This window comes from Salmo trutta, chromosome 36, assembly GCF_901001165.1.
Source record: "Salmo trutta chromosome 36, fSalTru1.1, whole genome shotgun sequence".
Classification (NCBI taxonomy): Eukaryota; Metazoa; Chordata; class Actinopteri; order Salmoniformes; family Salmonidae; genus Salmo; species Salmo trutta.
Genome location: NC_042992.1, coordinates 14,184,103 through 14,245,140, shown reverse-complemented (window position 1 = coordinate 14,245,140; position 61,038 = coordinate 14,184,103). Strand labels below are relative to the sequence as shown.

The following is a 61,038-nucleotide window of genomic DNA, read 5'->3' as shown; positions in this document are numbered from 1 at the left end:
CCAGCATACATCTGAGAGAAAAGTAGAAGTGCTTTTTGTGGATTCTAGTGGTACATGTAAAGTGCTTTTAGCCTAATGGCCATGATGAAGGAAGGCTCTTATATAAACAACGTCCCACTCATTAGTTCAGATCTCCTGCTGCTCTTATGGATGTGCTTGAAGGATCTAAGAAGCACTGCCCATTCTCTTCAACTCAGTGGTTTGTTTCCAGTGGTTTGAGATGAGATTAGCGAGATGGATTGTGTGTGTGTATGTAACATTTTAGATATGCTTCAATTTACCACTTCAATCATTTCAGAGGTCATGACCTTTATGTTACCTTTGAACCTACTGCATTGCTCGTGGAGTGGTGTCATCAGTCTCTCAGAAATAAACCCGATTCCTGCTATATTCGAAACTTTCACCGAAGTCCGCCACTAATGCTAATATCTACTCACAGTTGCTCCAGTACTAATAACTAAATTGGCCTGGCAAGAAAATTACCCCTTGCTCGATCACAGCAGCATCCTCATCCTCCCTCTCAGCATGGCTGCCATATTGCTTACATTCATTCTCTGGAGCCGTGATTGAGAACATCTGTGTGTGGGATACTCAGGGTAATATTTAATATTCCAGCGCTTGTCAGACAACAGACCCCCTTTTAGCCCTCTGGCCAAGCCAGGGTGCTCTGCTCTTCGCCTCATTCTGTCTCTCACTTCCTCTCCCTTTCTTTCTCTCCTTCTCCCTCTCCTCCTCCGTCTCAATCTCTCTCTTGCTGTCTCACTCACACGCATGCACACAATAAAAATAATAATTGATTCAACTTTTAAAGAGCTATTCAACACATAAAGAATCTCAAAGCGCTTTAAAGCAACAAAAAAATACAATAACTTTAGAGAAAAACTACTTAATTCATGAGATGGAAGGTCATGAGAGGGTCGGGAAAGGTCATGGCTTGAATGTTCATTGGAGGAAGGTGGTCAAAGGGGGCAAGCAAACAAAGATGGTCTCTGAAGCAAGTCTGGGGGGCCGGCGGGCAGCACGGCGTCATCAAGGTGTCTCACCATCCCTGCTGTCTGTGTGGCTTCTCCATGGTAGGATTTGGATTGAGTTTAAGCTCAGCTACTCCAGTTCATGGACTCTGTATAAGTGTAGCTAGTTAGCTACTCCTTCAATACTAACAAAATGAATCACCCACTTGAGTGAAGCTATGGCAGTCAAGTGGTGCCAGAAAGCACACCACATTTCAATAATAACTCAAAAGTAGCCTTCCAACTTAGTCTTCCCTTAGATCCTCATCACTGCACAACTCTGCTGTGCTGTCTTGCTTTCAGCTTCTCTCCATCCTCAACCTCCGGACACTGGCTGGCATTCGAATCAAAACAATTGCCAGCTAGCCAGCTAACATTAGCTAGCTAGCCAAACAAACAAATGGCCTAAGTCTGTAACTGAGGTGGCCTGTAATAATAAAAAGAACGGGCACAAGTTTATGTTTGCAAAGTTCTGGTGCTTTCTTTATTCTGAAGAATGTTTTTTTTCTCTTGTTCAATTGTCTATTTTCTTGTTTGTACTTTTAAAACATCAAACAAGTGCACACTTTAAATTACACAACATAAATGCACTTTACCTAAAGCAGAATTCTAAAATATTCCACAAATAACCGTCTAACTGTATGATTTCAAATGAAAACCAAAATGTATATCACATTCATACAACAGAAACACTTATATATGAAGACAAAAATAACTGAATGTATTACTACATACTGCTACCGATATAGAAAACTGACAACAATACATTCAGCTGTAAGATAGTGGCGCCTCCGTAAAATCATCTCTCTCTCATGCACCTGCACTATCTGCACTAAAAGTCCATGCTCCAAACTGAGCGTGCACGGCCAGTTTACCAGCTCATGAGCACAATTTTATATTAAACCAATAACATGTAAAACAAACTCAGAAATTCCTAACAAATGTAATCTTTATAAAATCTCCTAGACAAAATTCAGTACAAGCTAATCAGTAAACATAGTCTCTGTGACAGTTTTTTTTTTTTTATTGTTTTTTACCTCAGCTAGCATCAAGCTAACATATACTCTCACTCATTGTAAATCATGTTCTTCTCTCACTCAGTTTGACAAAAACCAACACAAAACCTTTCCTAATGTGATAATACCTTGACAAAGTTGTTTTATAGGATGTTATTACATATTCATTCTATATTACAACGTTTGGAAGTTCTCCGCTTTCTTTATTCTGAAGAATGGTGCGTGCGCTTGGCCAGAACTTGCTGTTTCTCCTACTACCACAGTGCAACAGCGCCATCTATTGGCCTGATGGAATACTAATGCTAAAGCATGTAGAATATACAATTTAGATTTATTTAAGAGAAATATATAAACAAATTGGTTAAAAAAATAATAAAGGGGTGTCTGTTTTTAGTGAATTTGTTTTCAACCCAGTACACTCGCCCCTCCTCTTTTTGATGACTCCTGACATCTATTTGTTTGCTGTCTATAGTCAAGTCAATTTCTAGTCAGTGTCTAGCATGTCCAGACAAGTGGTGTTCCTTCATGCCAGTAACCTCCTTGTGACACTGGATAAGTCATTATGTTTCCAGGCACCATGTAAAAATTGAGCACAACTGCATTTGCTCCTTGTCTCCATAACTGGTAGGACAGTTGTGCTACGTGGAGTTGAACAAGGGAACCCAAGAGCAGACTCAGACGGCAAAACTGGGATGAAGTAACCAAGGTATTTATTGATACACAGGGGGAAGATGGAGTGCAGGCCAGGGGAAGCTCGGGCGGGTTGCAGGAAACCAGGTGCGGAGGCTGAGGCTGGAGCGAGAGGGGTTGGAACAGGGTAAGCAGGTCCGGAGGGGGAATTCAAGGGAGCAGTAGAGTGGGGTAACCAGGACAGAGTAGCAGGATGACGTGATGTAGAACTGGAGACAGGAAGCAGAGTCAGAGCGGGCAGAATGAGCAGAGATTACGATCTGCGCTTGGACCTTCTCACAGGTAAGTCTTCCTTTCCATTGACCTCTTGCCGCTGTACTAGCACAACACTCTTGGAGTTCCTCCTGCACTTCATCCTCCACACCGTGCTGTTCAGACTGCTGCTGGATCTGTTCTATTTTCTGTGCCACTGTAGGTCTGAACTCCTGAGCAGTAGCTTGGAGTCTGGTATGTCACTCTGGTTGACTTGGTTGTTGTCTGACATCGATCTGATGGACCCGAGGACTGTGCTGGTTAGTATAGTAGCTTTCCTCTTCATCTGAACTGTCAGATTCTTGGTCAATCAGGTTACTGATGGCTGTCTGTTTTTGTCTTGGTGTTTTCACAGGTTTGGTTGGAGTGTCTTGATGCACTGGCAAGTCATTTACAGGTAACTGGAGGTTCCGGGACAGCACACAAAGAGTGTTGTCTCCAGACTCTGACTGGATGTTATACACTGGACCCTCTCTAATTCTCTCCACAACTCTATGTACTGTCTTCTCTCAGTAAGCACAGAGTTTCCCGGGCCCACCTCTTTCCGATAGGTTCCTCACAAGGACTCGATCACGTTCACTGTTATCAGAAGCGATTTTGTATGAGTCTTGCATCTTTGTTGCCCACTTCTCTACAAATGTTTGTTGGGTTCTTGTCACTATTTCTGGTTCAAGGTTGAACAGTAGGTCGATAGGAAGGCGTGGGGCTCTGCCATACAGGAGGAAAAATGGTGAGTATCCTGTTGCCTCGTGCCTTGTACAGTTATAGGCATGGACAATGCTTGGTAGATGGTCTTTCCACTCTGTCTTCTTCTCTTCTTGCAGAGTACGGAATTTGTCACAGATCGCCCATTTAGGTGCTAAAAACTCAAGTTTGCCAGAGTGGAGGTGGTAGTTTTTCTCTGCTGGAGTTAGCGTTCTGGACCCATACCGATTACACAGTCTCCCGTTCTGATGTTGGTAAAGGACAGCCCCTAGAATCTCATTGGAAGCGTAAGTGTGGAGCAAAAATGCTAAATCACAGTCTGGGTATTGTCGTGTCTTTGGCTATGCCGGATTAAGTCACATGACATGCTATTCTATAAAATCATTTCTCTGTAATTAATATTCCCTGATTCAGCTAATCAGGTAAATGTAATTAACTAGAAAGTCGGGGCACCATGAAATAATATTTATAGAGCTGTTATCTTCCGAATAAACTCTTAAAGACCTAGTAATCTTTTACATCAGTAGCAGTCAAAACCTTATTTAGTCTCATCTGAAAGTTGTAAATTCTTGGTTATCTTCATGAACCCTGGCTAACAAGTTAAATCAGCAATACAAAATTTGGTTTCATTATTTATTTACTAAATACCTAAATAATCACACAGAATTACATCTATAGAGAATGGATCATACATTGATTACAAATTATGTCATAAAGGAAAACGTCCCTAGCGGACGGAACAGATATGATGGCTGGTTACACAAAGAAAGGGGGTTGGGTTTTGAATGAAAGAGTGGGAAGAATGAGTAACAAAGGGAGAAGCTATGCTATCGTAAATACAGAATCTTATGCATTCTAAATTACCGCCCATTTGAAAAAGGAAAATGCAATAAATATTTACTCTGAGATGCGCTTCGGTAGATTGGTCGTAGATAGTAGGCCGGGTTATCCTTTGAAGAATGTCTGGTGGTAAAACGAATACTTGGTAATACTGTCGTCGTGTGGTAGGCCAGATACTCTGGCGATGGCTAGAAGGCCGGTGACGTTGACCGCCGAACGTCGCCCGAACAAGGAGAGGCACCGACTTCGGCGGAAGTCGTGACAACAACCCATGTCTGTTCACTTGGGCGGGGCCTCTGAGTGAGCAGAGTGGTGTTCTTATGACAAACTGTTCTCTCATTAAGAATTCCATTTCATCTTTTCACAAATAGTTTCATATTTAAACATTTAAATTGCACAACAATTCCATGTGAATCTGATAACTAGAATGTGTCGAATTTCCAAGATACAGTTTATGTCCTTCTATCATCAGTAATCTTGTCTCAGACGCCAACTGAACTGACATCATATTCATTAAGTCCCAACGCATATTTTCAACTGGTTGGATTACCGAAATATGGTTCCATTTTCCATCTTTTAATGTCACCAGACTCTTTCTCAATGTTAACAAAGGCTTTACTAGAGTCAACTCTATAAAGTAGAGAGAGAAAAAAGGGGAAAGGTATTTATGCGGGTCATAATCCTCCCCCAACAGGCCAACGTCATGATAGTATGCTAGTATGGGTGGATTGGTTAGCATGTCAACCAACTTGGCTATGATGGCTCTGTGTACAGCCGTCCACTGAACTGGTGTCTTGGGATGCCGTTGTCCATTGCTAACCTTTTTGGCCTGGGTTTTTCCTCTGGTTGATTTGGGCTTTTCTTATGATGGACTTTGTAGCAACTCAAATATGGGTTTGGCCGTCCTGGAGAAATCTTGGATGAACGACTTGTAGTAGCCAAAGAATCCCAGCAGTGTTCTGACCTCTCCAACTGTCTGTGCATCCCTCTCCTTTAGCCGCAACACAGCCTCCAAGTCTTTTGGGTCGATTTGTACTTCCTCGCAGGATACGATCCGACTTATGTACCTCACTTGGCGCCTGACGACTTCACACTTTTCGGGCACAGTTTAATACCGTGCCTCCTCATTTGACTAAGCACTCTTCTCAGGTCTTCCACATGTTCACTGAACATCTTGGAATAGCAGAGAACGTCGTCCATGCTTTCTAGAACTCCTTCCATACACCTCTGTAAAGCGGGTGGGGCGTTGGTCAAACCAAAGGGGATGCGGACCAACTCATATAGCCCCCACGGGGTGCTGAATGCGGTGGCTAGTCTTGAGCATTCATCGACTTGGTGGTAAGCATTGCCTTGGTCAAGTATCAAGAACCATTGTGTATCCCCCTAGGTTATCCAGCAGGTCTTGTAAACCTTGGCAATTGATGACGGTCAGGGATGGTCTTGCGATTCATCTCCCTGAAGTTGACACTTAACCGCAGGCTGCTGTCCTTCTTGCGCACGCAGACCACCTGGGATGAATATGGAGATGTGTATTTCTTGATCCAGCCTCTCTCCAGTAGGTTTTGGACATATTCTTTCATTTCTTTGTATAGAGGTTTCGGAATGGAGTTGTAACTTTTCTGGACAGGCGTGTGATCCTTCAAGCTGAGTTTTAAGGTTTGGAATGCAGCCCATATCTCCATCTTCCTGTGCGAACACATCAGATTCTTCATACAGCATTCTTCTAACTATTTTTTTGTTCCTCTTCCTGTAGATTTTCTAAGTCAACAGGCGGGTGCCATTTTTCTCTGGACCCAACTGGTGTGTGACACTCTCTTCTCATGTTGAAGCTGAGTGGAGCATTGAAAAGCATCACTAGACTGACTCAAATGTTTCTTCTGACAGTCAGGTGCTGTGATGACAGGTCTGATGTTGTCCATCAACTCTACCCAACCCAGCACTGTTCTCTGAGAGAGATAAATGTCATGATGTCTGGTATTCTGAATTTGAATCTTTACCACCATCGAGGCTCCACAGGGCACATCCACGAGGCATAGAAACAGCTGAAAACCTTCTGGGCAATGGCTGTCCATGGCTGGCTCGAACACAATTGTTCCTCCCTCCGGCCAGGCCCTGATTCTAAATTTGACCTCCGCTATTACCAGACAGCTCTGAGAAATTTCTTCATTGGCCATCACTTTAATTGCAGAGACCATGGTTTCAACAGCTTTTTCTTTTACATTCATCAACTCACTCAGCAGTGCACTGAGATTGACACCATCAGTCTGTTCACTGTTTTCTCCGATGAGTTCCTCTATGACATTAAAGTCTAGTACTGGACTGTCTACACAGCTCTGACTAACTAGCATAGGCACATGTATGGCCATTTTCCCATGTTTACTACTAAGAAGCTCCTGGGACACTTCAATCCATCCATCAATGGGGATAGTAGTTCAGCTTGCTGCAGTCATGTGGAGCTGGCCTTCAGTTAACAAAGTCTCAAGGGGTTGGATCTCAACACTTGGCAAAGAGTTCTCTACTGGGAAACAGTGCTGCTACATCAGTAACCCTCATCAACCCAGATACCTGCTCGGCAACCAGGGGTGCTGCATGTGCTGACCCATTCATTGCTCACTGTGTCTTTGGATCAGTAACCCTCATCAACCCAGATACCTGCTCGGCAACCAGGGGTGCTGCATGTGCTGACCCATTGCTCACTGTGTCTTTGGTTGTTGGTGTGTTGTTGGTCTCGGTCAGTGACTGATAATAGTTCATCAAGTTGATCATGCAGGTGAAGTAGATAGGACAATCCCTCGTCCTCCAGCTTCAGTATCTCCTCACCCATGATGTAGTCGAAAAGTTCTGGTTCGTTAGACTCCGATGCCTCTGGAATGTCTCTTTCTCGCTCGTTGTCTAGTGCCATTGATAGTGTGTGCAGCTGGCTTCCATTCATTGATGGGCGGCAGGTAGCCTAGTGGTTAGACCGTTGGACTAGTAACTGGAAGGTTGCAAGATCAAATCCCTGAGCTGACAAGGTAAAAATATGTCGTTCTGCCCCTGAAGAAGGCAGTTAACCCACTGTTCCTAGGCTGTCATTGAAAATAAGAATTTGTTCTTAACTGACTTGCCTAGTTAAATAAAGGTAAAATAAATAAAAAATAACTGTTTCTGAAGATTCTAAATAATCTTGTGATGCTTTGCCATCATTACTGGATGTCTTAATCTGCTCTCTGGTGACTCTCAAAGTCATCCCTGTAGCCTCAGCTCTCTGGATAACTCTTGCAGCCTTCATGGCAGCTCTGATGTCTGTATCACCCAGTTTTAGGATCAGCAATTCACCAGATGGTAGCGCTATCCTGGACGAGCCCCAATCTTGCTACTCCGTGCTGGATTCTGATGATTTTAATTAGCTATATTACTTGTTAATTCTTAAAACAAAAAGTTTGTATGCAAGAAATACCATAATTGATTCATTATAAAAATATTTACAAAATGTACAGCAGCTCTCTGCCAGGGCAACCACAAAGTCACAACACAAGGTTGTAAACAAGGTTTTTTTTGCACTGAGATGATGTCATAATGATGTTACAAGGTTGTTGCAGAGCCATTTAGAGAGTTAATGAGAATAATAATTTATTTAACTTACCGGGAGAAGACAAACTGCAACAGACAAAAACAAAACACAGGTATAAATACACAGGAGATAATGGGGACAAATGGGAGAAACTTCAACATTTTATGGTCGCCATGTTAGCGCCCCATTAACATTACATGGGAATATCTTATAATGCTATCTAACTTAATGTCTAGAATTAGAACAGTATAAACTATTCTAATATATTTGTGTGTTGGCCAAACACAAATATATGACTCTGAGTTGTTGTAGTGGTACTTAGATGATGTCACAATGGCATTAGAATGTTGGTGGACCCATGGCCATAGAATTGGGAATTAGAATACTAGAATGGACATGAACCTTCTGATGATGGTCCAAATGTCAGCCATGTTGGTCAGGGAGTTGGTCATTTTTTTATTGTTTATTTTATTTAACCTTTTATTTAACTAGGCAGTTAAGAACAAATTCTTATTTACAATGATGGCCTACCCCGGTCAAACCCTCCCCTAACCCGGACGACGCTGGGCCAATTGTGCGCCACCCTATTAGTCAACCATGGTCTGCCAGTGTTGTGATAAGAAATTGTGTAAAACAATGAATGTGAACAATTGATCTGCACTGTATGTGTGTTAGCTAGCTAGCCAGTCAGTTTTAGAGGTTTGATTCCATACATTTGTCAAATGAACTGCTAATATCCAAACATTCCATTCAAGCAATGCAGTCAATCCACAGCCAATCCACTGGCTCAAATCAGTTGATGATAGGACTTAGACAAGTTATAAATGCAACATGTACTGACATTGTATCATATAATAGCACTCACAGCTTTCAAAGCCCCATTCTGTAACTTTGTAGGTTCATGACATCCTCTCTCTAGTAATTTAATAGGATCTCTATAGCAATGGCATACATGATGTCACAATTATGATGTTGTTATCCCAAGATGATGCTAGAAAAATGGTCTAGCCATGTACAATGTTACAATTTCAAAATGTTTATACTGTAACTCTGAGATTGTTACAAAGCCTCTTTTTCTAACGTTAGATTGTTAGTGTTTCTCTATTATAAAGTAGGTAAAGCAATGCTATTTTGATGCAGCAATGTCAGATTGAACACTGTTCTTCTATATAAGGGAGCAACACACAAATCGTCTCAACAGTGTTCGAGAAAGGCATCTGTCTAAAATTGACTATAAAACAATAATCCCAGATTTTCTGGGTTGTTTCTCTTTAAGTGTTTGCTTTGGGTCTGATTGGCTCTCTCTGCGCTAGGATTTCACTATCATAAATTGTGTGCTTGGCTCTCCACATTTTCCACATTTAATTTTGGGTTGTGTTTTTTGGCCTGGGGAGGGGGAGCAGAGAGTACAGCTAATGCATTACATCTGCTGGGAGGGAGAGCTCCAAACTGACCTGATCACTGGCTAGAGCAACGCTGGGCTCTTATTTGCTGAGATGGACCCGTCTGGTGGTCTAACATGTCTTCATTGGTGTTGTCTTCAGCTAAACAGTGATGGATAGATGGATGGACCAATGGGTGGGTGGGTTGATTGGTTAACAGCTTTTTTGTGAATGTACGATAAAGGCAGGTAACACATCCAGTGTCCATGTCAGAACCTTCTCTTTCATCAGCCAGCCAGTCAGTCATACAGTCAGCCAGTCAGTCAGCGAGTCAGTGGATGTGTTTGAGTGCTAAGCCGAAAGTAGCCGAATGTAGACGGAAGTCGATGTGTAAAGGTACATGCATTCGGAAAGTATTCAGCCCCCTTGACTTTTTCCACATTTTGTTACGTTACAGCCTTATTCTAAAATTGATTAAATTGGGTTTTTCCCTCATCAATCTACACACAATTCCCCATAATGACTAAGCATAAACAGGTTTTTAGACCAAAAATATATTAAATATTACATTTACATAAGTATTCAGACCCTTTGCTTTGTTGAAGCACCTTTGGCAGTGATTACAGCCTTATTGGGTATGATGCTACAAGCTTGTCACACCTGTATTTGGGGAGTTTCTCCCATTCTTCTCTACAGATCCTCTCATGCTCTGTCAGGTTGGATGGGGAGCGTTGCTGCACAGCTATTTTCAGATCTCTCCAGAGATTTTAGATCGGGTTCAAGTCTGGGCTCTGGATGGGGAAATTCAGAGACTTGTCCAAAAGCCACTCCTGTGTTGTCTTAGCTGTGTGCTTCGGGTCAATGTCCTGTTGGAAGGTGAACCTTCGCCCCAGTCTGAGGTCCTGAGCGCTCCGAATCAGGTTTTCATCAAGGATCTCTCTGCACTTTGCTCTTTTCATCTTTCCCTCGATCCTGACTAGTCTCCCAGTCCCTGCTGCTGAAAAACATCCCCACAGCATGATGCTGCAACCACCATGCTTCAGCGTAGGGATGGTGCCAGGTTTCTTCCAGACGTGACGGTTGGCATTCAGGCCAAATAGTTCAATGTTGGTTTCATCAGACCAGAGAATCTTGTTTCTCATGGTTTGAGAGTCCTTTAGGTGCATTTTGGCAAACTCCAAGCAGGCTGTTATGTGCCTTTTTACTGAGGAGTGGCATCCATCTGTCCACTCTACCATAAAGGCCTGATTGGTGGAGTGCTGCAAAGATGGTTGTCCTTCTGGAAGGTTCTCCCATCTCCACAGAGGAACTCTGGAGCTCTGTCAGTGTGACCATCGGTGTAAAGGGTGCGTGCTGGTTGCAGGGAAGTCAGGCACAGGAGAACGAACTTGGTATAAACGGAGTTGTTTAACAAACGCTCACAAAACTCAGAAAACAAAAATATACAAAATAATTAAAGTGGGTACAAAACCCGTCGCGCACCAGAACATTACTTGCACATCACATACAAATAAACAATCACCGACAATGACATGAGGGGAAACAGAAGGTTAAATTAACAACATGTAACTGATGAGATTGGAACGAGGTGTGATGTAAGACAAGACAAAACCAATGGAAAATGAAAAATGGATCAGCGATGGCTAGAAGGTTGGTGACGTCGACCGCCGAACACCGCCTGAACAAGGAGAGGGACCGACTTCGGCGGAAGTCGTGACAGTACCCCCCCGGAGCCGCGCGTCGACACCGACCTCGGGGACGACCCGGAGGGCGAGGCGCAGGGCGATCCGGATGGAGACGGTGGAACTCTTGCAGCATTGAAGGATCCAACACGTCCTCCACCGGAGCCCAGCATCTCTCCTCCGGACCATACCCCTCCCAGTCCACAAGGTACTGAAGGCCCCTCGCCCGACGTCTCGAATCCAGTATGGAATGAACGGAGAACGCTGAGGCCCCCTCGTTGTCCAGAGGGGGCGGAGGAACCTCCCGCACCTCAGACTCCTGGAGCGGGCCAGCCACCACCGGCCTGAGGAGAGACACATGGAATGAGGGGTTAATACGGTAATCGGGGGGAAGCTGTAACCTATAACAAACCTCATTCACTCTCCTCGGTACTTTAAATGGCCCTACAACCCGTGGACACAGCTTCTGACAGGGCAGGCGAAGGGGCAGGTTTCGGGTTGAGAGCCAGACACGGTCCCGGTCCACCGGCCCAACTTTTTGGCGAAGCACGGCACGCTGAAGGTGGACATGGAGAGGTTAGTGGAGGAGTGGAGGAGTGGCGGAGCGAGTTCTGGGCCATCTCTGCCCAGGGCACGAACGCTGCCCACTCCCCCGACCGGTCCTGGCAATAAGACCTCAGAAACCTACCCACATCCTGGTTAACTCTCTCCCCCTGCCCATTACTCTCGGGGTGAAAACCTGAGGTAAGGTTGACTGAGACCCCCAGACATTCCATGAATGCCCTCCAGACCCTCGACGTGAACAGGGGATCTCGATCATATCCTCAGGCACCCCGTAGTGCCGGAAGACGTGTGTAAACAGGGCCTCCGCAGTCTGTAGGGCCGTAGGGAGACCGGGCAAAGGGACAACCACCAGGATCGTAGTGTTACCCTGTGAAGGAGGAAGATCGGTCAGGAAATCTACCGACAGGTGCTACCACAGCCGTTGTGGAACGGGTAAGGGTTGTAACTTACCTCTGGGCAGGTGCCTGGGAGCCTTACACTGGGTGCACACCGAGCAGGAGGAAACATAAACCCTCACATCCTTGGCCAAAGTGGGCCACCAGTACTTCCCACTACGACAGCGCATCGTCCGACCGATCCCAGGATGACCTGAGGAGGGTGACGTGTGGGCCCAATAGATCAGCCGGTCGCGGACAGCAGACGGAACGTACAGATGCCCAGCTGGACACTGGAGGGGAACGGGCTCTGCACGTAACACCTACTCAATGTCCGCGTCCAGCTCCCACACTACCGGCGCCACCAGGCAAGAGGCGGGGAGGATGGGAGTGGGATCCATGGGCCGCTCCTCCGGGACAATGCGTCTGCCTTAACGTTCTGGGAGCCTGGTCTGTAGGAAAGGGTAAACACAAAATTGGTGAAAAACATGGCCCACCTTGCCTGGCGAGGGTTCAGTCTCCTCGCCGCCTGGATGTACTCCAGATTGCGGTGGTCAGTCCAGATGAGAAAAGGGTGTCTAGCCCCCTCAAGCCAATGTCTCCACGCCTTCAAGGCCTTTACGACAGCCAACAGCTCCCGGTCCACCACATCATAGTTTCGCTCCGCTGGGCTGAGCTTCTTCGAGAAGAAGGCACAGGGGCGAAGCTTTGGTGGCGTACCCGAGCGCTGAGGGAGCACGGCTCCTATCCCAGCCTCGGACGCGTCCACCTCCCCTATGAACGCCAAAGAGGGATCCGGATGGGCCAACACAGGAGCCGAGGTAAACAGAGCCCTCAGGTGACTAAAAGCCCTGTCCGCCTCAGCTGACCACTGCAAGCAGTGTGGTAGTGGGAGCCGCTACCTGACCAAAACCTCCGATAAACCTCCGGTAGTAGTTGGCAAACCCTAAGAACCGCTGCACCTCCTTTACCGTGGTGGGCGTCGGCCAATTACGCATGGCTGCAATGCGGTCACTCTCCATCTCCACCCCTGAAGTGGAAATACGATACCCTAGGAAGGAGACAGACTGTTGGAAGAACAGGCATTTCTCAGCCTTGACGTACAGGTAATGCTCCAACAGGCGACCTAGCACTCTGCGCACCAGGGACACATGCTCGGCACGTGTAGCGGAGTATATCAGAATGTCATCAATATACACCACTACACCCTGCCTGTGCAGGTCCCTGAAAATCTCATCTTCAAAGGCTTGGAAGAGTGATGGCGCATTCATCAACCCATACGGCATGACGAGGTACTCATAGTGCCCAGAGGTGGTACTGAAAGCCGTCTTCCACTCATCTCCCTCTTGGATACGCACCAGGTTGTAAGCGCTCCTGAGATCTAGTTTGGTTAAGATACGCGCCCCGTGCATTGACTCTATCGCTGTGCCTGTGAGCGGTAGCGGGTAACTGTACCGCACAGTGATCTGATTCAGACCCCGAAAGTCAATACACGGGTGCAGACCTCCCTCCTTCTTCTTCACAAAAAAGAAACTCGAGGAGGCGGGTGAAATGGAGGACCGAATGTACCTCTGACGCAGGGATTCGGAGACATATGTTTCCATAGCCTCCGTCTCCACTTGTGAGAGGGGATACACGTGACTCCTGGGAAGTACAGCGTCTACCAGGAGATCTATCGCACAATCGCCCCGTCGATGAGGTGGTAATTGAGTCGCCTTCTTTTTGGAGAAGGCGAGAGCCAAATCGGCAGGGGGAATGTGCACGGTGGAGACCTGGTCTGGACTCTCCACCATGTAGCACCAACGGAAACCCCTAAACACCTACCTGAGCACTCTCGCGACCACCCCGTGAGAGCCCTCTGTGGCCAACAAACAATGGGGTTATGACAAGCTAATCAGGGTAGGCCTAGCACCACGGGAAACGCAGGAGAGTCAATAAGGAAGAGACTAATTCTCTCCGTATGACCCCCCTGCGTCACCATGCCCATAGTTCGGGTGACCTCCCTAATTAACCCTGACCCTAATGGTCGACTATCTAAGGCGTCAACGGGGAAGGGCACATCCACGGGAATGATGGGGATCCCTAAACTATGGGCTAAAGCACCATCAATAAAATTTCCAGCCGCGCCTGAATCGACTAGCGCCGTATGCTGGGAATGCGGGAAAAACTCAGGGAATGTGACAAACACAACCATCTGTGCAACAGAGGACTCTGGGTGAGAATGGTGCTGGCTCACCTGGGGTGACGCCAGAACGCCCTGCCTGCTGCCTCGACTCCCAGAGGAACCAACCGACCGGCAGTGTGACCTCTGCGGCCACAGATGGTGCACGAGTGGGAAGCCCCTCTGGTCTCCCTGTGCACCGCCCCTCCCAGCTCCATAGGTATCGGAGAGGGGGTGCGGGAGGATGGAACCACCAGACCCCGATCTGAACGTCCGCGAGTAGCCAGCAGGTTGTCCAGCCGGATGGACCGATCCACCAGCTGGTCCAACGTGAGAGTGGTGTCTCTGCAGGCCAGCTCCCGATGGACGTCCTCGCACAGACTGCAGCAGTAATGGTCGATCAGAGCCCTGTTGTTCCATCCCGCGCCGGCAGCCAGGGTTCTAAACTCCAGGGCGAACTCCTGGGCACTCCTCGTCTCCTGCCTCAGATGGTAGAGGTGCTCTACCCTCGGCGAGTGGTCGAAGACGGGCGGGTGAACTCCTCAAACTGGTCCAACGCCGCATCTCCCTCTCTCCACACGGCGTTGGCCCACTCCAGGGCTCTCCCGGTGAGGCACGAGACGAGGGCGGACACCCTCTCACGGCCCAATGGAGCCGGGTTAACGGTGGCCAGATAGAGGTCTAATTGTAATAAGAACCCCTGGCAGTTCGCAGCCCCCCCATCATACTCCTGGGGCAAGACGAGACAGTTCCCACTGGGTTCAGGCGGGAAAGGGGTGCTCAAGAGAGACCCCGGTTGTGCTGGTGGAGGCGCTGGAAGAACTCCCTGTCTCTCCCAGCGGTCCATTGTCCGGACAATGCGATCCATGGCGGTACCAAGTTGGTGAAGTAGTACTGTGTCGTGTCTTTGGCTATGCCGGATTAAGTGATATGACATGCTAACTTATAAAATTATTTCTCTGTAATTAATATTACCTGATTAAGCTAATCATGTAAATGTAATTAACTAGAAAGTCGGGGCACCACAGAAGAACGTTTATAGAGCTGTTATCTTCCGAATAAACTCTTAAAATACTTAGTAATATTCTACATCGATAGCAGTCAATATTAACCCTTATCTTATTTTTCAGTCTCATCATGAAAGTTGTAAATTCTTGGTTATCTTCACGAACCCTGGCTAACAAGTTGAATCAGCAATACAAAATTGGGTTTAATTATTTATTTACTAAATACCTAACTAATCACACAGAATTACAAATACACAGAATACAATGATGTCATACAGAAAACGTCCTGGTGAACGGAGCCTGTATCATGGCTGGTTACACAAAGGAAAAGGGGGTTGGGCTTGAATGAAAGAGCGGGAAGATTTAGGAACAAAGAAACAGCAGCTATGCTATCGTAAATACATTATCTTATGCATTCTAAATTACCGCCCATTTGGAAAAGGAAAATGCAATAAATATTTACTCTGAGCTGCGCTTCGGTAGATTGGTCGTAGATGCTGGCCGGGTTGGCCACAGATCTTCCTGTAGTGGAAGAATGTCAATGGTGGTAAATTGGATACGTAGTGGTATCTTCGTCTGGTTGTTAGACTGGATCCGTCGTCCGTCCTTTCCTAGCCCACGTTAGCAGCGGCTAACTCAACGGCTAGGAAGTATCACTTCTGTAGTGAATAAGCTCAAAGTTCATACCATTCGCCATCAAAGCTCACGCCGAGGTTGGCTTAGTTCTGTCCTTGATATGGTTTAGTTAACATGTGTGTCCTTCTGACGCAGGCTGCAGACCTCCCGTACTGGAACACGTGAATGTCTTTTCGTCAAATACTTATATAGTGGAGAGGAGGGAAGGAGGTGTTTCATCGTTTATAACCCCATGTCTCTTCACAGGGTTGGCCACTGATCGGGCAGGGCCCTTTCCTTATGAAAACCCAATTCTCTCATTTGGAAGCTAAAATTACATTTAATCTCCTAACAAACAATTTCAATATCAAACATTTCAATTGCATAACAATTCCATGTGACTCTGATATCTAGAGGGTGTATACTTTCTCAGGTACAGTTTATGTCGTCCTGTCATCAATCATAATGTCTCAGATAACAATGAACTGACATACATCCTCATTACGTTATCAAGCATATTTCCAACTGGTTTTATTATCAAAAGATGGTTCCTTTTCCCCATTTGTTTGATGTTCCCAGACTCTCTATATTTAACACAGGCTATTCAAGTCCTTCAGTAGGGTCAGAGAGAGAGGGGAAGGGAGAAGGGTATTTATGGGGGGGTCATAAACCTTACCCACAGGCCAACGTCATGACAACTGCATGCTCCTGGACGTGCTCCTCCACCTCAATGGCCGGGGTACCTTCTCCTGCTGACTCCATAGTTCGGGTCGGTGATTCTGTAAAGGGTGTGTGCTGGTGGCAGGGAAGTCAGGCGCAGGAGAACGAACTTGGTATAAACGGAGTCGTTTAATAAATGCTCCCAAAACTACGAAAACCAAAATATACAAAATAATAAAAGTGGGTACAAAACCCGTCGTGCACCAGAACATAACTTGCACATCACATACAAACAAACAATCACCGACAAGGGCATGAGGGGAAACAGAGGGTTAAATACACAACATGTAATTGATGAGATTGGAACCAGGTGTGATGTAAGACAAGACAAAACCAATGGAAAATGAAAAATGGATCAGCGATGGCTAGAAGGTCAGTGACGTCAACCGCCGAACACCGCCCGAACAAGGAGAGGGACCGACTTCGGGGGAAGTCGTGACAATCGGGTTATTAGTCACCTCCCTTTCCAAGACCCTTCTCCCCCAATTGCTTAGTTTGGCCGGGTGGTTCCAAACTTCTTCCATTTAAGAATAATGGAGGCCACTTTGTTCTTGTGGGCCTTCAATGCTGCAGAATTTCTTTTGGTACCCTTCCCCAGATCTGTGCCTCAACACATTTTGTATCTGGACTCTACGGACAATTCCTACGACCTCATGGCTTGGTTTTTGCTCTGACATGCATTGTCAACTGTGGGACCTTATATAGATAGGTGTGTACCTTTCCAAATCATGTCCAATCAATTGAATTTACCACAGGTGGACTAAGTTGTAGAAACATCTCAAGGATGATCAATGTAAACAGGATGCACCTGAGCTCAATTTCGAGCCTCATAGCAAAGGGTCTGAATACTTATGTAGAAAATGTATTTCTGTATTTTGTTTTGAGTACATTTGCTTAAAATTCTAAAAACCAGTTTTTGCTTTATCATTATGGGGTATTGTGTATAGATTGATGAGTTTTTTCTTAATTTAATCAATTTTAGAATAAGAATAACATAACAAAATGTGGAAAAAGGGAAGGGGTCTGAATACTTTCCACATGCACTCTAAGTTACCGGGTAAACAATATGAAAATAATTAGACTATATATATAAGTTACCGGGTAGACAATATACCAAACAATATGCCAAGCAGTCATATGCACCTGGTATTGACCCCGCGACTGGTTTCTGGGGTACTTGCTCATTAAATGAGCAGGTTTCCTGGACACAGATTAAAAGCCTCTAGTGTAGAAATCCCTTACAATAACCCATGTGTAGCCTACAATATGTATTACATTTTATCCACACTTAGTAGACAATCAACAAATTTGATATGTATATTGTCGCAAGTAGGATATTTAATTTCTGTTTGTTAGAAATGTTGATGTAATTACATTGTAAGGATAAAGATGTATTTAAGCTCTAAATATACATTTACCCAAAACAATAAACATGCATTGATAATAACCAATGATAACCAATGATCGGTGGAGACATCAACAATTTGCTTACAAAATAACGAAGGTTTTCTCCCAGAAGTTGCAGCTGCAGAAATTTCCCATTGACTGCAGTCGAAATTTCATGACCTTTAAACACATGGTCGTTGTAAAGGTAATGCAGTTGACAAGTAGTCGCAAGTCTTACAATTGTTATACCCATAATGCAACACACTTTGAAAAGCGGTGACCAACATCGGCCTCCATTCTTATGATCCAGATTTTTTTAGCGCTTTGGTACTATTTTTACAAGTATGTGGTGAATTAGAACAAAACGTCAAATGATAACACTTGTTAAGCAGCCAGTGTTACAGTCAAAACCTTTCATTGTGCATTCATTCATCTTTCACCACACAACCATTCATCCAAAACATAAGTTTACTGAGAGATATGAGCACATTGATTTAATCACCAAAACATAGCATCATGATATCTTCTCAATTTAGTTATTTCAACAAACAGTTTATCCAATAGAACAAAAAATGTAGATATTTGTTTCAAAATTGCCCTTTGAATTGTATTATGTTACAGTACATTACACTGTTTTCACATTAGGCAATACACTACCCCCCAAAAATGTACTGAACATCACATTTCCATAACTTCGATCCCATGTGTGATCATAGGTGTGATCAATGAAGACATCTGCCAATATTGGAGGAATCTGGTCCAACTCAAGGTGTCATAATTATCTTTTTTTTTTTTTACATGATCCTCCCCTTGTACTGTAAAATAAACTGCATACCCTGTCTGTGTGTAAATATGTAGTGCACCTAAAAGTAACTTTTGCGGTTAAATTCCCCTGTACCAAATAAGAAATACAAATGAAATGGGTTTCCATCTCTTGGCCAACTGACAAGAAATGCTGCATATGTATAGCGAATGTGCCCACTCTAGTATTGGTATTTGTGCTCTAGCCAATAGCGTGATGATACAGTGTGGGTATAGCATACTACATGATGAGATTATTATTATGGACAAAAGTGCAGGATTCTTTGTACTTGTCAAATGGCAGCCAAGCATCGATCACCATGTCACCAGAATAAGACCCTCGATATTTATTGAAAGGAGCATCAAGTTCATCACCGTGCACTTTCACCACCCTGTGAAGTTCATCATAACTTATTTAATCTGTTGCCTAATAAACTGCATGCTTTCCCATGATGTTGTGACATTTTTTATCTGACATGTATTTTACTCGCAGAAAAAGTTTGGACGGAAACCTGGTTAACGTCAAGCCGTTTTGAGGATGCTGTAATTATATTTTTGAGGAACGTCCGCATGCCTACAGGATATTTTTAAAGCAGCCTAATCAGATTCATTGTGACTGGTTGTGTTTATGCCACAAATAAAAAGTCATACATTTTTTTACGAAAAAATGAGCGAGGTGAGCAAGGAATAGCCACTCGGATTGGAGAGGAGGCAGACCATGTGTTAAGCTTTTCTGGATAACTGGGCCTGAAGGGAGCATATGTGGCCACATTATTATAGGACGACTTAGGAGTATGATCATCTGCAACAGAAAGTGCATTCAGTACCCGAAGTAAAAATCCAGCCAGACTGGCCTGCTACTGTGCCTTTCTATGCCTCATAAACGGTGGAGAGCAGACACACAACTAATCCAAATGGAATGAAACAAATGGGTTTTGCATTGTTATTCAAATGACATTTTCACTCACTCGAAAACAATAATTAAATGATTCATTGCATTGTGGTGTTGTAGGCTGGTCTAGGTAGGATAATTGTATTGTTCCTGAACAATAGGGGACATTTTTGAGCTGCATGTCTCATGTCTTTACTGTTCTTTCATGCACAATGATACACCTGGCCTCTCCACTGCCCATCAGCTGTTCCTATTTGTTCTTGTGGATTCATATTGAGAATTTATGCAGCTTTGAATGATTTTATGTGTGGTATGCAGAGGAGGCTGGTGGGATGCGCTAAAGGAGGACTGGCGCATTGTAATGGCTGGAATGTAATAAATGGAACGGTATCAAAAACACATCAAGCATATGGAAACCACATGTTTGACTCCGTTCCATTGATTCCATTCAAGCCAGCGAGCCTGTCCTCCTATAGCTCCTCACACCAGCCTCCTCTGGTGGTATGATTGCTAGTTAGCCTATTGCAGATCTGGACAAAATATCTACCTACCACTAGACAGTTAGACTGGTAGACTATATTGACCTGTGGTGTAGTAAAAGTTAGTGTGTGGAAAAGTGTAGTGCATATAGGGGAGGCGCACGGGGGAGGCGCACGCAAGCAGTATAGGGGAGGCGCACGCAAGCAGATAAGGAAATTTGGCTATGATGGATGAAATGACATAGTAAAATCTGCCAAAGTGCGAATGAAAACCAGGGAAAAAACGCACTACCTTCCCATGCCAAATAAAAAAACACACAACCCTCCCCTATTTTGAACCCCTATAGATTATCATCGAAATCGCAGTAAATATCCTCATTGTTCATGCACCTGGTGAAAAACCTTTTGGCATGGCGAATCCCAAAATGACATAGTTCTGGATTTAAATCATTGCATGCCTCATCCATGGCCTGAAGGAGGCTGGTACGCTCATGGGGATGGCAATCATCTTTCACCTGTACTGTAATCATGTATTGTATTTTACAGTATATGTTTTCTACTTTTACAGTATTGCATGTATGTATGTATGTATGTATGTATGTATGTATGTATGTATGTATGTATGTATGTATGTATGTATGTATGTATGTATGTATTGTAGTGATCCTGTACGTAGTATTGTATTGACATTGTATTACTGCACTGTTGGAGCTACAAACACAAGCATTTTGCAGCACCTGCTGTAACATCTGCTAATCTGTGTACACAATCAATCAACTTTGATTTGATTTGTTACATACAGTACATTTCTGACCTTTCAATATCATATTTTTTTAAAACTTACTGTGAAGTAAAATCATAATAGTCATAATCATGTTAGTACATTTGAGTGTACAAAACATTAAGAACACCTTCCTAATATTGAGTTGCACCCCCTTTTGCACTCAGAACAGCTTCAATTCATCAGGGCATGGACTCTACAAGGTGTTGAAAGCGTTCCACAGGGATGCTGGCCCATGTTGACGCCAATGCTTCAGTTGTGTCAAGTTGACTGGATGTCCTTTGGGTGGTGGACCATTCGTGATACACATGAGAAACTGTTGAGCATGAAAAACCCAGCAGCGTTGCAGTTCTTGACACAAATCAGTGCGCCTGGCACCTACTACCATAACCCATTCAAAGGCGCTTAAATTGTTTGTGTTGCCCATTCACCCTCTGAATAGCACACATACACAATCCATGTCTCAATTGTCTGAAGGCTTTAAAAAAGTATCATCCCTTCATCTACACTGATTGAAGTGAATTTAACAAGTGACATCAATAAGGGATCATAGCTTTCACCTGGATTCGCCTGGTCAGTCTATGTCACGGAAAGAGCAGGTGTCCTTAATGTTTTGTACAGTAAGTGTACAGTATATCATACTTTATTTGTTTCTACTTTCCAGACATACATTTCCTTTATGTTGTCCTCAAAATCTGTAGTAGACAAACCGGTATACATGTAAAATATATAGGTTTACCAAACGTTTAAGTGATTGTCAATTAAGAGATGTCACATTAAGTAATAGTCAAATGTCTTCTAATAAAAAAAGAAGAGAATCATATCAAAAGTAATGTGAGCATTGTATTGTGAAAGGTGTGATGCCCCTCCCTGCTCTGTCTACTGGGTTTTGCTGTGCTTACTTCCTGCAGGAGATTGGTGGGCGGAGTAGGAGAGGTGGGCGGAGCTGGGAGGGTCGTCAGCTCAGCTGTGGCATAAAGCCATTGTTTCCCCATTCAACAAGAGATTCCTCTCTCCATGCATTCCTTTGGTTGTTTTGTTGTGGCTTTGTCAGTTGACACCTAATTTACTGACCTTCATGCCTCATATGAATAAAAAATAAAACATTTAAATGCATGAAATGAAATGTATGCATTCACTACTGTAAGTCGCTCTGAATAAGAGCGTCTGCTAAATGACTAAAATGTAAAATGTTATGAAATAAATAAATGTAGTTATTCCTTTACTCAGTGTGTGTGGTTTCCTATTGTTTGTTGCAATCTTGAGCCAGGTTGTAACAAAGGCAATTACTTTATATGAACATGTATTGCAATGTGAAACATGTATTACTAGATGAAACACTGATTTAAGTTTGGTGAAAAAGTGACTGATTTTTGTGTTGTACTTAGTTAATTGCGGGGAGGCAGGTAGCCTAGCGGTTAGCGCATTGGGCCAGTAACCGAAAGGTTGCTGGATTGAATCCCCGAGCTGACAAGGTAAAAATCTGTCGTTCTGCCCCTGAACAAGGCAGTTAACCCACTGTTCCCCGGTAGGCCATCATTGTAAATAAGAATTTGTTCTTAACTGACTTGCCTAGTTAAATAAAGGTTAAATTGAAACAACTGCCGTTCTGATGATCTGTTTTGAGTTTTGTATTAAAAGTTGTAAATGTACCACATACCTGTGAAAAATGTCACCAAATCGATAAAAAATTAACAGTAATCATCTCCAGTCATTCTGATAACGAGGATTAAGACTGATGGCAATAAACACAGCTGCATACCCAAGACCAAAACAGACATTATCTGTGTCCCAAATGGTAGCCTATTCCCTATGTAGTGCACTATTTTTTTCCAAGGACCCATGTGGCACTATAGGGTACCATTTGGGACACAAACGTTGTCTGCCTATGACTATTTATACCCAGAATTGACGTCCCCTTGAGGATAAAGTGTATTGAATTGAATGGAAACATGATGTGTCATTCTGACAGTGTCAGACAAACATGAGACAGTGAATGTGGTCTCCCGCTGTCAGTGAATGTGGTCTCCCGCTGTGACAGTGAATGTGACAGCCACAACATTTACATGGCCTTTAAGGAAAATAACAGCAATGTCTCCTCTGCAATAAGATGTCTAATGGAATGGGTAGTGTTTGTGTGAAGAGAGATCATTGTTGCGAAAGTAATTACAGTATGTGGAATCCCAGTTACCCAATGCGGTGAACCACTTGCTTCCTCTCCCTTGCACCACAATATACAGTACACTAACTGACTCATTCCAGGCTCCTCCTGACTCACCTTAGGTGTGTCTATTTAGGTGCCCTGCTGCAGTGTTGATAAATGAGTGTTTCTCTGTGTGTCAAGATTTAATTGCTCCATTTGACTCATGCAGAGGAAAGTAAATGAGATCATGACGTGGCATTTAATTTAATGTATTATTTATGGAAGGTTTATTGAGCAGAAAGGAATGACTATTTACTGCATTGGGAGCAGAGAGAGGACAGAATGACGGAATGGGGAGGAGAGAGAGAGAGTGATGAGAGAGGGGAAGGGGGAGACCGTTTACATGGTCAAATTAAAGTATATGGTCCATCCACACAGCCTGCTTATGATTCTTGATCCACTACGTCTAGTGATCAGGAAACAGCAGTCAGAATATTCAACCAAAAACTTGAGGAATATCAGATAAGTAAATAACTTAATTACATATTGCTTATTGATGGATTTATACTGAAAAACAACAATCAACTCCATCCATCCATCCCCTGCCAACTTATGCCAACTCATTATCCATTCAAACTCATCAATATTATACCAATAGGCCATTACCGATGTTCACTGAGTCATTGTGGTGCTCTTGAATTAGTTTCCTGTCAAAACAGTATTATGCTGTAATTGGTCCATTGTATCTTTTTCAAGCCTTGATGATGTGAACAAAATATAAATATTTTCCATCAGTTATTTTCCCTTCTTCCTCTATACAAACACCACAGACACAGATAAAGACATAGACAGGGGCACATGCCCCCACAAACATACATACACACCAGATGAGGCTGGTGGGAGGAGCTATAGGAGGATGGGCTCATTGTAATGGCTGGAATGGAATCAATGGAACGGAGTCAAACACAAACATATGGAAACGACATGTTTGACTCAGTTCCATTCATTCAATTCCAGCCATTACAATGATCCTGTCCTCCTATAGCTCCTCCCGCCAGCCTCCACTGACACACACACAGAAAAGGAGAGAGGCAGGAAAGGATGGACACAGAAAGACTTGGGAATCAAATGTCTATTTGCTGATGATCTGTTGCTTCTATCCCCAACCAAGGAGGGCCTATGGCAGCACTTAGATCTTCTGCACAGATTCTGTCAGACACTCTATCAGTGAATCTCAGTAAGGCAAAAATAATGGTGTTTCAAAAAAGGTCCACTTGCCAGGACAACAAATACAAATATCTAGACACAGTTGCCCTAGAGCACATAAGGAATTATACCTAGTTCGGCCTAAACATCAACACCACAGGTAACATGGTCCTTTGTAGCTTTGTTGGTAGAGCATGGTGCTTGTAATGCCAGGGTAGTGGGTTCGATTCCTGGGACTATCCATATGTAAAATGTATGCACACATGATTAATTTGCTTTGGATAAAAGCATCTGCTAAATGGCATATTATAACTTCTACAAGGCTGTGAATGATCTAAGAGGCAAGAAGGGGCTTCTATGCCATAAAAACATCAAACTCAACATTGCAATTAAGATCTGGCTAAAAATACTTGAATCAGTTATAGAACCCATTGCCCTCTATGGTTGTGAGGTCTGGGGTCCACTCACCAACCAAGAATTCACAAAATGGGACAAACACCCAATTGAGACTGCATGTAGATTTCTGCCAAAATATACTTTGTGTACAATGCAAAACCACAAACAATGCACGCAGATTTAGGATTTTACCCGCTAGTTATCAAAATCCAGAAAAGAGTGGTAACATTTTGCAACCACCTAAAAGGAAGTGATGCCCACACATATAACAAAGACCTCACCTACAGAGAGATGAACCTAGAGAAGAGTCCCCTCAGCCAGCTGGTTCTGGGGCTCTGTTCACAAACACAAACAGACCCCACAGGGCCCCAGGCCAGCAACACAATTAGTCCCAACCAAAAAAATAACTGACACACTGGAAAGAATCAACAAAAAAACGGAGCAAATTGGAATGCTATCTGGCTCTAAACAGAGATTACATAGTGGCAGAATACCTGACCATTGTGACTGTCTCAACAACAAAAAAAACTGGATATGTGCCCATTGTTCACAAAATTAGGTGGGAACTGACCTGCACTTCCTGACCTCCTGCTAAATGTATGACACAAAGACATTTCCCACAGATCATACAGACTAAAAAATGATTTGCAAACAAATGGAGCACAAACAACATTGTAAATACCACCAATACATATGTTTATCTTCCCCTACTATTCGTACTACAATTACTTTGTAGTATAATATACCTCGGCTAAGGGCTGTGTCCAGGCACTCCGCTTTGCGTCTTGCCTAAGAACAGCCTTTAGCCGTGGTATATTGGCCATATACCACACCCCCTCGGCCCTATTGCTTAATTAAACCACAGGTGAGTCTAATTTTGAATGCTGATTGGTTAAAACCGCATTCCAGCCCATGTCTATTTGAATGTTTACTATTCATTTCTAATACTTTTTTTTGTTGTTTTCACATTTGTTTCTTCTCACCAGTGGCATGTAATCATGGATGCCAAGGGAAGCCAGGCTTCCCCAAAAAATGTACCAAGAAAAGAACATCAAATAACTTATCTTTCATAATTTTCATAATGTTTCATAATTTTTCTTCAATTCGAAAGAGGCTGAATGTATCTCACCGGAGAAAGCATCCTAGTAAGAGAAACAGCGCCCCTCTGTCTCTATGTGTAGCCCATGTCTCTGATGCAGTCTGGTCAATAAAGACTATGACATTGTTGCACACCGTAGCATTGAATGCAAGGGAAGCCAGCGAGCATTTGGCCTCCCTTGATGATAAATATATGAAATATTAGCCAATCAGCGTTGAGCTAAACTGAGTGAGCTCAACTGTGAATGGTCCTGGTGCACCAAGAAAAAAAGTGTCAAGGGAAGCCAGTTTGGATTTGGCTCCACACCAATCACATCACATCAAAAGCATAACGTAATTTACAGTAAAAAATGTAATTGTTGCATCTTGTTGTGTCATTGTCCTCGTGGTAGCTTGCTTGCTAGCTAGCTAAAATCGTAGCTAAAATCGTCTCTTTCCTAAATTAGTCATGGATGGAGATAGGGATTTGGACATGTGGTTTTATTTAATTCTCTCTGCAGGTCAATAATTATAATGATGATTCTGATCCAACCATAAATTAATAATCAATCAAATGTATTTATGAAGCCGTTTTTACATCAGCAGATGTCACAAAGTGCTATACAGAAACCCAGCCTAAAACCCCAAACAGCAAGCAATACAGGTGTAGAAGCACGGTGGCTAGGAAAAACTCCCAAGGTGCAGATTATAAGAGTACATGGCCATTAAGGCCAGATTGTTCTCCAAGATGTTCAAACGTTCATAGATGACCAGCAGGGTCAAATAATCACAGTGGTTGTAGAGAGTGCAACAGGTCAGTAAATGTCACTTGGCTTTTCATAGCCTGTTTCTCCTTCTTTTCTTATCATCCTCCATTATTCCTTTAATGTTCCTGTCTGCCCTTTTCTCTGCTTCTCTTTCTCACGTCATAAAATCATCCCAGTCTATTCTACTTGCCTTGCCTTTCTTGGGTTTCTTCAAAGTCCTGTAACTTCTTTCTACATTCTGCTAATAAAGATTCACTCAATGTGCCTTTTAAGGGAAAATCCGTTACCTTGTGCCAGAGCAGTACCTGTCCCAGAATGTCCCTGCTCCACTTATCCACCATTACCTTCTACGGTCCGGTCAGCAGGTTGGGCAAGGTTCTCCCTTGCTGCTCTTGGCTCCCATTGTGAAACTCCATCTATACACACACAGACTCAGGGGCACAAACGCACAAAACAAACAGTGCTTGTTAGGAACGTCTTCCTTTCTTATAATTCAAAGTTTTTTCATCAAAATATTTTAATTACTCTGTTATTTAAAATGTTCTACTCACATGGTAGTTCCTCCTATGCAAATTTACATATTGGTTTTACATTTATAGCTAGTTCCCAACCATAAGCAACTGTTTTACTAGTCCACTGATTAATACATTTTAGTTTACAATGTTTTTCTAACCTGCAGGAATATTTTTTACTTCTACCTCAGGACCCTGTCCTGGTATCTCTATAGTACTTCAGGATACTTCAGGACCTTGTCCTGGAACACTTTAATCTCCAACACATGACCTGTTCCCAGAACAGGATTTTCTAAAAGTTTCCAGAACAGGTAGACTCCAATCAAGTTGTAGAAACAGCTCAAGGATGATCAATGAATACAGGATGCACCTGAGCTCAGTTTCGAGTCTCATAGCAAAGGGTCTGAATACTTATGTAAATAAGCATTTTTTTTCCTAAAAACCTATTTTTGCTTTGTCATTATGGGGTATTCTGTGTAGATTGATGAGGACTATTTATTTAATCAATTTTAGAATAAGGCTGTAACGTAACAAAATGTGGAAAAATAGAAGGGGTCTGAATACTTTCTGAATGCACTGTTTATATCAACGAATTGGCGAGGGCACTAGAACAGTCTGCAGCACCTGGCGTCACCCTACTAGAATCTGAAGTCAAATGTCTACTGTTAATTGATGATTTGGTGCTATTGTCCCCAACCAAAAAGGGCCTACAGAGGCACCTAGATCTTCTGCACAGATTCTGTCAGACCTGGGCTGTGACAGTAGACCTCAATAAGACAAAAATAATGGCGTTCCAAAAAAGGTCCAGTTGCCAGGACCACAAGTACAAATTTCATCTAGACACTGTTGCCCTACTGCACACAAAAAAACGATACATACCTCGGCCTTAACTTCTATAAAGCTGTGAACGATCTGAGAGAAAAGGCAAGAAGGGCCCTTCTATGGCCATCAAAATGAACTTAAAATTCGACATACCAATTAGGATCTGGCTATAAATACTTGAATCGGTTAAAGAACCCATTGCCCTTTATGGTTGTGAGGTCTGGGGTCCGCTCACCAACCAAGAATTCACAATCTGGGGTCCGCTCCCCAACCAAGAATTCACAAAAATAGAAGCGATTCCTAAACCTTCCATAACAAAGCCATCACCTACAGAGAGATGAACCTGGAGAAGAGTCCTCTAAGCAAGCTGGTCCTGGGGCTCTGTTCATAAACACAAACAGACCCCACAGAGCCCTAGGACAGCAACAGAATTAGACCCATGTCATGAGAAAACAATAACATAATCACTTGACACATTGGAAAGTATTAACAAAATAACAGAGCAAACTGGAATGCTATTTGGCCCTAAACAGTACACAGTGGCAGAATACCTGACCACTGACTGACCCAAACTTAAGGAAAGCTTTGACTATGTAAACTCAGTGAGCATAGACTTGCTATTAAGGCAGCCATAGGCAGACATGGCTCTCCAGAGAAGACAGGCTATGTGCACACTGCCCACAAGGTGGAAACTGAGCTGCACTTCCTAACCTCCTGCCAAATTAAGGACCACAGAGACACATTTCCCTCAGAATTTGAAATCAAATCCAATTTTGATAAACTCCCATATATATTGGGTGAAATACAACAGGACTCAATCACAACAGCAAGATTTGTGATCTGTTGCCACAAGAAAAGGGCAACCAGTGAATAACAAACACCATTGTAAATACAACCCATATTTGTTTATTTTCCCTTTTGTACTTTAACGCAAATGCACATCGTTGCAACACTGTATATAGACATATAGACATAATGACATTTGAAATGTCTTTATTCAATTGGACCTTGACCTTTGTAATGTATACTGTTCATTTTTGTTAATTATTTATTTCACTTGCTTTGGCAATCTAAACGTGTTTCCAATGCCAATAAAGGCCTTAAATTGAATTGAGAGACTGGCGCCACCTAGTGGGAAGTTATGCATTTCAGATGAGAGGAAATGACGTTGTGACTGAGTCTTCCCAACCAATCAACACTCGCAGCGCAGAATTGGAAAGTCAATCAGGCCAGCAGAGAGTTGTGGCTAGCTATTTTACCACGTTATGAGAATTTGTTGAGAATTAAACATATTTAAATAAAATTGCATTGCACTGTTTATAACCGAGGAGATAAGTCAGCGAGTATATGTTATGTTACTTTTATTCGCAATGGATAAACAACATTCAACCCTGAGGCCGGGGCTAAAACGCGACACTGGACAAATGTTAATTCTCTCGCCTTCTAGTGATCCTACCATTTACATTCAACCATGGTGAGGGAACGGGGGCAGAAAAAGTATTTTCAGCAAAGCATGACATCAAAGAAAAGATGATAGAGAAGAGGAACAAACGTTTTAGCCCCGGCTTCAGGGTTGAATGTTGTTGATCCACTGTGGTACTGAGGTAAAGTTAGTTTTATATTGGATATTCGGGTTTCTCTGGTCAATAGCTATTGAACCATGCATGCCATGCCAATGAAATTGGTATATTCTGAATCATGGGTGGATGGAGAACAATCCACACCTCTGTGTGAATTTTTGAATTTTAATACATAATATTTTTTAAACGAGCAATTATAAACAGGTTGGTTGTTTAGCAATAAAACCTATGCATGAGCAACTATGGGGCCAAACAGATGGGTTTGGCTTAGATTGTTGACAACAAACTATATTTCATCCAATGTTTATTGAAAACAATAAATTCCCACAATAAGCACTTGTCTCTCAAATACATAGTTACAGTTGTTGGTTAGCTAGCTAGCACATTTTTTGCCATATTTGCATTGACATGAAATCAGTCAATACACCTCAAAACAAGATGAAAGAACAAGAACAAGATGAAACGAGCTGAAAGTAGCCACATGGCAGTTTCTTGCCATTCTTGCTAGCAATCTGGCCATTCAGAATCACAACAACGTGCGGACTTCTGCCCCATTGAAGCACGCACATAATTTTTGTGACAGTGTCAGCTAACCCAGAAATACCTACTGGCACTCTAAATAGTCGGGTAAACAATACTTTGCTGTGGATATTTTGTCTCAAATTTCGAGCTGCTGAAGGACAATCGGTAGAGTAAGTTTAAATGTAATTTTATTCAAGGTACTGGCTTGTAAGGAACATATACACAATTTTGAAATGTTTCAGGCTGTATATACCAATGAATTGTGTATTACAGTCAGATTAGTTGAATGATAATGTAGACTTACTCATCACGATAACCTCAATTCTGGTCAGCTGGACGTAGCTATGCCTATATATTATACTGAACAAAAATATAACATGCAATAATTTCAAATATTTTTCTGAGTTTCAGTTCATATAAGGAAATCAGTCAATTCAAATAAATTCATTAGGCCCTAATCTATTGATTGATTTAAAAAAACATTTTTTTACATGACTGGAAATACAGATATGCATCTGTTGATCACATATCTTAAAAAAAGGAAAGGTAGGGGCGTGGATCAAAAAACCAGTCAGTATTTGGTGTGATCATCATTTGCCTCATGCAGCATGACACATCTCCTTCGCATAGAGTTTATCAGGCTGTTGATTGGAATGTTGTCCCACTCCTCTTCAATGGCTGTGCATAGTTGCTGGACATTAGTGGGACCTGGAACATGCTGATGTTCACGTTGATCCAGAGCATCCCGTTAGGTGACATGTCTGGTGAGTATGCAGGCTATGGAAGAACTGGGACATTTTCAGCTTCCAGGAATTGTGTACAGATCCTCGTGACATGGGACTGTGCATTATCATGGTGATAGATGAGGTGATGGTTGTGGATGAATGGCACAACAAAGAGCCTCAGGATCTCGTCACAGTATTTTTGTGCATTCAAATTGCTATCGTATAAAATGCAATTGTGTTTGTTGTCTGTAGCTTATGCCTGCCCATACCATTACCCCACCACCACCATAGGACACTTGGTTCACAACGTTGACATCAGCAAACCGCTCGCCCACTGTGAAGAACACACTTCTCCAGCAGGTCAGTGGCCATCAAAGGTGAGAATTTGCCCACTGAAGTCGGTTACGAGGCCGAACTGCAGTCAGGTCAAGATCCTGGTGAGGATGACGAGCACACAGATGAGCTTTCCTGAGAAGGTTTCTGACAGTTTGTGCAGAAGTTCTTCAGTTGTGCAAACCCACAGTTTCATCAGCTGTCCCGGAGGCTGATCTCAGATGATCCCGCAGGTGAAGAAGCTAGATGTGGAGTTCCTGGGCTTGCGTGGTTAAACGTGAACTGTGGTTGTGAGGCTGGTTGGATGTACTGCCAAATTCTCTAAAATGTCGTTGCAGGTGACTTATGGTAGAGAAATGAACGTTCAATTCTCTGGCAACAGCTGTGGTGGACATTCCTACAGTCAGCATGCCAATTGCACAATCCCTCAACTTGAGACATCTGTGGAATTGTGTTGTGTGACAAAACTGCACATTTTAGAGTAGCCTTTTATTGTCTCCAGCACAAGGTGCACCTGTGTAATGATCATGCTTCAGGATTGGTGGATCCTCTGCGGGACAGTTGAGCTAATGTAGGCTAATGCGATTAGCATGAGGTTGTAAGTAACAAGAACATTTTCCCAGGACATAGACATATCTGATATTGGCAGAAAGCTTAAATTCTTGTTAATCTAACTGCAGTGTCCAATTTACAGTAGCTATTACAGTGAAATCATACCATGCTATTGTTTGAGGAGAGTCCACAGTTTTAAACATGAAACGTTATTAATAAACAAATTAGGCACATTTGGCAGTCTTGAAACAACATTTTGAACAGAAATGCAATGGTTCATTGGATCAGTCTGAAACTTTGCACATACACTGCTGCCATCTAGTGGCCAAAATCTAAATTGCACCTGAGCTGGAATAATACATTATGGCCTTTCTCTTGCATTTCAAAGATGATGGTACAAAAAAATACAAAAAAGCGGTTGGTTTTTTCTTTGTATTATCTTTTACCAGATCTAATGTGTTATTCTCCTACATTCCTTTTACATTTCCACAAACTTCAAATGGTTCCTTTCAAATGGTATCAAGAATATGTAGTTAGATTTGGCTATGTCATTTTAGGCGAAAATTTAAGGAAAAAAAGGGCCGATCCTTAGGGCTGTTAATCAGCTTCTTGATATGCCACACCTGTCAGGTGGATGGATTATCCTGGCAAAGGAGAAATGCTCACTAACATTGGCGTAAATTAATTTGTGCAAATATTTGAGCAAAATAAGCTTTTCTGGGATCTTTTATTTCAGCTCATGAAACATGGGACCAACACTTTACATCTTGCGTTTATATTTTTGTTCAGTATATAATATGCAAAGCATTCTAATCTGCAGGAGGGTCTACTCCTACAAATTTGGGCCAATTTTCTTCATTATACTCTCAAAAGAAGTGCATCGTCCTCTTACATCCGGTAGGCAATTTAAAACATTTCTTTCCCCCTGTTTTTGTTTGGAACGGCAGGGTTATTGTGGCGTCATTTCCAATGCCATTATGACATCATTTTGCTCCCCCCTCCAGCCCTGTAAAAGGGACTCGTGGCCCGTCTAAAAGTAATTTATAGTCTTTCCTATTAATGACAATGCCCAGACGTCGCAGAGCATCCACCAGCCGCCCTGTTTGCAGGCGCCGCCGCCCCAGGGTGTCCCGGCATCACAGGAGTGGAGGCCATATTTCTGAGCTAGCTGTCTGCCCTCCCTCCCTCCCTCCCTCCCTCCCTCCCTCCGTCTCTCTACAGCGGGCAACGTGAAGCCGATGATCCTGAAGAACGTGCAGATCAACAACAAAGCCCTTGCTCTGGCCCTGCAGGCAGAGAAGGAGAAGGTGAGGCAGGCCAATGGTATCATCCTGCAGATGAAGAGGGAACAGCAGGCTCTCTTCCTCCTCCTGCTCAAGAGGAGGCTCAAAGACCAGGAGGCGCAGGCAAGCAATGTACAGGTATGATGCTGCCTGAATGGCTGAGTCAAACTGAGTAACCAAGAAAGTTGTTCCCTTCCCCCTCTGCTCTCTCATGATATTTACCTGTGTGTGTTTAGACTGGACCTGCACAGCTCCTTGCTGAACCACCAAAGCCAGTGGACTCTTCCACGTGAGCTATTTAAATATAGTATCAACTGAATGCATCTTATTTCTGACTCGCAAAGAGCCACTGTTTGATGTCCAGTTTGATTCATCTCATCTACTGTCAGCTTGTGAATGTAATCAATTCCTCCCTGGAATTTAAAACTTTTCCCTTTTGTTACTTTTGTGCAGGAGAATTCAAAGTCGTGCTGCTCTGGAAGATCTTGTAATGGTCGAAGCCCCACCCTCACCCATCAGCTCAGGTATATGAAAATTACATTTACCAGACATACCATTCCAACAGATTTTAACTGCCAGGCTTTTTTAATCCAGAATTGTGATGTTATTACTTTGGATAATTACATAGAAAACATGTTATTGTGCATGTATGTTTGGATTTCACTTTCAATGAACCATCCATGTTGTTGCAAGTGTTGACAATGACATCCATTCTCCTCTCTCGTACCCTCAGTTTCACGAAGGGGCGGGTCAAAGCGAGAGTGATGGGCAGGTGACATTGCCACGGACAGTGGGTGTGAGATGCCACTGGCTGGAGGGCAGCAGGAGGCGATCTGAGTGTGTGCAGGAAGGGCGCCGTTCCTCGTTCTGTAAGCAGAACCACAGTTCCCCTCCAGAACCTCTCATACCGGAAGAGACAGAGGTCCTAGTGGAGAGCCTGGTTCTAAACGACAGGAGAGGCTAGAACCCCATACAGGAAGTAAAGACCGAGAAAGGCAATCCAATTGGCTCAGAGGAGTTCCAGCAGCACTCCACCCCAGGGCAACCAGCCAATCAGCAGCAGCAACCCCGGGCCAAACCGAAACAGGCCCAGCCACCGCGGCCCAAACCCGAACTGGAGAGGGGCCGCAAACCAGACTGCCCTCCTCTGAAGAAACCCTGGGAGACCTCTAAACCCAGAGCCCGGTCCAAGAGCCAGGACCGCTCGGCTACGCGGACCAAAGCCGGGGCGGGAACCACTGCACTTCTCAACACCTCCCTCAATACATCTCAGGGATTCAACGACACCTTCGACTGCGAGGACGGGGTACACCTCACCCCCTTCAAGGGTGACGGGGGCAAGGATAACCCCCCAGCCACACCTATACAGGAGGAAGAGGCAGAGAGGGGACAGGCCCTGAAGAGGACTCGGTCATCACCGGAGTCTAGTTCATCTTCTGAGTCAGAACACAGCACCTACATTCCTCAGAAACGGAAGAGACAGTACCCTCCGGACCAGGCCAAGTCCGCCCTCGCTCGTAGAGCCAGAGGGCAACCCTCCAAAGCAGCTACAGACAAGGAGAGTGCCCCCCCACTCAAACGAGAGTCGTTACATGGTGAGCGTTTAACTGTTAACCTACTCAATTAGGACTGTCTTTAAAATGATGTATCAAGTACTTTGATTGCTCTGAAGCATTGCTGTAAAAATACACTGGATAGGTGCAGTGAAATGTGTTGTGCTACAGGGTCAGCCATAGTAGTACGGCAGCAAATGGAGCAAGTTAGGGTTAATCGAGAGATTTTTCACCTTCTCGGATCAGGTATTCGAACCAGCGACCTTTCGGTTACTGGCCCAACGCTCTAACTGCTTGGCTACCTCCTGCCCTGTTATCCACCTAGTGTCCATGTTGACAAAATGATTGTAGGCACAGCTCTCATATACATGTTTTTTATATACATTACCACATTTTCTGTTATAGAAGAGGGTAAGCGGGTTCAATTTGTTGTTCATCTCCCATATCTAGTATCCAGAATGGAGGTCAGTGCCACCCCTGTGGTCCTTGACAAACAACTCAAGGAAGAACCAGAAAAGAGACAGAGACAGAGCTTGATTCAGATCCTCTTGTCTGTGGTTGCCATGGAGGCCAGCTCGTCTAAGTTAGAGGATAGCCCCTATGTTCCTAAAAGCCGTGGCGTATGGAAGACACAGGGCCCTACTTGCAGGGGACGGCACCTTAAAGCAGACGGAGTCAAGGAGAACATCCCCCCTCCGAAACAACTGTTGTCACGTGGTGAGCAGTGAACAACATACAGATTTCTACATTGCTGTTATAGGAAAGGATAGGCTATGACAGAGATTCTCCACTGGTGAGTCACGGGTGTCTGGGTAAAATTTATTTTTTTAATGTATTTTAATAATTTTGGGGGGTGATGAAAAAAACATACTCTAGTCTAAACTTAAATGACTAATACAAGGTACGGAATGTGTAGATATTATAATGAACCTAAAAAAATATATATATAATTGAATCTCTGAAGAATTTTTCTTCTTCAATCATAGTATTTTCAATGTAGAGTTATTAGCAGCGCTATATAACAGATTTGGCTGATTTAGTGGTCTCGAACCAGTGAGCTTACCAACATTCTTCATCAAGAATATGAGCAATATGGAGTTATTGACAATTAAAAAGGTAGGAATGTTGTTCCCTTGTCATATAATTGCTACTGTCAGTATAGCATTTCTTTTTCCAGATAGCGTTTCGGCCAAAAAACATTACGATGCGAATATTGGGTCACGACTGAGAACCTAGTTTAACTTTGGTTTCGATGCAAAGCCAGTTGCGAAACACTTGGCTATATATTGTGTCTATATTGTTTCTGGTGCTCCAGTCAGAAGAGTAGAGCCCTGTCCTACAGCTGGGCCCGCTGAGGTCCCTGACATAGAACACCAACTCCCAGAAATCCCTGGGAGTGTCTTTGTTGACAGTCCTGGTCCAATGGCAGAGCAAGGTCTTGAGGGTCACACAGGTAAGTGGGTATGCTTGTTATGGTGATAGTCTATTGAAATGACTAAGGCTTCATCCAAATGGCAACCTATTCCCTATGTAGTGCACTTTACAGGGATTAGGGTGCCATTTGGGACACAAATGAAAAATGGTCGGTGATTGTGTGTTCCAGAGCACCACAGAGTAGATGGCGAGGAGGCTCTGCTTCCTGTCAGTCCAGGACTGGAGGAGGAGATGATGAGGATCGCCAACGTCCTGCCTGGTTTCAGGGTCTCCCCCTGTGAGCCTCCTGGTCCTGGGGTATCGACAAGCATCACCTCCCAGAACCACGCTGCACTGATCCCCAAAACATGCAGGAGGACAGGTACTGCCCAGTTGGCTGCCAAGGACATGTTAATGAATGATGCTAAATCAGTGTCCTCTCATTCTTTCACACTACACTTATACGTTCAACATGTACCGTGTTCTTCTCTGACCACTAAATCAAATCAAATTTTATTGGTCACATACACATGGTTAGCAGATGTTAATGCGAGTGTAGTGAGACACACAGGTGTTTGTAATCATGGCCAAGTATGGCCTAATATCATTGGTTAACTGAAATATTTAAAAAATGGTATACAAGGAACATACAAAAAGACAAACAAATGGATAACATATGATCATAGCATTTGTAGTCTAAAAAGTATCTAACAAACAATTACAATGGCAAAATCACAATAATCACAAGAATGGCTTCAGATCAAAGTCTATGTTGAGACCGAAGGGAGCAAGTGTCTTTAAATTAAAGATCCAGGCAGCCTCTCGTTTTAACAATAAATTATCAAGGTCACCCCCTCTCCTCGGGAGGGTGACATGTTCGATGCCAATATAACGCAGAGACGAAATCGAATGGCCTGCCTCCAAAAAGTGGGCCGCAACTGGGTAAGTCAGGTTTTTGCACCTAATGGTGCTCTGAGATACGTACTTTTAATTCACGCTTTGTTTTACCCACATAATTTTTACCACAGGGACAAGTTATAAGGTAAATAACTGCCTTAGTGGAACACGTAATAACACCTTTAATTGGGATAGATTTCCCTGTTTGGGGGTGTTTGAAGGATCTACATTTGTAAGTGTTAGATACTTTTTAGACTACAAATGCTATGATCATATGTTATCCATTTGTTTGTCTTTTTGTATGTTCCTTGTATACCATTTTTTAAATATTTCAGTTAACCAATGATATTAGGCCATACTTGGCCATGATTACAAACACCTGTGTGTCTCTTGACACTATATAAATGACTCATCTCTGTGTTTGTGATGATACCCTGATGAAGACAGCTTAGCTGTCGAAACGTTGGTTATTACATTTTTGCATCTGAGCTCTTAGAGTGTGCGGCTTTCCTTTATTTTCTAGTGTTCTACTCCGCTAGCCAGCACCTCGCCTTCATAGGTGTGCGTTTCTTTTTTCTAGAATGCGAGTGTAGTGAAATGCTTTGGCCATATCAAAATCTCGTAATCTCTTCTCTCCCACCACCTCTGTCTGAACTATCAGTCCACTGGTGTCAATAGAATATCTGACTGAACTTTACACTTTTTTTTCTCCAACTTTTCTGCACTTACAACTCACTTTGTCCTCGCACCACAGGTGGGCTTGGTGTTAGAGCTAGGCGGTGTTTCAGTCTGATTGATGTGACCAATATTACCCCTGCAGCCTATCAGAAGTTCTCTTTAAAGAGCTCCCGCCCTTCAGACCGATGCTCCGTCTCTGCCCGCAAGAGGAGGTCCACGATAACAGTGGACTACAAAGAGCCATCGCTGCACGCGTGAGTATTAAATATACACAGTCAATATGAGACTGTCTGAATACGTAGTATTATATACACTGAGTGTACAAAACATTATGAAAACCTGCTCTTTCCATGACATAGACTGACCCAGTGAATCCAGGTGAAAGCTATGATCCCTTATTGATGTCCCCTGTTATATCCACTTCTATCAGTGTAGATGAAGGGGAGGAGACAGGTTAAAGAAGGATTTTTAAGCCTTGAGACATGGCTTGTGTATGTGTGCCATTCAGAGGGTGAATGGGAAAGACAAAAGCTTTAAGTGCCTTTGAATTTAACGGGGTATGGTAGTATGTGCCAGGCGCTCCAGTTTGAGTGTGTCAAGATCTGCATCGCTGCTGGGTTTTTCACGCTCAACAGTTTGCAGTGTGTATCCAGAATGGTCCACCACCCAAAGGACATCCAGCCAACTTGGCACAACTGTGGGAAGCATTGGAGTCAAAATGGGCCAGCATCCCTGTGGAATGCATTTGACACCTTGTAGAGTCCATGCCCCGACCAGTTGCTTTGCTGCAGGAGGGACTGGTGCACTTCACAAAATAGATGGCATCATGAGGCAGGAAAATTATGTGGATATATTGAAGCAACATCTCAAGACATCAGTCAGGAAGTTAAAGCTTGGTTGCAAATGAGTCTTCCAAATGGACAATGACCCCAAACATACTTCCAAAGTTGTGGCAAAATGGCCTAAGGACAGCAAAGTCAAGGTATTGGAGTGGCCATCACAAAGCCCTGACCTCGATCCTATAGAAAATTTGTGGGCAGAACTGAAAAAGCATGTGCGAGCAAGGAGGCCTACAAACCTGACTCAGTTACACCAGCTCTGTCAGGAGGAATGGGCCAACATTCACCCAACTTATTGTGGGAAGCTTGTGGAATGCTACCCGAAACCTTTGACCCAAGTTCAACAATTTAAAGGCAATGCTACCAAATACTAATTGAGTGTATGTAAACTTCTGACCCACTGGGAATGTGATGAAAGAACTTAAAGCTGAAATAAATCCTTCTCTCTACTATTATTCTGACATTTCACATTCTTAAAATAAAGTGGTGATCCTAACTGACCTAAGACAGGGAATTTTTATAAGCTTTAAATGTCAGGAATTGTGAAAAACTGAGTTTAAATACATACAGTTGAAGTCGGAAGTTTACATACACCTTAGCCACATTGTGCACCCCGCTACACATTTATATAACGTGGTGTTCAGGTCCATTGGACCTGAGTGTAATAAAAGTGTGTGTGTGTGTGTGTGTGTAGGTGAAAACAAGTAAAAATGAAATTAAAATGGTTTGTTGTATGCTTTCACTCGGTCTTCCTCCTCCCTGGCCCCGCTGTTTCAACACAGTACCAAGAACCTGTCTCCCTGCCTGTCTGCCCGTCTCCCCCTTTTCTCGCACTCTACCCTTTGTACAGTCGTGGCCAAAAGTTTTGAGAATGACACAAATATTAATTTTCACAAAGTCTGCTGCCTCAGTTTGTATGATGACAATTTGCATATACTCCAGAATGTTATGAAGAGTGATCAGATTAATTGCAATTAATTGCAAAGTCCCTCTTTGCCATGCAAATGAGCTGAATCCCCAAACAACTTTTCCACTGCATTTCAGCCCTGCCATAAAAGGACCAGCTGACATCATGTCAGGGATTCTCGTTAACACAGGTGTGAGTGTTGACGAGGACAAGGCTGGAGATCACTCTGCCATGCTGATTGAGTTCAAATAACAGACTGGAAGCTTCAAAAGGAGGGTGGTGCTTGGAATCATCGTTCTTCCTCTGCCAATCATGGTTACCTGCAAGGAAACACGTGCCGTCATCATTGCTTTGCACAAAAAGGGCTTCACAGGCAAGGATATTGCTGCCAGTAAGATTGCACCTAAATCAACCATTTATCGGATCATCAAGAACTTCAAGGAGAGCAGTTCAATTGTTGTGAAGAAGGCTTCAGGGCGCCGAAGAAAGTCCAGCAAGCACCAGGACCATCTCCTAAAATTGATTCAGTTGCGGGATTGGGGCACCACCAGTACAGAGCTTGCTCAGGAATGGCAGCAGGCAGTTGTGAGTGCATCTGCACGCACAGTGAGGCGAAGACTTTTGGATGATGGCCTGGTGTCAAGAAGGGCAGCAAAGAAGCCACTTCTCTCCAGAAAAAACATCAGGGACAGACTGATATTCTGCAAAAGGTACAGGGATTGGACTGCTGAGGACTGGGGTAAAGTCATTTTCTCTGATGAATCCCCTTTCCGATTGTTTTGGGCATCCGGAAAAAAGCTTGTCCAGAGAAGACAAGGTGAGCACTACCATCAGTCCTGTGTCATGCCAACAGTAAAGCATTCTGAGACCATTCATGTGTGGGGTTGCTTCTCAGCCAAGGGAGTGGGCTCACTCACAATTTTGCCTAAGAACACAGCCATGAATAAAGAATGGCACCAACACATCCTCCGAGAGCAACTTCTCCCAACCATCCAGGAACAGTTTGGTGACGAACAATGCCTTTTCCAGCGTGATGGAGCACCTTGCCATAAGGCAAAAGTGATAACTAAGTGGCTCGGGGACAAAACAACGATATTTTGGGTCCATGGCCAGGAAACTCCCCAGACCTTAATCCCATTGAGAACTTGTGGTCAATCCTCAAGAGGCGGGTGGACAAACAAAACCCCACAAATTCTGACAAACTCCAAGCATTGATTATGCAAGAATGGGCTTCCATCAGTCAGAATGTGGCCCAGAAGTTAATTGACAGCATGCCAGGGCGGATTGCAGAGGTCTTGAAAAAGAAGGGTCAACACTGCAAATATTGACTCTTTGCATCAACTTCATGTAATTGTCAATAAAAGCCTTTGACACTTATGAAATGCTTGTAATTATACTTCAGTATTCCATAGTAGCATCTGACAAAAATATCTAAAGACACTGAAGCAGCAAACTTTGTGAAAATGTATATTTGTGTCATTCTCAAAACTTTTGGCCACGACTGTAGTGTGTGACACTACACAATATCTTGCGGGAACCTGCACAAATTTTTTTTACAATACATTATTTCGATACATTGTAAAAAATTCTGTATTTTCCCACACTCTACCCCAACCAGGTGCAAATTGGGGGAGGGACACAACAAATAAATAGCTTTGCATGTGTGGCTCCTTACCACAATCAATCAGTATGACAAAAAGATCTCTGCTCAGAGGGCCTTACAAATCATTTTGCAGAGAGAGAAGCTAGTGTGGAAGGAGCGTCTTCCACTTTGGAAGATGAAGAATATGAGGGTCATGTCTCTGTCAATTCGGAGTCTGACAGTGAGTTGAAAAAAGATAGAATTGACCCTCAGCTAGGACCAGCCAGCCCCAGGACCAGCTGTCAGCAACCAGCCATCAGTAGCCTGCAGGAGGATAAATAGGGATGTCAACAAATGGTGACATTGAATGGTCTTCTTGACCAAGGAATGAGCCACCCTGCATGGCTGCCAATGTGATAAACATGTAACCAGGGCCGACGCGGATGGGGGTTACTCATGTGCAGGACCTAGTCTTCTTTTGAACTGTTCTTCCCAGGCACCATCCAGAAAATCATTCTAGACAGCACTAATTTGGAGGGAAGCTATGTTTTTGGAGAGAGATGGAAGGAGACGGACCAAACTCATTTACATGCATATTTTGGCGTTCTTATCCTTGCAGGTGTTTTCAGATCCAATGGGAATTCACAGAATCCCTGTGGGTTAACTTTTACATGCAACAATGTCTCTGGAAAACATCCACATTATTTCCAGGATTATCCGCTTCAGTAACCGAGACACCAGACCAGCTCGGCGGCAGAGAGACAAGCTAGCTGCAATCAGGTCAGTCTTGGGCAAGTGGGTGGACAGCCTTCCCCTGTTTTACAACCCTGGGCCCAACGTTACTGTTGATGAGCAGCTTGTGCCATTTAGGAACTGCTGCCCCTTCCGGCAGTACATAGCGTCTAAACCCACAAAATATGGATCTGGGCTGCCTTTGATGCTGCTTCATCATATGCATGGAACTTGCAAGTGTATACGGGGAAGCCAGATGGAGGAGCCCAACCAAGGGATGCGGGTTGTCCTGGACGTGACACAGGGACTCCGTGGCCACAACATCACATGCGATAACTTTTTTACTTCGCACAAGCTGGGAGAGGAGCTCCTCAAGAGGAAGTTGACAATGGTAGGAACAGTAGGAAAAAACAAGCCAGAGCTCCCACCTCAGCTGTTCAATACACGGAACAGGTCTATCAATTCTTCTAAGTTTGTGTTCACAGCCAACACGTCCCTAGTGTCCTACGTGCCAAAGAAAGCCAAAAATCTGGTACTTATGAGTACGCTGCATAGGGATGGGAGAATCTATGGCCAGGAACACAAAACCCAGAAATAATAATGGATTACAATTACAAATAAGAACCCTACACTGGTCATTTGTGATATTCTTCAAGTTCTTGGACATCTCGATGTATAATGTGTTTGTCATCTGGATGGCATTGAACCCAGATTGGAACAGAGGGAAGCTCCAGAGGGAGACGGCTCTTTCTCCAGGAGCTGGGCAAGGCATTAGTAAGACCTCGAATCCAGAGGCAACATATCCCAAGGACCCCGGCTTCTGCAGCCATCATGAGGAGGATTCAGGAGGAGGATGCTGGTGCCCCATCCGCCCGACCCACAGAACCAACAACTCCAATACCGGAAGAAAGTGTGAGTGATGTTGTTGCATGTGTGTGTGTCTGACTCTCCTACCTTGGCCTGCTGTAACTATATATGTGCATGAGAAATGTGTAAAATTCCTGAACTAAGTGTAAAATTCCTGAACTGTGTTCATCATTCGGTAGTAATGAGAAGAAGCGCTGAAATGGGTGTGAAACAAAGAAGGACAGGAAGACACAGTACACATGCATCAAGTGCAAGAAATACATTTGTAACACAAACACAGCAAAACTCTGTCCCTTGTAGTGTGTAGACCCAGCGCTTTTATTGATAAATGTGATCTAGCAGAGGTAAATGGCAAATATTAACCATGTTTGCTGTCTATATTGCTTGTAATTGATATGTCAACATCTAAGTATTAAGTATTTTTACGTAAATTGATATGGCTGTATTGTTTTAAAAAACCCAATAATGTTGTGGGTCTGTCTATCGGACCTGCGAACATTGGTTGAATAACACAACATGAACACCACACAAGATAATCTCTATCCTTTCTCCATCTCTTATTTCCTATCTCAGGAAACTGAGGCGTGGAGACAAGTTCACAGACCAAGTTCCTCCGCTCTCCCATCTTCAAACCTAGGAAGTCCATGAAGACCCAGCCGTCATTGGAGAATACGAGTATTTTGTGGGATGTCGCTAACATGTGCTTTATGTCCACACATTGAACACACGTTTTACCCATTCAAATTTGTTTGAGAGTTAGTTTGGCACCTGTGTTTGTGGTAAATTATTTTAGTTTTTTGTCCAATGAAATAATGGAAGGCAGCTTTAATTGTGGTTCATTTCTTAGTTCATTCTTTGTTCTTATCAGTAGGCTGAATTTAGCCAAATCATCAGGGGCATTGGAGATGTTCAAGTATGTCTCCCCAAAATCTATATTCTCTCCATCTCCCTGTTTCGTGATGCCTGTATTGATTGTTAGCCACCTGTAGAGGGCGATGTTAGAACAGCATTCTGTCGGACGACATCATGTTCCTCATCTACTGTATGGTTGTGTTCAGTTCACTGTTGTACATATATGTTTAGCTTGCCTTTTCTAGAACTTTGAAAATTAATTTGCCACATGCTGCTGTTTTCATGTGTAAGATGTTTTGGTTTTATGAGTAAACATTCAGTCCATGATTCCTATTCAGCTGAGTCTTTAATGGCCCCGTATACACAGGTATACACTCAGGTTGTACATTAAAAGACACCATCTGAAATATAATTTGTAACCTGCATTACTGTAGCCTGACTGATGCAGTGTAGTGGCTTTAAATAAATAGGCTGAAGTGTGGGGTTGCTCATCTGCATTTACCTTAAACTGAATGCATCAAATGCAACTTTCTACAAATAAATGTAACTTGTCACTCTGATCTTAAAAAGCGTGTCTCGGCAGAAGTGTATATATAAATATATATTCTTTAAAAATATATTAAGTGGCGGGCCACCACTGCCAAATTAATATAGGGCAAATAAAGATGTTTAGGGTAGGGACATCCCAAGGATTCCAGATAGCACTGACCCGCCACCAAGCTTTCATCTAACCAATTCATTCGTCCCCAACTACCTCTGGAGATAGTCAGAAAGATCTGATCACGAGGGGCGCATTCCTCTGCCCAGGGGTTGCTGACGCCTGCCAGACCTTACAATGCCTGGATAGGTATTTAAGTATCAACTAACCAGGTTATAGCAATCTGACAGTTGATGTGACACGCAACCATAGACGCATGCAACCTCTGAGCAGGTGAACTCGACAATGTTATTTTAATCGTCTACACCTGTTGTTTCAACTGTGGGCAATCAGAATGTGGATGGACACAGGACCCATGTTAGCGACATGTATAAAAACGGCTTTTGTTTTATATCAATTTGCAAAGTGGGATTTGAGTTGGAACGTCCGAGTCAGTGTGATTTGTAGCAGGAAAAACACAACTCCAATCCATTAGATTCACTTCTATTTTAATCGGTCTATAAAATAGTCTGTCATTCAAACCAATATTACAAAGGCTATGTAATAACTTTGACATATTACAAAATCCAGGTTTCTCCTAAAGTTTGAAAAAGTACAAACATCTTTTATACAAAACAGCAAAACTACATAGTATTGCACAATCTTTTTATTTTATCTTCAAAGTACAAAGATATCAATCGTCTAGACAGAAATAATAAGACAGAATAAATTATTTTATTAAGCATTATTCCTTAAAAATTACAGCACATAAATAAGGAGAAACTCTACATAGTTAAAATTAGCCATTAGTTCATAGTGCTTTTCTCAAAAAACAGAACATCTCAATGGAAAACAAAAAAGCTCTTTTTCACCATGTGATGCTGAATAGTTGCTTGAAAAAATAAATAAGTGCATTTCCATGGTCACCTTTTGCCCTATTGGACTTTTTACATGGACCAGCATGAAGGGTAACTTCAAGAAAAGAGGCTTCCCCTCCTTTCAGTTTAAAAAAACAAAACGTGAAAAATATACAGCAAGTACTTCAAGAGGTTTACAATTGTTAAAATTCATACATACAGATTTAAAATATAATTTTCCTTTTTTGGCAGGATGAACTCTCTAGTAACATACATACAAATTATGCCCTCATAAATTCTGGGACAGACCTCATCTGAAGTCACACATAACACGCACATACAAATAAAACAAGTCATTACTATGGTTCCAGGTTGAGGGTTTCCCTAGGTACAGATCTAGGATCAGCTTCCCCTCCCCTAATCCTAACCTTTACCATTAGTGGGGAAAGTGCAAAACTGACCCAAAATCGGCGTCTAGGGGTATTTTCACCCTACACCATTACGACCCAGTAACATCATATGGAGACAGAGATTGAATGACTGACTGACTATCCCTCCCCATATCTCTCAGACAGTTCAGTTCTTCACAGATGTGACGTCTTACATGTAGTATGACTCCAAACAGATGTACAGTTAGGTTAGTTGAACAGATGGAGGGTTGGGTTAGTTGAACAGATGTAGGGTTAGTTGAACAGATGGAGGGTTGGGTTAGTTGAACAGATGTAGGGTTAGCTGAACAGATGGAGGGTTGGGTTAGTTGAACAGATGGAGGGTTGGGTTAGTTGAACAGACAGATGGAGGGTTGGGTTAGCTGAACAGACAGATGGAGGGTTGGGTTAGCTGAACAGACAGATGGAGGGTTGGGTTAGCTGAACAGACAGATGGAGGGTTGGGTTAGCTGAACAGATGGAGGGTTGGGTTAGCTGAACAGATGGAGGGTTGGGTTAGCTGAACAGATGGAGGGTTGGGTTAGCTGAACAGATGGAGGGTTGGGTTAGCTGAACAGATGGAGGGTTAGGTTAGCTGAACAGATGGAGGGTTGGGTTAGCTGAACAGATGGAGGGTTGGGTTAGCTGAACAGATGGAGGGTTGGGTTACCCTGAAGAGATGGAGGGTTGGGTTACCCTGAAGAGATGGAGGGTTAGGGTTACCCTGAAGAGATGGAGGGTTGGGTTACCTGAAGAGATGGAGGGTTGGGTTAGCTGAACAGATGGAGGGTTGGGTTAGCTGAACAGATGGAGGGTTGGGTTAGCTGAACAGATGGAGGGTTGGGTTAGCTGAACAGATGGAGGGTTGGGTTAGCTGAACAGATGGAGGGTTGGGTTAGCTGAACAGATGGAGGGTTGGGTTAGCTGAACAGATGGAGGGTTGGGTTAGCTGAACAGATGGAGGGTTGGGTTAGTTGAACAGATGGAGGGTTGGGTTAGCTGAACAGATTGGAGTTTCTATCTAGGACTTCTGTTTTCCTGAGTGGGGCAAGGGATAGTATACTGATTAACCTAAAATCATCCTCCCTACTGGATATATATCTATCTCTTTTTCTGGTTGAACGCAGTAGAAAAATAAAGAATAAGTAAATAAAAACAAAAACCTTTTGAAATCATTAGACCTAAGCCCATTGCTCCCTCACCCTTGAAGCCCCTCCCATCTCTTCACTTCTCAATGAGACCTGCCTCCTTGATCTTGGTGTAGAAGAACTTCTCTAGCAGGTTGGCACACTTGTAGTACTCGCTCTCTGGGGGATTGTACTCGCGACAGTTGGTGAAGATGCGCTGCATGTCGGCCATGAAGAGCTTCCGCGTGGTGTAGTACCTGCTCTTCAGACGCTCCGACATCGTCTTCAGGTCTGGAGATAATCACACAACATTAACACCACTCTTGATTAACCACTATGAAACCAAACGTTGTGATTAACACAATATGACTTAACTAGCCATTACGTGTCTGTCTGTAGGTAACTATACCAGAGAAGAAAAGGCAAAGCCCAAAATCAAATAAATAAAATGGCCTATGCATATCAGCGTAGCATCTCAATCTCCATTGAATACAGGCATCGACATCAACACCCCTCATCGAATATTTTAAAAAGTATTCAAATAAAGATGTATCCACCAATCCAAAGAGAGGAATAGGCGGGAGCCTGACAGTCCGCTGTTCCGCTCTGTGATTTGTTTTTAAATGGAAAGGAGCTAACTACAGGCAAAATCCTAGCGGAAAACCTGGTTCAGTCTGGTTTCCACCAGACACTAGAAGATGAATTAACCTTTCAGCAGCACAATAATCTAAAACACAAGGCAAAATCTACACTGGAGTTGCTTACCAAGAAGACAGTGAATGTTCCTGAGTGGCCGAGTTACAGAATTGACTTAAATCTACTTGAAAATCTATGGCAAGACCTGAAAATGGTTGTCAAGCAATGATCAACAACCAATTTGACAGCTTGAATATTTTTTTTTTACAGAATAATGGGACAAATGTTGCATAATCCAGGTGTGGAAAGCCCTTAGAGATTTCGCCATGTTTCGGCCTTCAATAAATGTAATTATTCAATAAATTAGCAACCACTTTCACTTTGTCATTATGGGGTATTGTGTGTAGATGGGTCAGAAAATAATATATTTAATCCATTTTGAATTCAGGCTGTAACACAACAAAATGTGGAACAAGTCAAGGGGTATGAGTACTTTCTGAAGGGGCTGTATCTGACTCAATTCAATCATCCATATTTTCTTGCTTACAAGTTATGTATGGCTATATTCCTTCCCCTGAAGAGTTGACCCAGGCACAGATGTGTTCCATGCGTAGTGCCATACATACCCATGGGGAAGCGGATGACTTGGTAGTAGCCGGGAGCCTCAGTCTTCTTCACTGGTTCCATGAACGGCCAGGCATTCTGGTGACTCTATAACACATAACGAGAAACCTGTGTGTGTGTGTGTGTGTGTGTGGCTACGAGTTGGTGTGTATGTGCGTTTGAGAGTGAGTGAGTGCGTGTGTGCATGCGTGTGTGTGCGTATCCCTCACCTTAACGTGTTGTAGGATGGTCTTCAGGGTGCTGTACAGCTGATCTGGATCCTTCAGCTCTTTCCTGGGTTCACAACAGGAAACGGGAAGTTGTATTCACCTCATTTTCTGTCAGAGTTACCATGACGATGACAGCGGTAGCTCACTGGCTAAGCTTTAGAAGGAAAACTTAAAAGCCGTTACATTTGTTTTACTAAAAATAGATGAGTAGAAGCTATAAGGAGCTGAAAGACTCACTTACCCTTTGCCCACCGGTTTCCATCCAGTTTCTCCTGGTGAAAAAAAGGAGTTGAGTTAAACTAGAGACACTGTCCACACACTTCTTTACTGCCCAAATCACTGCTACCTCTTTGGAGATTTGCCTTTGTCCACAATGGCACCATATTCCCGATATAGTGGCCTATATTTGACCAGGGCCCATGTAGGGAATAGGGTGCCATTTTGGACGTATCCTTTGAATCTATGCTGAAGGTAGACTAATATAATGACAGGAGGAGAAACGTACGTATTCCAGGAATGCTCTCGATGGGAATCTGTCGAACTCCTTCCTTAAAACAGGAAAGTCCTGGGTAGACCTTTCTGATCTGAGCTTGCTTCCTCTCTATCAGTTTCTTTATGATCTGAAAGGGAGGATGGAGTGAGTGAGAGGGAGGGTGTGAGAGAGATAGTAGAAGGGAGACCGAAAGAGAGAGAACTTAGGTAACTCAATTTATTATGCAAATAGACATTGTAGGCATGCACACACCACACACACCTCTTTCTGCTTCTTGATGATGACAGAGAACTCGGTGTAAGGGATGCTGGGGTTGAGCTCACAGCCCATCAGTGTCGCTCCCTCATAGTCTTTGATGTAGCCCAGATACTTGGCCTTGGGAACCTTGATGTCTTTAGAGAAGCCCTGAGACAGAGATGGAGAGAAAGAGAGAGAGAGCTGTAAGAATGGTACATTTTTTTAAAGAGACAGTTTCTTGATGTTTCCCTACATTACAAGATAACCAATGCCATTTGCTGATCTTTTTAAGCAGCCAATCATGTACTGACCTGCTTTTTGAAGTAGCCAATGGCATACTCGTCTGCGTAGGTGAGGAAGTTGAGGATGTCGTGCTTGATGTGGTACTCCTTCAGATGGTTCATCAGGTGAGTGCCGTATCCCTTTAAACAATAGGTAGGGGTCAAAGGTCAAAACTGACCAATCAAGAAGAGTGAGGCACGGAGCTCAATGGCAGTAGAATGAATATCAGTCATATCAGTTAATACCAACAGAAATGCGACCAGAAGAGGAACTGTATCCTGGTCCCAGAACTGTTTGTTTGTGTATAGCCAAGTCCTATGGTCACTGTCATGTCAAACATGTCCATAGGAGTTGGAAAGACAGCACAAACAGATCTGGACTAGGTTAAAAGAGCTGCATTCTCGTACCTTGACCTGCTCGTTGGAGGTGACAGCACAGAATACGATCTCTGTGAAGCTCTGCGAGGGGAACATCCGGAAGCAGATCCCTCCGATCACACGGCCATCTTTGATCAGCGACAGAGTCTTGTGCTTCCTGTTTGGAGAGAAAGTGAACGCTTCCCATTCATCTCAACACCTCATAATACGAAACTGGGTTCAACTTCTGCTTTAGGGTTAAAGAGATACAGCCAAGTGTAATGTTCAACTGTTGCCATAACGTTGAGGGGTCAAACCTCTGGTTACAACTGTAGAGCAACTTCACATTAAGAGTCTTCTTTCTGTGCTACAAAGTTGGGACTATTTTTCTGTTTGGTGGTCAGTCAATCAGTGTAGAACTCTAAATCAAATCTTATTTTATTGGTCACATACACAAATTTAGCAGATGTTATTGCAGGTGTAGCGAAATGCTTGTGTTCCTAGCTCCAACAGTGCAGTAATATTTAACATTTCACAACAATACACACAAATCTAAAAGTAAAATAATGGAATAAAGAAATATATAAATATTAGGACGAGCAATGTCGGAGTGGCATTGACTAAAATACAGTAGAATAGAATACAGTATATACACATGAAATTAGTAAAGCAGGATGTAAACATTATTAAAGCGACTAGTGTTCCATTATTAAAGTGACCAGTGATTCCATGTCTATGTATCTAGGGCAGCAGCCTCTAAGGGGCAGGGTTGCCGGCTAGTTATGGCTATGTAACAGTGTGAAGGCCTTGAGATAGAAGCTGTTTTTTAGTTTCTCGGTCCCAGCTTTTATACACCTGTTCTGGATGATAGCGGGGTGAACAGGCTGTGGCTCGGGTGGTTGATGTCCTTGATGATCTTTTTGGCCTTCCTGCTGTAGGTGTCCTGGAGAGCAGGCAGTGTGCCCTCTGTGATGTGTTGCGCAAGCCGCACCACCCTCTGGAGAGCCCTGCGGTTGCGGGTGCTGCAGTTGCCTTACCATGCGGTGACACAGCCCTACAGGATGCTCTCAATTGTGAGATTCTTAGGGGCCAAGTCAAATTTCTTCAGCCTCCTGAGGTTGAATAGGCGCTGTTGTGCCTTCTTCACCACAATGTCTGTGTGGGTGGACCATTTCAGATAGTCAGTTGATGTGTACGCCGAGGAACTTGAAGCTTTCCACCTTCTCCACTGTGGTCAATACAATGTGGATAGGAGCATGCTCCCCCTTTCCTGAAGTCCACGATCAGCTCCTTCGTTTTGTTGATGTTGAGGGAGAGGTTATTTCCTAGCACCACTCCGCCAGGAGTGAGGGGGCTGAGCACACACCCTTGTGGAGCCCCTGTGTCGAGGATCAGTGATGTGGAGATGTTGTTTCCTACCTTCACCACCATGGGAGGCGGCCCATCAGGAAGTCCAGGACCCAGTTGCACAGGGCGGGGTTCAGACCCCGAGCTTGATGATGAGCTTGGAGGGTACTATGGTGTTGAAGGCTGAGCTATAGTCAATGAACAGCATTCTTACATAGGTATTCCTCTTGTCCAGATGGGATAGGGCAGTATGCAGTGCAATGGTGATTGCATTGTCTGTGGATCTATTGGGTGGTAAGCAAATTGAAGTGGGTCTAGGGTGTCATGTAAGGTAGAGGTGATATGATCCTTAACTAGCCTCTCAAAGCACTTCATGATGACAGAAGTGAGTTCTACGGGGCAATTTATTTCAGTTACCTTTGCTTTCTTGGGTACAGGAACAATGGTGGACATCTTGAAGCAAGTGGGGACAGCAGACTGGGATAGCGAGAGATTGAATTTGTCCGTAAACACTCCAGCCAGCTGGTCTGCGCATGCTCTGAGGACGCGGCTAGGGATGGCGTCTGGCCCGGCAGCCTTGTGAGCGTTAAGACGCTTAAAATGTCTCACTCACGTCGGCCATGGAGAACGAGAGCCCACAGTCCTTGGGAGCAGGCTGCGGGAAGGCACTGTGTTATCCTCATAGCGGGCAAAGGTGTTTAGCTGTCTGGGAGAAAAACGTCAGGGACCGCGACGTGGCTGGTTTTACCTTTGTAATCTGTGATTGTCTGTAGACCCTGCCACATACATCTCATGTCTGAGCCGTTGAATTGTGACTCCACTTTGTCTCTGTACTGACGTTTTGCCTGTTTGATTGCTTTACAGAGGGAATAACTGTTTGTATTCAACCATATTCCCAGTCACCTTGCCATGGTTAAATGGTTCATGCTTTCAGTTTAGCGTGAATGCTGCCATCTATCCATGGTTTCTGGTTTGGGTAGGTTTTAATAGCAACAGTGGGAACAACATCCCCTATACACTTCCTGATGAACTCAGTCACCGTGTCCATGTATACATCAATGTTATTCTCCGAGGCTACCCAGAACATATCCCGTGATCAAAACAATCTTGAAGCATGGATTCTGATTGGTCAGACCAGTGTTGAATAGACCTTAGCGCGGGTACTTCCTGTTTGAGTTTCTGCCTATAGGAAGGGAGGAGCAAAATGGAGTTGTGATCTGATTTGCCAAAGGGAGGGTGGGGGAGGGCCTTCTAGGCATCCCGGAAGAGAGAATAGCAGTGGTTGAGTGTTTTCCCGGCGCGAATACTGCAGTCAATGTGTTGATAGAACTTCGGTAGCGTTTTCCTCAAATTTGCTTTGTTAAAATCCCCAGCTACAATAAATGCAGCCTCAGGATATGTGGTTACCAGTTTGCATAAAGTCCAGTGTTGTTCCTTGAGGGCCGTCGTGGTATTGGCTTGAGGGGGAATAAACACGGCTCTGACTATAACCGAAGATAATTCTCTTGGGAGATAATACGGTCGGCATTTGATTGTGAAATATTCTAGGTCGGGTGAACAAAAGGACTTTAGTTTCTGAACGTTATCACAATCACACCACGAGTAGTTAATCATGAAACATACACCACCGCCCTACTTCTTCCTGGAGAGTTTTTTATTTCTGTCTGTGCGATGTACTGAGAACCAGCTGGCTGTATGGACGGGGACAGTATATACATATTAGCGAGTAATATACTCGGAAGCAGTGGATGGTGTGCCGCCTCTTGAGTCGGACTAGAAGTCCACTCCGAATACCTCTTCTCCACCGGGTCTTGGAGCAGCCTCTGGGATCAGTTCAATTGCCCTGGGGGGTGCGAACAAAGGATCCAATTCTTGGAAGTCGTATTCCTGGTCGAAATGCTGGTGAGTTACTGCCGCTCTGATATCCAAAAGTTATTTCCAGCTGTATATAATAACACAAAAAAACGTTCTGGGCTAATAATGTAAGAAATAACACACAAAAAAACAAAATACTGCAAAGTTGCTAAGGAGCTAGAAGCAGAGCTGCCATGTCTGTCGGTGCCATCTTTCATGGTAACACTCACGGGTCAAAGACGAGGCGTGTGATGTACTCTTTGGGCATGCGAGGCAGCTGGTGAGAGAAGACATTCTGGAGGCCAACCAGCCACATGAGGATCCTCTTGTTGGGCTTCTGGTTGAGGGAGTTCCCGATGACGTGGAACTCTATCACCCCCCTTCTCTCCTCCAGGCGTGCCGCCTCATCACGGGCTGAGTGGGCCGACAGTAGACTGGTCTGGGGGTGGGGAGGGGATGACGTCAGCCTTACTCATCATCAAGTCCTATTACAGCACTCATTTTGATTTAGCAGTGTCCTTATATTTGTCCCATTATCATCATTATTGTCAGCAGCAGCAGTAGCTTCACCATAATCATCACCTTCAAACCTCAATACTGCCTCTAAAACATTGACTTAGTGGGGGGTTCTGAACTGCAAGTCAAATATAATCTAATATCCACTAACTGATTTTTAACTGAGATGGAATAGAGTGTTAAGTGATGGAAGTATTGATGACTATGTGTTGGACTGAAGAGATGGAAGTATTGATGAATACGTGTTGGACTGAAGATATGGAAGTATTGATGAATACATGTTGGACTGAAGATATGGAAGTATTGATGAATACGTGTTGGACTGAAGATATGGAAGTATTGATGAATACATGTTGGACTGAAGATATGGAAGTATTGATGAATACATGTTGGACTGATTGAGGCTTAGTTTCCATCAGATCAAGAGTTAACCGGCGATAGCAGAAAGCCGCATAGCGGATGTTTTGGTGGTGTTGGAGGTGGAACTGCGTTGGAGCCTTCAAATCGGTGAGCAGCTGCTCTTGCGATCATTGTCACGAAGCCACACCCGCCCCACTCGAGTTAGAAGTTCAGACACAGAAAGTGTAGGCTGTATAGAAATAATGACACTCAAATAGATGAATCATTAAACAAAATAATTTGTATTTCTATCATCATAATCAGATGATTACTACGTCTTACATTCTAGCACATGAGGTTGGTGGCACCTTAATTGGGGAGAACGGGCTTGTGGTAATAACTGGGGCGGAATTCGTGGAATGGTAACAAATACATCAAACAATTGATTTCTAGGTGTTTGATGCCATTCCATTTGCGCAGTTCCGGACATAATTATGAGCCGTTTTCCCCTCAGCTGCCTCCTGTGCATTCCAGTGGTCAAACTTGAAGGCTGCATGGGATTTCGCCAAAGGTGACTCCCTGCACACAATGGCAATGTCCACTTTAGGTATAATGCCAGGAGCCGCCTTTGAATTTGACAGCTCTAACGCAGTTCCACCTCAGGCACCGCCAAAGCAACCGCTATTCGGAAGTCGGCTAAAGCGGATCTGACTGAACAGAGCCCTGAGTGTTTGATGCTACCTCTGGTCCCAGCATGGAGGCGGGGTCGGTGATGGTTGCCATGACTTCGTTGATGAGTTCCATGGGGATGTCCCCGACAATCCTAAGCTTCTTAGTCTCCTCATGGGGCAGGGGCTCCGATGGCTTCCGCTTCTGCCCACCTACACAGATAAATCATATGTAAAGTTGCCCCCAGAAACTGATCTAAAAGAGAGATTTTACCACTAATGGTTAAGGTTATAATTTGTGGAGGCTAAGCTGATCCTAGATCTGTGCGTAGAGCCTGTTGTGTTTACCTGGGCTGGGTTCCAGAACAGAGGCGGTCTTCCTGGCAGGACTGACACTGCCACAGCTGGATGGGTCCACAGATACTGGGCTGGTGTTGTAGTACAGAGGCCTGGCCACCGGGGGCGCACTGATCACTGTCATTATACACAGGGAAGCTCATCGGATTAATTTATCAATGGAGAGTAGCACTCATCATATCAATCACATCACAACTTTCCCTACTTAAACTTTTTGAGGCAAGGTAAAACTCTAAGTGAGAGTGTGTTGGACAAGCTGGCTAAAGGTCAGGTGTGTTTTACCTGTATGGATGGGGATCGGTCCTCCTGAGGATCCAGCCAGGAAGTCTTCACTCCAGATGGGAGAGCTGTGACTGTACACCTCCTCCTCCAGCATGGACAGGAATCTACAGCACACAGATATCATCATCACACCTACTGTAGACCGACACTAGGAATCCTCCTCTATCTCTTGTGTGTGTGTGAAGAATTTGTCTCTTACTTGGGGAAGTGTGTGAGGATGAGAGTGCGTTTCTCCGGGGGTAGCTTATCCTTCTCCTGCCTGGCCTGCTCTAGCAGCTGTTTCCTCATTACAGTGAAGACAGAGCGCAGCAGGGTCCGACCGAAGATTTGGGTCGTCTCGTACCGCGGTAGACTGTCACAGAACTGAGGGACGTTGCAGTAGCACAGCCATCTGGGGGAAAACACACCACAAAAATGTGGGTTTGATTCTAGGTTATATAACGGTGATACAATATGCATGAAATATACACATCTTTTGGAATGAAGAGAAAATGAATCTGTTGGTACCAAGTTATGGGAGTGACTGGGGCTACTGGGGACTAAAAACACCATAGCTACCCTATGTTTAAGTGTTTGAGAACACACAATTGTGTGACTCAAAATGGGTCAAAATCCCCAAGATCCAGGGGGGGAAAAAGGACCTTGTGCATTTCAGGTAAAACAACAACCCAATGTTTATATCCCAGGACAAATCATGTCTGGTGTGGATGAACAAAATCTACATGGGTGGGATGGCGCACGTGGATGCACGCGCACGTGGATGCACGCGCGCACCCGGTGTAGTCAGCATGAAAGCATTAAGAACATGAAGCCAGCCCACAGTGTGGTCAGTGCATTAGGAATAAACATGTCATGACTGTGAACGCATCTTCAAAGCGTGCCTGCCAGCAGTTGCAATCATATCATCAAAGGGCGCCTGCTACCTGGTGTAGTTGACTTTGTACCCGGCGGCATCATCAGCAGGGGCCCGCCGTCGTCTCTGTGAGGGTGTCTCCAGCTGCCAGTAGTTGATCTGGTTGAGGAACATCTTGGCCAGCTCCACGATGGTCTGTCGCTCCTTGGAGGGAAGATGGCTGAACTTGTACTGGACAAAGTTATTCACCCCCTGTTGAAGAGACACAGAGATCATGTAAGCAAAATATAATGTGTACATCTTGTGTAAGTGTAAACTAAATATGTATTTTATTGCTAGGCGTGTGTGTGTATTTGTTGCGTACACTTGCCTGTTCAATGCTAGGTTTCTCAAAGGGAGGACTCTCCTGTGCCTCCACCACAGGTTTGCCCATCTGTAGGATGCATTTCCTCAACAGCTGAAGGAGAAAGAAGGACATTGTGAGACAGATGCACTGAAAGTAATGTGTTGTTGACATGTTGAGCTGTGGCCTACCTTGAAGAGGGAGAAGTAGACTTGTTTGGTGTCAGCATCCTCCTCTTTGTGGACACATGTGTTCAGGTACTCCACGTCCAGAGCAATGCCCAGAAGCCTGTTCATCTCCTCCTCTGAAACGTTCTCCAGGTGGGTTACATGATCACCTGAAAGGGAGAGACAGTGAGTCAGAAGACAGACTTTAGTTTTGATGACCAATGTGTCCCTGAAAACCTGTTACCTCCTTATTACCTGGATTTCTAGAACATTCCACCTGCCTATATCATTCCCTTACACGAGGCAGTGGCACCCCATCCCCATGTCCCCCCTCTGACCCTCTCTCCCCTTCCGGTACACAGGGCAACCCCTCCCCATGTCCCCCCTCTGACCCTCTCTCCCCTTCCAGTACACAGGGCAACCCCTCCCCATGTCCCCCCTCTGACCCTCTCTCCCCTTCCAGTACACAGGGCAACCCCTCCCCATGTCCCCCCTCTGACCCTCTCTCCCCCTAGTCTTACCCAGTGTATGAGAGCAGCTACGGCAGGGGTCCTGAAGGTTGACAGTGTTGGGCTGCTGGTCTGTACGGGGTGGTGTGGGAGGGGGGTTCTGGCTCTTCCAGCTGTTACACTTACAGGCCCCCTCAGCCTACAGCACAGGGTTCCACAGGTTAGAAACACACATACTGTATGCACACACACACACACACACACATACATGTTTAGAAACATAACGTAATAGGAAAAATCCCATTGAACTTATCTGCATAAGTTGACAAAGACAGCTTGGCTACAAAGTGGCATAGTTAGGCAATGCCTGGTGGGCCAGCCCTCTCTCACTACAACTCTTAGCTGGAGCCAAACTGTGCACAGGAACATGAGCCAAGGAACAACAACAAACTCCGCCCCCAGCAGCTGTCACTGTCAAAACAAAGACGCTGTCTCTCCCTGTAGATGATATATAACTGCAGTAAATACTTTCTATTTTACCACCGTGCGCTGACAGACGGAAAAAACACACTGTCACTATTCCAGTGGGGAGAATTACGCCCCGCACACTCCCCTTGCTGGAGGCATTACGCATCAAGGCATGCAGGCTAACCTGAATTTGTCAAAGCACCTTGAGAATGTTTATAGTTCACTCTCCCACATAGAAATACATTTTTAACATTATAATATAGGAGCGCTAGACTGAACATTTTGCCGTTTTTTTCCTGATGTTTATTTCCAATAGGATCATTTTACATGACGAGAGCATGAGGGATATGAAAAAATGCAAGCGCAGCAATGGCTTCCTTTGCTGCGTTTGTATTTTGGTAGCGCTGCAAACCAACAAGCATCTGAAACACAATCCACTTTCAAAACATTGCAAAATGTATAATTGTTAAATAATGTAATAATGGACTACTTAAAACTACCTTGCAAGATGAATAAACTCCGAGCTTCTCCAGTTTCTTCGGGCGCGGGGAGGAGCGGAGCTGCGCCTTCTTCACCGCGATTCGTGCCGATCCTACCGTGGCGCCCGAACCCTCGGTTCCCCCGGCTCCCGGAGCCGCAGGCGCCGATCCCGCTGCACCGATGGCCGGGGAGCCCTGCTGAATCCCTGCGCTCCCGGACATTCTCGAGACCGAACGGGATCCCCGACCCTGGAATTAAATGGTTTAGGTGTCCCGTTCTCTATTCCACTACTGGAGAATCAGACATGGCGCTGATCCGTTTTTTTTTTATAGCTCAATGCGCTGATCCCTGTTTTTTTTATTTGTCATTGTAGGTCCATTTTTCCTCCACTAGGGGAGACAAATAGGTATTCCAGTGAGTAGGCTTGGCCAGGGGTTCACAAACTTTTTTGGTCCGCGACCCCATTTTGATATCAAAAACCCACACCATGTAAAAAACACAAGGTGTAATCAACAGCCAATGTCTACTTTTTAAACTGTGTCTTAGACAGTCTATTATAAATCAGTCTGACAGCATTTTCCCCCAGTCTGATTTAGTGCCTCTAATGAGTCCTACACAGGCTTGTGTGCATAGGTGTAATAATACCCATAAAACCTAATGGTCAAAAAGGGAACTGGTTCCTATAGTTTTTTCACAATACATTTTTTATGGGATTTTAGAAACACTTAAAATAAGGGTTGTGTTTCATGTAGGCTTACCCTGGCGTGACGTTTTGATAACCATGTAAATCTCTCTCGGAAAATCTGACTTATCAATATCAGAGATGGGGGTCATAATAATATTTAACTTAAACCGTTCAAAAGATAGAAGTACATTTGTAGGAAGAAAACAGAAACCACTGTTTATTACAACCGCATCTAGCTGCTACAGGAGGTTACTGACGTCACTTTATATCAGAATTTCCTGTTTTCAAACCCCTCGTTTGGGAAATGCTGGAGTAGGCTATGATCCAGGGTAGAGGTTACATAACATGTAACCATTTGTAGTGAGAATTTCAAGGTCAAATGTAATGACCTGGGACAAAATGGAGTGTGACATACAGTCATAGGCAAAAAAATGATAATAAAACAAGCGAAAAGCAGACAAAAGATTCTGGTGATGATATCCACCTTACAAATACCACAATAATGTACTAGGCCTTGTAGTTACACAATACATGTTTCCAATTAATTAAATGTTTCCAATTATAGGCCATTTATTACATCTTACAATATAGTTTTGTTATTCTGACTCGATATTCAAAGAGCCAGGGTGAGGACAGGTCTGACAGGACCATCAGTACCTTAGTCGCTGTGACCTCAATAGGCAAAGCTAAGTGGTCAAAGGTCAGATAAAATGAACAGGATGTCACTGGTGACCTCTGGCGGAGTGGTTGGGGTTCTTTACCCCAGTGTATAGTAGCGTTAGAAAACATCTGGAACCGCTGAAAACAATCTTAGAACCACAAAAAATAGGAACCACTCTCCTCTTAGCTAACAAGTATCCTACACCACACATATTATTTAACAGTACTGTAAAATGCTTGCATTTGTTGATTTTTTTCCGGCTGCAATTAAGTGGCCACAGCAACAACAAAAATGTATACAATGTACATCCCTATGAGTTAATCCATTTATTCATCATCATGATCATGATCCACCAGCTAACACCCCAACAGTAGAACAGAGCAGTCTTTCTTCTCCTACTAAGGTTGTTAACATTGTTCCCACAACGCTGTTACATTCTTACTGAGACGTTATAAGACAAGCGGAAAGTGAATTTTGTCAAATCCTTTGCGCTTTGCTCCAACAGGGATTCAACACCCAGACAGTGTATTGCGTGTGACTTCAGTTCTAGTGGGATGAGGAGTACTGGACAGGGCATCCTAGCTTTAGATCACTCACAAATGAGTGAAATGCGAGAGAATGTTAAAAAATAGAAACCAAAAAAAGAAACATTTTGCTTTTCTTGAGAAATAAAGTATAAGTCAGACCACTAAAGAAATGCAAGTACATTTTTTTGTTAATAACACTACATTTATAAAGACCACCATCGATTATAATTTAAACATTTTTGTGGGGGGAAAAAACAACTCCAAACCCACACTGAAGCCGTTTTCTGCTAACTGTACAGTTTTTAATGATTATCTAGACAACTCCCTAGCAAGCATTAGTCCTGTCAACTGTAAATGGAAAAAGTAGACTACATTGCAACACCCTATGTACAGTATATTATATATATATATATATTTATATCACACTGGCTGTAATTATGACAAGATATATTCATGAGAATCATTAGTGCAAGGCATGAGGAAGAGACCTGGACAGAGTTATTGACCAGGACGGGTTGTGTGTATGTGTGTATAAATGTATGTGTGTATAAATGTATGTATGTAACAGGTCCAGGGTTTAAAAATAACACAAAAGTGTATGTGTGTGAGCGAGCCGTGTTTTAGCTTGTGTGTGTTATTTAGATCTGGGAGGCTTTGGAGAAATAAACCTGCGTCTGACTGTGTTTGTTGTCTCTATGAGGATGTTTTATCACCAAACAGTCCAGTCTCCCTCTGTGTACACACACCCCCCCACACACACAGCACTTCCTAAAGAACAGGGGATGAATAGTGACCATGACAAAGAGAGACGTCCTGATTGGCACCCTATTCTCTATATAGTGCACTACCTTTGACCAGGGCTTTAGTCAAAAGCAGTGCACTATTTGGGGAATAGGGTGACATTTGGGACACACAGGGCCACAGTGTCAGCTGATTCCTAATGAAGCTCTCAACACCTAGAGGTCCACTCACCATGTTCCCCTCTCTCAACACCTAGAGGTCACCTCACCATGTTCCCCTCTCTCAACACCTAGAGGTCACCTCACCATGTTCCCCTCTCTCAACACCTAGAGGTCACCTCACCATGTTCCCCTCTCAACACCTAGAGGTCACCTCACCATGTTCCCCTCTCTCAACACCTAGAGGTCACCTTACCATGTTCCCCTCTCGCAACACCTAGAGGTCACCTTACCATGGTCCCCTCTCTCAACACCTAGAGGTCACCTCACCATGTTCCCCTCTCTCAACACCTAGAGGTCATGTCAACTTGCTCCCCTGTCTCAACACCTAGAGGTCACGTCATCATGTTCCCCTGTCTCAACACCTACAGAGGTCACGTCATCATGTTCCCCTGTCTCAACACCTACAGAGATCACGTCACCATGCTTCCCTGTCTCAACACCTACAGAGGTCATCTCATCATGCTCCCCTGTCTCAACACCTAGAGGTCACCTCACTATGCTCCCCTGTCTCAACACCTACAGAGGTCATGTCCTCATGCTCCCCTGTCTCTCCAAGTGGAAAACAGCTGCCTTCCAGCCAGCATCTTGTTTACACCTGGACAGGCCTCATAACCTGAACCATGACCTAATCTCATCCATTACATGTTGAGACGTAATGAACATCAGCTGACATTGTAACCAGTATGGATCAGGATGTAACCCTCCCTCAGACAGAGACCATCAGGTCAGGAGGGAAAGGGCTCTGGAGGCTTGGCATTCAGGGGGCGGGGGGTAAGGTGTGGTGTAACCTGTGAACAAGTCTCAGAGGCCCGATGCCATACTGTGGTGATAGCAGGTAGGGTTGGTGGTGGGGATACCAGGTAGGGTTGGGGGGTAAGGTGGGGATACCAGGTAGGGTTGGTGGGGATAAGGTGGTGATAGCAGGTAGGGTTGGTGGGGGGGGGATACCAGGTAGGGTTGGGGGGGTAAGGTGGTGATAGCAGGTAGGGTTGGGGGGTAAGGTGGTGATAGCAGGTAGGGTTGGGGGGTAAGGTGGTGATAGCAGG

The 61,038-nt window shown here is 43.9% G+C and overlaps 1 protein-coding gene and 1 pseudogene across 1 annotated transcript; one reads left to right on the top strand and one right to left on the bottom strand.

Annotated features, from left to right (window-relative positions):
• The first annotated feature begins 29,269 nt into the window (after positions 1-29,269).
• Positions 29,270-43,329, top strand: LOC115175416 (shugoshin 1-like; annotated as a pseudogene).
• A 2,849-nt stretch (positions 43,330-46,178) lies between these two features.
• On the bottom strand, positions 46,179-57,842 carry LOC115175486 (histone acetyltransferase KAT2B-like). The gene is made up of 18 exons (XM_029734738.1): positions 57,178-57,842; positions 56,282-56,408; positions 55,785-55,930; positions 55,621-55,707; positions 55,321-55,502; positions 54,597-54,788; positions 54,398-54,501; positions 54,107-54,232; positions 53,832-53,971; positions 52,466-52,674; positions 49,086-49,212; positions 48,708-48,818; positions 48,421-48,564; positions 48,172-48,286; positions 47,908-47,938; positions 47,667-47,730; positions 47,460-47,544; positions 46,179-46,488 (listed from the first exon to the last, which is right to left on the bottom strand). Exons 1-18 carry the CDS (start codon positions 57,376-57,378, stop codon positions 46,295-46,297), a joined length of 2,385 nt encoding a protein of 794 aa, XP_029590598.1. The 5' UTR covers positions 57,379-57,842; the 3' UTR covers positions 46,179-46,294.
• Between the last annotated feature and the right edge of the window lie 3,196 nt (positions 57,843-61,038).

What these genes read in the sequence shown, in the direction of transcription:
- LOC115175486 (XM_029734738.1), bottom strand. Translation starts at nt 57,378, where the DNA reads ATGTCCGGGAGCGCAGGGATTCAGCAGGGCTCCCCGGCCATCGGTGCA. An exon ending in AGAAACCTAGCATTGAACAG is followed by an intron (nt 55,503 to 55,620) that starts GCAAGTGTACGC and finishes TCTCTTCAACAG; the next exon opens with GGGGTGAATAACTTTGTCCA. An exon ending in TTGGCTACTTCAAAAAGCAG is followed by an intron (nt 48,565 to 48,707) that starts GTCAGTACATGA and finishes TCTCTGTCTCAG; the next exon opens with GGCTTCTCTAAAGACATCAA.